This window comes from Pinus tabuliformis, chromosome 6 (genome assembly GCF_031772625.1).
Source record: "Pinus tabuliformis cultivar Carrire ecotype Pingquan chromosome 6, CPIR1, whole genome shotgun sequence".
Lineage (NCBI taxonomy): Eukaryota > Viridiplantae > Streptophyta > Pinopsida > Pinales > Pinaceae > Pinus > Pinus tabuliformis.
Genome location: NC_142292.1, coordinates 1,007,355,123 through 1,007,427,211, shown reverse-complemented (window position 1 = coordinate 1,007,427,211; position 72,089 = coordinate 1,007,355,123). Strand labels below are relative to the sequence as shown.

At 39.7% G+C, this 72,089-nt stretch overlaps 1 protein-coding gene across 1 annotated transcript; it reads right to left on the bottom strand.

Moving 5' to 3' along the window:
- Window positions 1-12,803: 12,803 nt before the first annotated feature.
- On the bottom strand, window positions 12,804-50,024 carry LOC149262406 (uncharacterized). Its single transcript, XM_089384616.1, has 3 exons — window positions 49,153-50,024; window positions 13,515-13,793; window positions 12,804-13,232 (listed from the first exon to the last, which is right to left on the bottom strand). Exons 1-2 carry the CDS (start codon window positions 49,720-49,722, stop codon window positions 13,623-13,625), a joined length of 741 nt encoding a protein of 246 aa, XP_089240742.1. The 5' UTR covers window positions 49,723-50,024; the 3' UTR covers window positions 12,804-13,232; window positions 13,515-13,622.
- Between the last annotated feature and the right edge of the window lie 22,065 nt (window positions 50,025-72,089).

Genomic DNA, 72,089 nt, shown 5'->3' with positions numbered 1-72,089 from the left:
ATGTTGCATGATCAAGACTTTCCCATGTTCTTATGGAGCTAAGCAACCATGACAATAGTCTATATTCAAAATAGAAGTCCTCATTGAATCTTGGAAGATAAGACTCCTGAAGAAGCATTCACTAGACAAAAACCAAAGGTTGCACATTTGAGAATCTTTGGTTGTCCAGTTTACATACATGTACCCAAAGATAAAAGGAAGAAATTAGAGCCTTCAAGAAAAAAGGAATATTTTTTGGGTATAGTGAATCATTAAAGGCCTATAGAATTTATGTTCTAGGACGATGAAAGGTTAAAGTCAACAAGGACATTACATTTGATGAGAATGTTCCTATTGGAAATCCAAAGAAGCTCCCATGTACTTTGATTATGATGAAGAACATGGAGCTCCCAAGGAAATGAATCTAGGTCCTTTCGATCCCATAGATCATCAAGCGGAGCCAGAAGGGTGAACCAATGGATCCAATTGTTGTTCATGAAATTGGGAAGAGGCTATCTTAGCTTAGATCTACCTTGCAAAAAATAGGACATGCATATCCACGTGCCACCTTTAGGGAAAGAAAGAGACCTAAGAAGTATTATGGATATGCAACATTGATGACTAATACCATTGATTTTGAACCTTTCAACTATGAGGAGGCAGCTAGCAACAAGTTTGGAAGGATGCTATGATGGAAGAATACCAATCTATTATGAATAATGATGTATGATGACCTCCAAATGGATATACAGTATTAAGCATGCAGTGGATGGCAGTATTGACAAGTACAAGGCGAGATTTGTGGCTAGAAGAATTTCCTAGAAAGAGGGAGAGGATTATGATGAGAATTTTGCTCCAGTTTCCAAGTACACTACTATTAGATATATCATTTCTATTGCTTCCTCTATGGGTTGGAATTTACATCAAATGGATGTATATATTGATTTCCTCAATGGTTTGATTGAGGAATAAGTGTACTTAGAATAACCTCAAGGTTTTGAAGTTTGTGGGAAGAAGTCTCATGTTTTTAGATTAAAGAAAGCCTTGTATGGTCTTAAGCAGACACCTAGAACCTGGTATTCTCAAATTGATGGCTACCTGACAAGATTTGGTTTCTCGAAAAGTGATGACGATCCAAACCTATATATCAAGGTTAAGAAAAATGAACCTGTGATTTTATTGTTGTGTGTTGGTAACTTATTTTTGCAAGTGTAGAGCATCTCATTATTCAATGTAAGAGGGAGTTGGCCTTTGAATTTGATATCAAGGATATTGGTTTGATGCACTACTATTTGGGACTAGAAGTATGGCAGAAGCTTAGGGAAATATTCCTTGGTCAAGGAAAGTATATTATCAAGATCCTACAAAATTTTGGAATGATGGACTATAAATCTATGGTAACTCCCATGTTGACTAATCTGAGGAAGTTGAGAGAATCTGAGTCAAACTTGGTAGATCCATCCATGTACCAAAATTTTATTGGATCCTAGATGTATTTTATTAATACTAGGGCGGACCATTTCTTTGCAGTGAACACTTTGAGCCAGTTCCAGGTGGAGCCAAGAAATGATCATAGGATTGCATCAAAGCATGTATTGAGATATCTACATGGTATAGTTAATTATGGTTTGAGATATGTCTCAAACGATGATATACAACTGCAGGGATATACAAATTTTGATTGGGCAAGGAGCGTAGAAGACAAAAATAGTACATCTAGAAGTTGCTTCAGTTTGGGCTCTATTATGATTTTGTGGATGAGCAGGAAGCAGACATCTATTGCACTCAACACTGTCGAGGTCGAGTATATTGTAGCTAGTTTAGCAAGTTGTGAAGTAGTTTGGCTTTGGAAGATACTCACATGACTATTTGATCAAGTGTTGGAACCGACCATGATGTATTGTGACAATAAAATTTGTGTGAATCTTTCTGATAATCCATTTTTTCATGACAGGTCAAAGCACATCAAGACCAAGTACCACTATATTTGTGACATGGTACATAAGGGAGCAGTGAGGCTCTAATACATATCTATTGATGAGCATATAGTTGATATTCTCACAAGGCGTCTTTCCATAGCGAAGTTTATATACTTCAAGGACAAGCTTGGACTTATTGAGAATGCCTCCCTCAATGAGAGGGAGTGTTGATGTGATAGCATCAGGGACAGACAGTCTCCTTGGGTTATGTATGTTGACCAGGATTAGGGAGAATGGTCGAAAAAAGGAAAATCATTATTCCTAGGTCAAATATGTTGACCAGGATTAGGAAGAATGGTCCTAGAGGCCCAAAATCACTCAACCATAGAGTTGATCAGGTGCCTTTTAGCATTAGGCTCAAGATTACTCTCCAAATAGGTTCAGTGAGCCCATTTAGCATCATGGCCTAGAGTGAGGACTTTGTATTTGGGACTAGGAGTACTCAAATGGATTGAGTATGTCCCTAGGGTTTCACAATTGATTAAAGAGATTGACCAGGATGATGGTGAACCAAGGCTAGTAAGTATACCATGAGGTAGAGGCACTGACCAGAATCATGGTGACTAGTTGATGTTAATGATGTACCATGGGTTAGAGATGCTAACCAGAATTATGGTACCTAGTTGATGTTGTAGATTTTACCATAGGTCAAAGTTGTTGACTAGGATTATGGTAATCAGATGATGTTGATGTTGATGATGATGTTTTAACCTTTTCTTAGAGAAATTTTCCAACAAGAGAACATCTAGATAACCATTATGAAAACATCTCTAGCTAAGAGGGAGTGTTGAATTTTGTAGATATGGTCAGTCTTCATAATAAATATTTTAGCCCTTGAAATATATGTAATGATTAATATAATACATGTTCTTCATGTCGATTTCAAAAGAGAAAATTTTGAATTTTGAATTCTTGGCTCTAAACTTGTCAAGTCTACCCTAGTTGAAGAGACACCCATTCAAGCCATCCAAAACATTGTATATAAGGCACTCGCCCTCCTCCTTCAACAAAAATTCAATCTCACACACAACAAGATGTATTATAGGAATCTAAGCGAAGGAGAAGAATAATAAGAAGGACAAAGGACAAAATAATATCAAACATCTCTCTCTATCTCTTTGACTTCGCACGTGTGTTTATCTCTCCTCCTACAACTTTGCATGTGTGAATTTCTAGGCAGATTTTGGGCAGCAAGTCTGAAATTCTATGTGGAAGTTTCTGGGCAGTAGGGCCAAGTTTCTGGGCAAATTATGGGAGGATGAATTTTCGGCCTAGGCAAATTAAGTAGGGCTGATTTTGTTGGGCAGGTTAGAGACTTGACAAGAAGGTAGTTTAACCAAGTTTGACCATTTTATTATTGGTCGGTTTGACCATCATATTTGACTAGAAGAATTAGGTGTATCTCTAATTGAACTGAAGAATTTCTCTAAGGAAAAGGTTTTTGGGTGTTTCCCCTATGTGGGTTTTCCTAGGGTAAATCTTGTGTTATCTTTGTGAATTATGATCTCTACTATCCTATTGCTTTTATGGTTGAATTTCTAAATTCTATTTGCTTAATGATAAACTGAAAGTTATAAAAGAATATCTACATCATTAGAAGTAATTATCAGTTCTCAGAAATTTGTGTTTGTATCTAATGCACTTGAAAAAACAACATTAACAAGCTCCTCGGGCCTAGTATGCAAAAATGGATAGTTTTCTTCTTAACATCGACTTCTCTAGATGTCATTATAACCCCAATCTCTATGCCAAGAAAGTAGGAAGCCATCTCATAATCCTTGTGCTTTTTTGATGACTTTATCCTTATAGGTAGTGACCCAAAACTTTTATCCCATGTGAATTCAAGCCTTAAGAAGAAGTTTGAAATGACATATTTAAGTTATTTGTAATATTTTCTTGGCCTCTGGGTATTGCAAATCAAGGAACGAAATTATCTTTCCCAATCTAAGTATGCATGTGACCTTCTTCACCTGTTTCACATAGAAGATTATAAATCAACCCATTCTCCCTTCTAGTCTGGAGTCAAACTTGTTTCCATGTGTACTACACCTGAAGTTGATGCCACTTTGTATAGTTAGTTAGTTGGTATACTCTCATATTTGACTCATACTTGTCTTGGTATTTCCTTTTTTGTTGGTCTTGTTTCCCAGTATATGCAAAAACCCCATGAAAGTTAGTCAATGGAAACCAACAAAATTAATACTTCAATATATCTAAGGTAAAATTTAGTTTAGGGTATATTACAGTTTTGGGGGGGCTCCTTTATTGGTTGGTTTCATTGATTCATATTGGGATAGCAATATTGATGATCAAAAGTCTATTCCAAGTTATCCTTTCAATATTTGTTTAGGACACATCGCTTGGGCTTGTAAGAACCAATAAACTATTGTGCCTTTTTCAACATAAGAAAAGTATTGAGCAACGGTTAACGAAAGTCAAGAATTCATGTGGCTTTAACAAATCCTTTCAAAATTTGAATTCCAATACCAACATCCAACCACCCTCTAGTGCAACAATTAGAGTGCTATCAAGATTTCCAAAAATCCAATTCAACATCAACATAATAAACACATTGAGCTACAAATGCACTTCATCAGAAAGCTCATTTGTGATCAAGTTATTAAAGTTTTATTTTTCCCAATAGATGATCAAGCTGCAAACATTTTCACAAAGTCTCTTACAAATGCAAAGTTTTCCAAACTTTGTTCTATGTTAGAAGATGGAAGTTGTCATTAGGCAGGGATAAGCTCTAATGCCTCCTTCCTCTCCTATTGTGCCACCTTTGTAAATCCTTCAATCCTACCCAATTTGTTCTTGAGGGGGGATGTTAGAATATTTAGACATTTAGGAGTTAGTTAAGTTTAAATTGGTCAAATGCTTTTATTAGGTGAAAGTGTGTTTCTTTATTATGCATTAGTTGTATTGTAATCCATAGGTCACAATATGTTCTAGACATAGAGTGATTTGATGACTCATATTCTCCTCGATATTACCGATTATTGATCGATGACTTAACTTGATTAGTCCATGATCTTTATTTAAAGAGCATGGATGGTCATGATTGATGATTGATTATGAAAAACTCTTTTATACAAATTTCTTTTGCATTAATAAAATTGTCTCAAGTGGCCACATTAGCTAGAATTGTGGAGTGCTTTCCTATTAGAAGGTTTAAACCATGTAGAAATATTGGCATTATGATCTTTGATCTAGTTGTGTGAGTGGTTACTAAAGGGATTTGTTATATATGAAATACTTTGTCTTTCCAAATATGTTATTTTTAAATTTACTTAAATATCATTTATAATCTAAAGATTATTATCAAGAATGCAACTTTAAAAATGACATAAATATTTTGCATGCTATTAAGGAGGAATATTTCAACATAGATTTAACATTTAATCATGGCATAAAATAGAAACCATACTTCACAAATAGCCATTAAACTTACAAAATGTCCCAATAGAAATATTTCATTCAATCTTAGGAAAACATCTCCATGCAAAAACCATCTCCAAGAGAACTCGCACCATGAAAAGATCACATTTCAGCCCAAGTAGAAAACAAGAGACTAATTCGCACTCTTTTGAATAGAAGAGTGAAAGAATGTGTGATCATCAAAAGTGGAGTAAGGTTTCCTCTATTTATATGAGGACTAACTTTCCTTATTTCCACTAATTTTATAATCAAAGCCCTAAAACAAGTTTGTTTGAGCATTCAACAAGTGTGAGGTTACAAGCCAACCTCAATATAGCTCAAAAGCGTAACAATAAACACCAAAATCCCATTTGGGGAAATTAGTCCTCCACTGTGATGTCATCCTCCATAAATGCTTACTATGCCACCAAAAAGTGATAAACGGATAATGAGTGTTCCATACTCCAAGTAAAAGTTCAAAGTGCCATGGGTATGCCTCCAAAAGCGCCTCCAAACCATGATATCATCACCAATGCCCTACCTCACCTTTCTAGGGAAAAAGGGTGATGTGGCACCATCCTTCTCAAATGTTGGGGTATATTAGTGATGTGCAAGCTCTCCCTTGCCATTGCAAGGATAATCATCATCATCTGTGCTCCGAAATAAGAAACACCAATCAACAATGTCAAGGCCATCTTGATGGCGTCTTGGATCCATCTGAGCACATCATCAATAAAGCCAAAACCAATCCATTAGTAGCTTAGTGTTTCAGCGTCTAGGGGTACTCATGAGAGTCAAGTACCATGTGGAACCACCTCATATCCCAACACGCATCTCTGAAGGGGAAAAGTTGCATCAAGGTCATAAATGCTCTCTGGAATGGGTACAACAACCTTTGGAGTGTTGTTGAATGGGATGAAGATCAACTCACAAGGGGTGTCTATTGTTTTGATAATACCACCTGATTAAAAAAAAAAACTTCTCAAGATCTAGTGAAATCATCCATCATTAGGGACAATAACCATAAATCCATTATAGTGGATCAAATCTAATGTTAGGGGCACAAGAATACTTCACACAAAACTCACCTTCAAATTTATAATTAGATCAGCACATATAAACAAGTTACCTCACTTATATTATGGATAGTTAGGTCAACAACCCTATTAGGTGTTTCCAGCTGCCAAGGGGAATGACATGCCCTAGGTTAGCCCATCAATCCATAGGTGTGTGTGATAATGATGGTTGCAGAGTGGGAAAGACTTCAGGTCATGTGTGCAACCATGTGACCAGTTGATGGGGGTCCAACATCTTGAGTGTATAGATGTAAGGAGAGAGAAATTGTGGTGCCATGAGTTACCCCTTTCCTTAGCTTGGTTTTGCATCCCTCTAGTGTGCCTTTTACTTCTTTATGATTTGTCTTTTATTGGGTGCATAACTTAGGATCTTAAGCTTGCTTTTTTAAATTTTCCATTACCCCTTTAAGATGAAGAGTCTCTTTCTCTAGATGAAGCATTAAATGCTTGATGATCTGGGTATGGATAATGAGGCATGTAGAGCTCATGCTACGCTTTTTCCCACACACTAAATAAATGTATTAGCCATCTTTGCATTTACACTTTTCTTTTATTGTGGCTTTCTATGCTTTTTATCCTTTTTTTAGATGCATCAACCTTCAAGGCTAAGTTTTTAGGCCCACACTCAAGGATGAGGATGAAAGGTGCTAATCCTAATGACCAATGACCACTAGCCCAAAGAATGGAGATGAATAAGAGGGAAAGATGTTAAGTGGTAAGAATGGATTACCTTAGGCACACTACTTCAATCAATGCTTCCCCATTAGTGCCTTCCTAAGACCATAAGGCCTCAAAGGAGGTTTCACTTGACTAGGGTCAAAGACTAACCTCCCAAGTGAAGGGAATAAGAATACAATCGAGATCGAACATCATATTAGTATTTCCATAACATTAAATGAAAGAACATTATTGTAAAATATTTAAAACACCTACCAATGGATGACCCACCTTCCTTCAAGAAGGTATGCCAAATGGGAGAGAAATATAACTGGAGCAATTAATGGAGGATCCTGACATCATCTTATGTGTTGATCATATAGGGTTGTTGGTTGGATGGTTATCCCAAAAGGAGAAATTTTTTCTCCTTTTGGTGGGTAACAAGGATCATCAGTTTAAAATAAAATAATGGACCATGATGCTTGGAAGTTATATTTGTTGCCTTATTTCACCATGGTGGTCATCCTTTAATCCTAATCAAGTGTGTCGCTTAGGATTTTTCTTTTAATGTCTAGGAAGGGAATGAATAGGAGGCTTTGACAAAGGTAGAGCGTCCATATGCTTCCATACTTAACGCTTGTCATTTTTCCTTGATCTGTTGTCCTTATTTTATCTATTTGTTGTCCTTCACTCGTAATAGTTCCCTATTTGTCTCATCCTATGAGAAGAGGGGCTTGGAAATTTCCTAGAAGTTGATGTCGCTGCAAAAATAAAAAAGAAAATTAAAAGCATGTGCCAATTGTTAAAATGCAAAAAAGTGGTCAAGGATGAATAATGATTAAAAGCTAATTTAACTCGAACTCTACCCCCTCATGTGAGGCCATCACCGTATAGTCCCATGTTTATCACACTTATCAAAGTAAAATGGACTTACAGAAACATCAAAACCCCAATGAGCAATGAAAAGGGGTCTCAAATGAAATTAAATAAAGTTTGCTAAGCAACCCAAATCAATACAAAGAAAATGGCTAAGTAAAGGATGGAAAAAGCAATGTCAATTAAAGTGTAACTCAAATAAATATAAGCACTCCCTCCACAAAGGCACTCATGGATAATGGTCTTGCATAACCTAGTATAAGACTATGACACCTCTCGTGAGGTACACCTCTAACCCTATCGCTTATCACTTACATCTATCGATTAAAGGGTCAGCCTAGGAATTATGTCTCCCTCTGGGTCGGGAAGCACCTATTAAGGGCATTTGATGACCTCCCCTTCCCAAAAAAAACCTAAATTTGGAAACTTGTATAAATACATAAGTTAATATGAAGTTTGAAGAAGATATTTTGTGTGGTATACTTACTTGGCTGTAAAAGTATGGTCCACTTTTATGCTTTAATGGCTCTTGTATCCATGCTAGTTGATTGTACCTAACTTCTTGAGCCTATGCTTGACAATGATCTAGACATGGCAATGGTCTTTTGGCGCATGTTGATGATGCTTCTTCTACACTTCATTTATGATGTTGATCGCCATTTGCAAGGCCAGCCACTACACCTCTGACATTGCCCTTTAGAGCTAGGGAATTACACATTTTCTTTATGGACATTGAACCCTTGATGATGTTGAGCTTCTTCTTGATGATTTGGAGCATAATGTTGATGACACGTCCCTTTGGAGGCATCTTGACACCTTCGAATGGATGACATCATGCTCTAGCATGAGGATGTCACCTTTAGATGAACCCTACCCTTTTATGATGTGTGGAGTTATTTTGGTACTTTTATTGGATGTTGGAGCACCTTTTTTTATGATTGAAGGTAACTTTTGCAGTAGTACATTCCCCTTTGATGAGGAGAGGCACCTTTTCATGATGATACATGACTTTTGGGATTAGCTAGGCATTTTCACTCACACATGTAGGTTAATTTGAGGATAATTTGTGTTTTAGCATTAATGGAGCTATTTAAGGGTCGAATCGATGACCTATCCACCTTATCTCATGGATATGATGTTTTTATGGGCTTTAAGCCTAATTTAGTGCTTGGTTGCCCTAATATAAATAGGGGAGTGCTTAGTTCTTTTGGATCATTGTCACACTTGAAGATCACACATCTCTTTGACACTAGTCTTCTCTCTCTTGTGCGCTGTAGAGAAATGGTTGAGTAATTGTCTCTTGGGATATTTTTTGTAGATGGTTCTCATTTCATGGATGATTATAGGTGATCTTTGACGATATGTGTTATGCTATGTAAGTTATCTTCTTCCAATCTTACTTATTGTTGATGGATTAGGGTTATTAAATATTTTACAAGGTTTGTTTGATGTTTTATATCTCTAAGTTATCCTTGCACAAGGTTTTTCATCAAGTTCTCTTGAAGTGCCCTAGGTTTAGCTCCCTCCCTTTATTTGTCCAAGAGAATAGAAGGATGTTAGGGTTGAAGGATTAAGGGACACTAGTTTGTCTCACTTCATTTCTTTGAATCCACATCCATCTCTTTTCTTCCAAGGATTATTACTTCTAGACTACATTAGCCCTAGATTGATAAGACATTAGCCTCATCTCTTGTGTCAATCTTTAAAACCCTAAAACCATTTTTTTTAATTTTATTTATTTGTTCTATGATAGATTTAGGGTTTAGTTATAGAAAAATCACTTAGTTTTAGTGTTTATTGGCTTAGACATTGATGTGCTAGGGTTAGGAATTGTTTGGAATACATTGAATATGTAAAAGTTACATTTAGTATGCATTTTCCAGGATGTCTATAGTTTAAATGTTGTTACATGACTTTTAACCATAGAAAATTGTTGTCATTTATTCTCTTGTTTACTCTCAATTGTAATCCTTATTTTGCACTTTATTATCATAGTTTTCGAGGATAATTTTGTTGTTGTTGTAATCCATTGTATTGTTGCCAACTTTGATTTAAAAGAGCTAGTTTGTGACAATCAAGTGTAATTTCTTGACCGTGTGTGTTGGGGAACCTATTTGAGCCTTTATTGGTTTACCTAAACCTCTAGATTGAGCCATAGGAGCATAAGAACTCAAAGCTTGAAGTTATTATCTAATCCACCTTAAACCCTAATTTCCTATCCTTACACTTAATGTAAACCATCGTAGAACTCTTAGAGGGCATTTAGCTTGAGCTAATTAGGCTATTTTATCCCTAAGATCTACTAAAAAAGCCTCCCTTTTGTTGAATTGTATCCATAACCAATAACAAGGGGAGTTGTTGTTGAGTTAACAATGGTAACACTTCCATTGTTGCACTTGATCTAGGTTGCTTGATGAAACTTTGCATTAAGGTACAAAATTTGTAACATGCTGCTTTCATGTTTTCAAAGCGATCTATGCTTTTCACTACTATGTATTTAGGCATCATACTTTTAACTTCTTAAATTGTATATTAAGAAAATGAATGCAAAAAATATAGCTTCAATTTTGGAATTAGATTTTTGTAACCATAACAAAACAAGTCTGAACAACAAGGACTATTATTTGCTCGTTAACTATCCATCCACTGTAAAAAAAAAGAAAGGCCATGTTAACTAGGCCTTTCATTTTTCTAATGTGTATCTTCTGCAACGGATACTCTCAGGATGGTTGCCTCATCCTTTTTCTATAAAGTACTGACCTCAAGATGTTTCCCCTTGTGACGTTCAATTAAGGCTTAAATCTCCTTCCGAAACAAAAAGCTTCCTACTACCTAATGTACTAGACCCGCCAAGATAGCCTTCAACAATTGGGTATTACTTCAAGATGTTTCCCCTTGTCACTTTGGGTGAAGGCTTAAGTCTCCTTCCGAAAAACAAAGCTTCCCACTACCTAATGTGCCCCAAAATAGCCTTGAACCATTGGATAACAATTCTAGCTCGATGAATACACTTTCTTACTCTTGTATTACCTGGGACTTCAAGAAAAAACCAAGACGACACTCCCTTTTCAATCTTAGTATCCCCTTCTAGCAATGCCTCTCCTTTGTTCTCCCATTCCTCCAATTTTTTCATAGCCGACAAAAAACTGGGGTTTAGCAATATCGATTAAGCAGTAATAAAATCACAAAATGAATAACTCAGAATGCTTTATCCAACAGATTCCAAGGCAACCTATGTTGCATGTACCCATCGTCTAAGCGAATGTCAATAAATGACCAAGATAAGGAAAGTAGATATTGAGCAGTAAACTCAGTTCGCAGGATGCAGAACCCATAATGATCTATTCAACGGACACGAAGGCAACATTTGTTGCCTCTACCCACCATCCAAGTAAATGCCAAAGTGACCAATACAAAGAGCCTTAAATCTTAATGATTACAACATCCCTGGAGAGACAGGGACAACAAGAATATCAAATCTATGGGCATAATAACATACATTAAAAATAAAAAGGCTTGGTCCCTCGTTAGGGAAGTAATACGACGACATGCATAAGGCTACTTTGTTTGCTTGGGAATGAGAAGCGCCAACATATAAACCATAGAGTGCACCATATCATTATCCAATGCAAACTTTCTTATAGAGCATGAGAAGAGAAAAATATATATAGTATGAACCTTGAAGAAGTGCGGTTATAAGATCGATAGAGAAACTAATACTATTACTGTTTGCACCCATCTCATAATGATACACATACAAAATTATGTGAATTAGGCAGATACACTATCAAAAACATAATGAAGCAGATACACTATCAAAAACAAATGAAGCATCAATCCCGGTCTCTAACCTGTTGGGTTCCTTACAAATTCATGGCCGTACTATGTCAAAAAGATGATGAAGATTCATGTACCATTATTCAAGGTCCAATCGATATGAACATATGTTTTGCATTTCAGGTTATGTACTATAATTTGTATAATGGACAATCCAGGAGAATTAGCTTGTTAGAGTTGTAATTGTTCTAGATTGCATTTCTATGGTGGTTTGTTATGATGAAGCGTCAAACCCTGGTGATCACAGCTGCTTTGGAATCTATATATAATGATAATGTCTCACGTATTCACATTTTGTACTATAATGGGTGGCATTATAGCATACTTAATTTTTAATATATGCGTCAGATTTGTTGGAAAGTTATCAGCGGTCCATGGATAGCTGACACTATGAATGAGGATATGACTAGTTTATAGTGATTCAAACCTGCATTCACAATCATCCGCATAGCCAAGAAGTTTTTATTGCATCTTTCTTTCACAGATGCACTTGCCTTACTTTGTCCGGAATCTCTTCAAGCGTTATATCCGACATTCAGAATAAACATGAAACATGGTCTAACAGATGTTGTTATGCTAGTCATGCATGCCATGTGAAAACAATAAATACCTTGAAATATGAATAGTTACTGGTGATTTAAACCTGCCTTCATAATCATTCCCATAGCCAAGGAATTTTTACGGCATTCTTCATTCACATTTTGCACTTGCCTTACTTCGTCGGAAATCTCTTCAAGCATCATATCCAACAGTCCAGAAGGAACATGAAATATGGTCTAGTAGTTGTCTGTTATGCTAGTCATACGCTCCATGTGAAAACAATGATTGCCTTGAAAGCTTTGATCTAATCTGACAAGTGTAACGTGGGCTAGTTCAAATCTATTTTCAAATTCTAAAACCTGATAGTTGTGGGGCATTCAGCAATGTCAATGGGGGTATTACCCAAGTGGCTTGGACAGTAAATTACTATATCCTTCCATCCATGCGTCTCAATACAAAATGGCATCATGTAGAAAATAAAAGTGGACACAGTATTTCAAAAAACAGAGAACACAAGAAAAAAGTAACAATATTCAACTTGCTTATACAAATAAGTGACCACTTCTCAAAAAGGTATTGACAACTAAGTTATCTGGGTTTTAAAATTTGTTACATAAATGGTGTTAGGGTATAGTCAGCTTAAATGATCCGAATTCTTGAATCGAACCCATCATGGCCAGTTGGCAATTTCCACCTGCTAGACACAACACCAAACCTACATTCTTGTACTTACAAAATATTCATAGATTCTTCTTATCTCCCCACCAGCAATACACACAAACGTATCATGCCACTGTCATGCTCTCCACAAAAACAAAGTTATACTAACAAAGCTTTGCTTTGAAATTTTGCCTCCATAATCCATCAATGCCTGCACGCATGTAAATATTGCAGATTTAACAATTGTTCAAATTAGAGATTGGAGGAAATGCATACCACAAAACATTTGGGCACCACCTAGCTCTCTAAAGAAAAAAAGGCACATCATCAATTTACTTCTAGTTTGAAATTTTCGTAAACACTAAGCCAATAACTTCACTACATTTAGGATACATATTACAAACAAATAAATTTTACTCAATCCGAGGTATTTGAAAATTTAGCTTTCTACTAATTAGAGACTAATGGAGATGAAACTTTAAAACTGACTTACATAATTTGTCAAAGCAAAATATCCAAGCCTTTGCACGGCCTCAGACAAAATGCCAGAATGAGAACACTGAATGATCTTCATATAACTTCGAACCTGAAATCAATTATCTCAATTTGGTGGCCTAAACTTGTAAGACCATTTTGTCAATAATTCTTGAATACTTGCATCCATCCGTGTCCCTATTCCTCCCCATGCTAGCATGTGAATTATGTCTGCAAAAGATGACCCTGTAACTTCATAAACTGCCTTGAACCCCATCCTCGTGTAAAATCTAACAAGCTGCGCAAAAACAAAAGAAATCGCAGTAAGATCAAGCTTCCACACAATAGCCCTAGGATATTCTGCCATTTTTAGACACAGTTGTCATTAAGGTCAGGATCTATGTTGTGAAAACAAGTGAAATGGGTTCACTAAAATTGAAATGATGAATGCTGCTTAATGATAACTGCTCGTTTCAACCAAAAAGATAAAACAAAAGGGAAAACAATTATTCCTTTACTACTAGACCAAGGCATGACCATATAAAAATATATATAGCATTTTGTCAATGTCCAATATGAACTCCTGTTGATGTTAATAGCTCGGACAGGTGCTTCTACATAGGCTAGGTGTCAAGCGTGCAGAAGATGTTAGATCACCTCTTTAGGTTCTTGCTCATGAGGAGTAAGTGATTTCTATAATCTCTTTCCCAAGTCTAATGTAGGAAAACTACATTAATTAATTTATTAATTAATGTTAACTATTGAGCTAAATTTCTAAGGATAAATAATTTAACTATTTATGGGATCTAGATCTAATCTCAACTGTCGATCTCAAGTGAGGCTTAGGATACAATCATAGCCATTCATCATTTAGGAGATCTATGGTTTAAGATCTAGCTCAACAAGAAATTATAAAAGAAGCCTAAGGGAGATGTGAGGACACATTATTTCTTGGGAGAGCAATTTTCTCAAGTGAGAGACTCGAGACTGAAGACAGGTGAAAAGTATGCAGCTACAGGAATTTTGGAGCAGAGGTTTGCAGGTTGAGCACACAAAAGGAGAGTCGACACTTGCTTGTGGAGGAGGTCGAGGGTGTGTCATGTGGAGGAGGTCGAGAATTATGAGGCTGAGCTCTAGCAGAAATCCCATGAGTTTGGGGAGGTTGTGAGGGTTTATGTGCCAGACTTGGGAGGAGGTCGAGTTGCTACAGGTGAGCCAAATTGTTAAAAACAGCCAGCACAAGTGCAAACCAAATTTCTGAGGGGGCCGAATTTCCAAGTTCCATCGTATTTTCTTTGTATTCGTTGTGGGTTGATTCCTTGTTAAAGGAGGCCCTAATTTTACTAAGTAAGAGAGAGTAAAGGAGAATTTGTTGTGCATAATTTTCTGTTGTGTTTTGTAACTGATGTTCCATCTATTTTCCATTGCAAATTTTATTTAAAATTAAAATACCATTATATTTAACTTTAGCAGTTCTTTGAAGAAGATTTTACTAGGTGAAACATTTTATGGGTAAAAAATAAATTGCTCCGGAAATCAAATCAGATCTGGTATTAAAAAATTAACATGGTATCAGAACACTAAAACTCCGAGGAGAAGGAAGATCGATTTGTCACAGGGGTTTACAAGAGCAAAAGAATTTTCCAGCAGTTATATTTTTCTGGGCTTTGAGTATTTGATTTGAAAGTTGTGAGAATGGATGTAATAGGGTTGAGGTTTGAGGACCAATTGAAGGGTGCATCCAACTCAATGTTGCACGAAGCGGGAATGTTTTTTGGAAGTGGGGACACGGAAGCGTCATTTCCCAAAAATCTAGGAATCAAAGCATCTTGGAAGCGTCTACTATATATATATATATATATATATTTGCATTTATATTCAAAAAAAAAATCCCAAATACCAAATTAGTTGTAGAAGACATGAAAACATGCATACTTTTACATAAAACAAGATAGATATGGATCCATGATTCCATTGTACATCAATGATTAATTATTCGAGCTTCAACCATCTAGATTCTAGCAATTACAAACATACATCAAATTTTAAGCATATCATAAAACATAAAACATTTAAGAGATAAAATGATCAAACATTCAAGTAACTTATCTAGCAAGTGAGCAACTGTCAACATGAGTCATGTACAAAATTCAAATAATAATGTTTACAAAATAGGCCACTTGGCCACCACCAAGACTCGAGTACACACTGAACTAGGAAGAGTAAGACAAAAAAGTTCAAATTCACAACAAGCCTACAAGTCTAATGATTAATCTATGACAAAAGTAGTAAATTGAATATATCTACTAATCTCTCCTCCTTACACCACGAACAATATGTGGCAGTGGGCCTCCACATGGTGGAAATGAAGAAAATGGTGCCTGTGGAAGTTGTAGCACTAAAACTAATGAAGATGAAGGCCCTGTTGTTGGTGTTGAAGCATGGAACCTGGGAACCAAAGTACTAGATGGGGGTGGCATCTCAACTCGATCATCATCATCCTGGATAAGAGCATCCTCTAATTGCTCTAATCGCAACACTCCATCCTCCAAATTGGGCTCCTCTGGATTTATGTCCCAAACCTTAAGGTCTTTATTAGTCTTTGCATCATCACAGTAATGGACAACAATCGCAAGTTGTAGTGAACATAAACCAAGCTCTCTGCTCGGTCTAAACTCAACCTGTTCCTTTTAACACTTTGGATGAAAGAATAAGAGCTCCAACACCTCTCTACAAAAGAAGTGTTTACCACCTGTCGTAGCACCTGCAAGGCTGCAATGTCAAAGTCTGTAGAAGTGCAGTAGCACCTCCATGCATGTTCCACCACTCAAGAGAAGAAAAAGTCACTTGATCTCTAATTGCATGCATGCTCCCAAATGGACCAGTGCTAAGTGTATAGTTGCTCAATTGTTTCTGTAACATGGCAGACTCCTCCTCATTGGGGACTAATTTATCCAATGCTCTCATATACGCCTCTAGAACCTCTGAATATAGGTGTGGTTTTCTCCTACTGCCCCCCAAGTGCTGGTGTTGAAAGCCAAGATGGATGATAGTATTTAGGTGTCAAAACATATGCTAAGGCATGCAATGGAATGTTTAGCATATCCCATCAGTTTTTGTTAAAATTAGCAACTAGGGCCAAACTCCATGTGGGTCACCTTATTTATGGAAGCTAATATTTTCCCTAGATTCCTCTCATCGAGAGGTGTAGGATTCATCTAAAGATCATCCGATTCCGACGAGTATTTATGGAGATATGAATTTATTTCTAATTACTTGACAAATTGTCAAGGTCGGCCAGCAGTTAAGTGTGTGGCACACATGCCCAGCGTTGCATATAAATAGAGGAGAGGTTGAGTCATTATCTCATCTCATCTCATCATCTCTTCTTCTCTCTCACTCTCCTTTCTTGTTTGGGTTAACAAAGGAGCAGCTAGGGAAAGAAGAAGGACGCAGCCATAAGAGGAGGACGCAGCAAAAGGAAGGGACGCAGGTATGTTTAGGGTGCAGCCAGGGCAGCATAGACCAGCGTGAAGCCTCCTTTGGCTGCGGCCTTGTGTGGGGAGTCTCCCTCAAGCAAGCCGCAATTCATATCATCGGTTTGGAGGGTTGAACTAACCACGAAGTGACCAGCGTAAATCTGATTAAGGCTGCCTGAACGTTGACCAGATTTGACCATGTTTCTTGCGCTGTTTCGGGTTGTCCTTCATCTCCGTTGAAGGCTAGGTTGACTAAGGTTGATCCTAGATTATTTGTAAATCATTTGATCCACTTTGCAAGTGCTGGTTAGGGCATCTTTTACTGTTGTCATAAAATCACAGATCTGATATAGTGTACTATTTCTCTCTCTGCTGAACTATTGAAGATTAAAGAAGAATTGATCAAAGGGTTTCCCCGCATTGGGGTTTGTCCCTGGTTAGCTGCCACATCTGGTGTCTCTTGTCTTGGTTTTTTTTTGTCGATCTTTTAATGTTCTATTTGCACTTTACTTTATGTTTATGTGACTGCTAAACAATAGCTAATAAGAAGATTTGAAGTAAACTGCTCTAAGCATAGAACATAACATAATTTAACATGGTATCAGAGCTGAGGTGAAAACAAAGCCCAAGCAAGAGCAAGAGCACGAGCAATCACCGAAGGTTGTTGAAGCAATCCTAAGACTTCATGGGGTCCTCATCGCACTTCCCCGCTGAAGACAAGCTCCGTGAGAAGTTTGACTATCACGGATGGAAGATGTCTCTCGATCTGACAATAGAAGAGTAGGAAGTGTTGGACCATGTGAGAGGCAGAATTGTTGAGCCTCCTGTTGACCCTGCCGCCTACACCTACCTACATGTCAGTGAGAAAAGCCTTCAACCCCAAAAGGTGTGGTTGGTGGCAGGGAACTCATAGAAGAGGTTGTCACACTAATCCTGACTCTCTCCGTTTGAGCTATCTCCTAGGTTAGCTAAGGGGGGTGGTCCCTAATGAACAGTTAAGTTAAAAGATGTGAGTTTCTAGGAGAGTGTTATAGTGAAAATGGATTACTTTTAAGGATTTATGAGCAAATATGAAGTAAGCAACTTGAAATAACAATACCAATCATTAATATGATTAAAAACCATAAATCCAATGCCTTATAAGGAATTTGCTCAACAATTTAAAGATATATTTGCTCAAAGTAAAATGCAATGCTCTCAAAAGAGAAAACAAAGTAACCCTGAAATGAAAATAAGAATTGTTAGCACAAGATATGTAAGATACAAAATGCTTTTGAGATAATCAGCTTTATAAATCAAAACATGTGAAACATATCTTGCCAAAACCCAAAAATTAGTACTTAACTTGGAAATGTAAAAGAAAGGAAGTGTTAAACCAATATATCAATATGCAATTAGACTTGAAACATGAAAAGAAAACACTTGTTTGAAATGATTAAAATACTTGCTTTTGGAATAGACTTTGCATATGAAAACTCAAACCATTAAGAGACAAGCAAAGTAAATGTAATGGAAAGTGCTCTTGGTTAATTTTATTAATTAGCTCTACAACAAAATTACAATTTAACTCTTCAATCCTCAGACCTCACCCTCACCCAATGATATGGATCTCACAGTGAGGAGTCAATAGAGGAGTAGAGGATCTCTAAGATGTCTACTTCAACCAACTTATATTGGAGGTAAAATTTTAATGAGGTTTGGGGCCTTCCTACACTAAAATGCCCTGATGAAATGCAAATTGTGTTAATTCTCCAAATTAAAATAAGGATACATGCAAATGCTTCAAAGAAATTGATTTGCAATGCTTGAAAATAAAATAGTGTTCAACATAAGTTGCAATTATAACTTCAATTGGAGGAACAAAATTAGCTTACAAGTGTTGCATGTGTTTCATCAATGAATTAAAATAATACAAGTAATTTGCTTGAAAGTAAAATTTGTTTCAAATAGACGATGACAATAAATTGCTCCAATATTCAAGATAACAATGTAGCATAAAATTGAAGCATGTATTCAAGTGCTCATGAAACAATTTACCAAGGTAAATGGAAACGAATCAAAGTTTGTTAAGAATATAAAATGCTTGCATGTAAAGGATGAATTGCCTAAAGTAAAGTGTAAGCGTGTACCTCCAAGCAACAATGAAAAAGAAAATGCAAAACTCAAATGAAACTGTAACAAACTTTAACTTAATGAAATGTGATAGTGAGGTTGTGTTAATTCCCAATTAAAGCATGCATGTAAGTGAATGGAGTGTGAAAGCTTAAACCATGCAAATGTCAATCCACCCAAGAGAAGCCCCCCTCTAAATGGGGAGATAGGATACCATGGGAGAAATCCCAAGCTCCCACAAGCAAGTTAGATCTTTTTTTAATATTACAATGAGAAGAGGGTCCTTCAAAGTTCTCAACTATACTTCAAGGAAAGTCCTCACAATAATTGCTTGAAACTTGGACACTAGACCTCTTTTCTTGAAAAAGTAGTGACAAGATCTCACAAAACTTATGCAAGGGAAACAAGGTGTGAGTTTCCTCCAAATGCCCACGACTTAGAAAGGAAAATGGGCAGTCCTCTAGTGAACTCGACTTGGCCAAAATAAGCCTCAAAAGGGCTCACGACATCCTTGGAAATCGAATTCCCAAAACTTGTCAAAGGTCCTGCAAACACTTGTTAGATGTGGCGAGAAGTTACTCTTCAAAATCTGCCACACAAGAGTTAGCAAACAATCCAAACAATGACTGCAAAATAAGTTAAGTATTAATGGAAAAATCAGCAAGATAAAATGTATATGTACAATTATAATTTACAAAAGGATAAGCTAAAGAGTGAAAGTAAACTCTCGTCTTTGCTTACCCATCTTCAAGCTCTTAGATAGCAAATAAAAGAAATGAAGTACAATGTTTTTTTTTAAAGAGATTTAAATTTAGAATTTCTCTACCGAAATCGCTACAAAACCACTTTGTAAGATAAAACCATGAAGGTTCAAAGAACAAATGAGAGCTCCTTTAAAAATGTATCAAGAGTGGATTGGTCTCTCTAAAGACTTCCCCTCACGCTTGATTCTGTAATCCCAACAAGATGTTCCCTCTACAAAATTTCAATGAAGAATTAGTTCCATATAGATTTAGCAATAAACAATGATAAGGAACTCTAGAGATTTATTTAAAACCAAGTAGAGCATTCTATACCTAGAGCATACTTCTAAATCAAATGTCAATGCAAGATAGCTCTACATTAACAAATCTACAAGAGCATATGGAAACAAATTAGATCAAAGCATGAGTAAAAGGAATTATACCAATGCTCAACAATTCATCACACTCGAAAAGGAGGAACACCTCATGAATGAAACCCCAAAGTCTTTATTGATATTTCTGAAAGTGTACAAAGCAGCAGCGCTTCCGCAAGCACAATAGCTAGTAACAATCTTATACAATGTGAGAGCCCATGGCTCTATTATATAGAGAGTTGCGAGCAAATCCAAGTGAAGAATGACAATGACAAATGGCATTGGAGCCAATCCCAATGTAGAAGTGATTAGACAAGTGGCATGAGGTGACAATCCCAAAGAGAAATCCGAATGTGTTGAATGGAGCTCCAATGACAAGTGTAAAAATCGAATTCTGGCAAGTGGACATCATTTTCTTCTTCCCTTATGTGCCAAATTCGAATTTTATGGTGGAAAGACAAGTGTATATGGGTGGTAACCCATGTGGGGACAATTTCCACAAAAATATCCACCAAATATTCTCTCAAATCCTCCCAAATGTGCATTAACTTCACAAATTCGAATTTCCAAGCAGCATTTTCATTTAATGCCAGAAATTCGATTTTATTTGAGCACATGTCCTTTCTTTGATTTTAGGAGTCCACATCACCTTGGGACTTCACTTTAACTCCCCCATAATTTTCCACCTCATTTTCACAACATTTAGCATGTGGATATTTATTTTTCTCCATTTATTTAATTTATGGCTTAATTAAATGCCAGATTTTCCACTAAACTTAGGAAAAATGGGTTTTGAAGGTCCAAAACACATTATTAACCCCTCAAAGTGTGTCATAGTATAAAGTTGAGGATGAGAGGTGTAATTTTGATTACTCATACCCCATACAACTTCTCTAGACTACACTTATTACAATTTAAATATAATTTTATTTGCAATTTTTGACTTGCAGGAAATCTAAAAAAAAAATAAAAAATGACTACCTAGACCTAACCAAATTCCACGAAATTTTTTGTGTGATCTAGTATGGTAATATACATCAACTCTAAACACTAAGATGTGTCAGGGGCTCAACCTTCAAACCGTCACCCCGGCTTTGGAGTAAAACATGAGTGAAAAAACCTAGAAAATTATTCGTCTCTAAAAAAGAAGGGATAATTAACCAGATTAAAAAAAAAACTCCAAGGTGTACTCGTTTGTTGATCGAGTCCCAACATCTTAGGCCTGTTACAGACTCAAAACTCATCATTACTAATATCACTTATTACAATTCCCCGTACGGTGTGGAATCTGGGTACAAGAAAGATGATGAGAAGAAAGAAGTAGAGTTAAAAAACTCTGTTGACTGATGATATCTGATGGTACAAGTGTCCTCTGGATCATCCTTGGGCATGGAGTCTTCATATACTCATCAGGTGCCACTCCAGTGGTCAACACCTTCATCAAATGCATCCGCTGCTGCTAGGAACAAGTGGACTAGGGGAGAAGTCAAAGCAAAGAAGATCATCCGGGACTCTATCGACAAGAGCCTAGTGGCCTATGTTTTCGAGCTGACCACCTCCAAGGAAATCTACAATAGACGAGTGAGTTTATTTAAATTTAATGATGCAAATCAAGTTTTGTTCCTCAAAAATAAGCTGAAGGAAATTAAGAAGGGCAAAGATGAGAGTATGCAAGCATATTTCTTAAGGATCACCAAGATCAAGAATGATATCCTATTAATTGGGGAAGTAGTTCCTGACATGGAAATGACTATCACAACTCTCGGAGGGCTCCCATCTGAATGGTATATATTCAGAACCACTCTTCTCAACAATAATGTAATTCCAAGATTTGAGGAATTGATGGCGAGATGCATTCAAGAAGAAACAAGGATGGAAGAGCACGAAATGCCTGCACTTAGAGGTAATCTCTCTGCTTTCTCCTCTCATGCTAAAAGGAGAAACTATTCCGGGGCTAAATCTGAAGGAAAGGCCAGACCAAAGGGTGGAAGAAAATGACGATGTTACAATTGCAACAAAATGGGCCATTATGGGAGGGAGTGCTCGGATGAAAGGGACTCACATCATGACGATGATCAAAATCACTCCCGTGGCAACCAAAGGAATGGCAAGTTCAATGGAAAAAGGAATGTCGGAAAGGAAGAGGTCAACCCTCCAAGAAGGCAAGAAACTCCAGGTATGAATCTAACGTTGTTAACAATAAGCAAGATGAATATTATCTACCAGCAACCCTCTCTACCACTGCTCCCCCGAACTCGCTGGGAAATTGGCTTATTGATAGTGGTGCCTCAAAACACTTCACTGTTACAAAGAAGCTCTCTCTAATCTGATAGAGAAGGAGACCAACCTGAAAATTGTTCTTGGGGACAACTCCAAATATCCCGTGAAAGGCGTAGGGAATGTCACTCTTCAATTGAATAAGGGTAACACAATTCATTTGCAAGAAGTCCTATATGTACCTGATCTCAAAAAGAACCTAGTGTCCATTTCGGCAATGGAAGACAAAGGCTACAAGGTGGCCTTCATCGATGGAAAGGTACGTGTAAGGAAAAATAATTTTAAAGATGCTTTCACTCTTGGGTTTCGAGTTGATTCATTATATCAGGTTGGAGGAAGTCCGTTGGGTGTCATGTCTTGTGACACATCTCTTCAGTTCGAACTTTGGCATCGGAGGTTTGCTCACCTTCACCTTCATTATAAAGCTCTACTTGATGTGAGAAAAATGGTGACCGAGATGCCCGAGTTCAAATTAGAGCAAGAAGGTGTATGTCCGGGATGTGCCGAAGGAAAGCTCAAAAGGTGACCATTCCCCTCAAGCCAAAGCAAAACCTCTGATATATTGTAGTTGGTTCACTCAAACATATCTGGTATGATGCCTATGAACTCCTTGGGAGGATATTTATATTACCTCACTTTTACAGATGATTATTCTCGCAAGACTTGGATATACTTCTTGAAAAAGAAGGATGAAGTGTTCTCATGGTTTCGTCACTTCAAAGCCTTGATCGAGAATCAAACTGAAAAGAAGATCAAGATCTTAAGGACTGATAATGGGACTGAGTATAAACCCAATGAGTTCCATGACTTTTGCAAAGAAGCCGGCATTAAGAGGGAGACTACAACACCATATACACCTGAGCAAAATGGTGTGACAGAAAGGAAGGATCGTACGATTGTGGAAGTTGTCCGTGCTATGCTCCATGATCAAAGACTTCCGAAGTTTCTATGGGCCGAAGCTGCGAATACCGCCGTATATGTGCAAAATCGATGCCCTCATCAAGCATTGGGTTCCAAAACTCCCGAAGAGATGTTCACTAGTAAGAAACTTGACATATCTCATTTTAGAATTTTTGGAAATCCTGTATATTTCATGTGCCGAAAGAGAAAAGGAATAAATTGGGTGCATCTGGAAAGAAAGGAATATTCGTGGGTTATAGCGAAACACTAAGGACTATAGAATCTATGTGGCTGGTCAAAGGGAAGTCGAGATTAGCCATGATGTCACTTTTGATGAAGATATGGCTCTTAGCAAAGTTGACAATCTTCCTACTCTAAGGGAATCTAAAGAAGTCGACACCAGGAAACTAAAGGAAAAGGAAGATAAGACGATGCCCGATGTGGAAGAACCTATGGATCCTATTAATCCCCCTCCGTAGGAGCCTCCCTCTTCTAGGAAGAGGCCTTCATGGCTCAAGGGGACACTTGATGATGCCGAAAGACACATTGCACCCAGAGGGACTTTCTATGAAAGTAAGAAGCCGGCCAGGTATCAAGGATACTTGACCATCATGAGCACGATCATCCAAAATGAGCCTTCATCATTTGCAGAAGCCGTCAAGCATCAAGTATGGAAGGATGCTATGACTGAGGAATATGATTCCATCATGAAAAACGATGTCTGGGATGTGGTCCCCAGACCCCAGGACAAAGCAGTTGTCACTTCAAAATGGCTTTACAAGATAAAGCATGGAGATGATGGAAGTGCTGAAAAGTAAGTATAAGGCTCGTTTTGTCGCTCATGGTTTCTCTCAGAAGGAAGGCATAGACTATGACGAGATATTTGCACCTGTTGCCCAATACACCACCATCTACTCGATCATAGCCCTTGCTGCTTCGCAAGGATGGAACCTACATCAGATGGATGTCAAGACCGCATTCTTGCATGGTTCGATCAAAGAGGCAGTCTATGTGGAACAACCCGAAGGATTTGAGATTCATGACCGGGAATCTCACGTGTGCAGGTTGAAGAAAGCCCTCTATGGCTGAAGCAAGAACCTCGGGCGTGGTATGAGAGGATCGATAGCTACTTGATGAAGCTGGGATTCACTAGGAGTGAAGCCAACCCTAACCTTTACTTTAAGGTTAAAGATGACAAACCTCTCATACTGGTGTTGTACGTTGACGACCTCTTTCTGACAGGTGCAAAGCCTCTCATTCACAAATGTAAGAGGGAGTTGGCTTCTGAGTTTGAGATGAAGGACCTAGGACTAATGCATTATTTCCTAGGACTAGAAGTCTGACAGAAACCAGGGGAGATTTTCCTATGTCAAGGAAAATATGTGGTGAAGATATTGGAGAGATTCAGTATGGTGGATTGCAAGCCCATGACTACCCCGATGGAGCTTGACTTCAAGAAGTTAAGCAATAGTGTTGTCGGACCTGTTTTACAAAATGCTACATAGTATCGTCAACTCATCGGAGCATTGATGTTCTTGGTGAACTCCTGTCCAAATATATGTTTTGCAATCAACACGTTGAGTCAACATATGGTTGAGCCTCACCACACACATTGGATTGGTGCCAAGAATCTGGTGAGATATCTTCGAGGCACAATCACTCATGTGTTGAGATACACTGCCGGAGATGTGAGACTACATGGATATACCAATGCTAATTGGGCAGGCAGTGTGGTGGACCGAAAGAGCACTTCTGGGTGTTGTTTCTCTTTGGGATCTGCCTCAATATCCTGGATGAGTAGGATGCAGAAGTCGGTGGCTTTGAGCACTGCCGAGGCAGAGTACATTGCTGCTAGTATGGCCTCTTGTGAGGCGGTTTGGTTGCAGAAGCTCTTCTGTGAGCTGTTTGCATTTACATTGGATACTACCGTGATCCTGTGTGACAACCAGAGCAGGATTCGTTTATCAGAGAATCTCGTATTTCATGATCACTCCGAGCATATCGATATTAGGTACCACTATATCCGGAATATGGTGCAGCGGAGAGCAATAAGGCACCAACATATCGGTACAAATGAGCAGGTCACCGACATTTTGACAAAGCCCCTGGGAATGATCAAATTCTTGACTTTCCGAGAACGACTTGGTGTCATTCGAAGACCCTCTTATGAGGGTCGTGTATGATGCATACATTAAGCTCTAGGAGCTCCAGGGGGGCGCGGGGTACCTCTTGGAGTGACATACGACCACAGGGCGACTCACCCTCCCCTCGTGGTGCGCTATGTACAGGGTGAAAGGTTCAACCTTCCCCTGTGATACCCCATGGCGACTTTGGAACAAGATGATTAGTTCACCTGTCGAGGCATCCTACCCATGTAGTTTGGGACTCCTGGGAAGTACCTCTCATCTGATCAATGAGTAGGGAAATGGGGTTAGGGACCATTAGTAGTACTATTGACGGACGCATCATCGTATCTACTGTACTCCCTGTGCTAGGATGACCTCCATTGATCTGGGATCAATGATACTGATCTGGGATTAGTGAGAGTAGTATGACACACTCTGAGACTGACTTCAGGTCAGTGGAGGATGGTATGATACATCCTCGATCATTTCTTCTTCTTCATAGTTCGATAGAGCATAGCAGAGCAGAGCAGAGCCGAGCAGTGTAGGGCAGTGCATTTGATGGCAGAGATAGTACCGATGGTCTGGCAGATCAGCAAATGGAGTTCTCCCTAGTTGAGAGGGAGTGTTAAAATTGGCAACTAGGGCCAAACTCCATGTGGATCACCTTATTTATGGCAGTTGATATTTTTCCTAGATTCCTCTCATCGAGAGGTGTAGGATTGATCTAAAGATCATCGGATTCCGATGAGTATTTATGGAGATATGAATTTATTTCTAATTACTTGACAATTGTCAAGGTCGGTCAATAGTTAAGTGTGTGGCACACATGCCCAACGTTGCATATAAATAGAGGAGATTTTGAGTCATTATCTCATCTCATCTCATCATCTCTTCTTCTCTCTCACTCTCCTTTCTTGTTTGGGTTAACAAAGGAGTAGCTAAGAAAAGAAGAAGGACGCAGCCATAAGAGGAGGATGCAACAAAAGGAAGGGACGCACGTCTGTTTAGGGTGCAGCCAGGGCGGCATAGACAAGCGTGAAGCCTCCTTTGATTGTGGCCTTGTGTGGGGAGTAGTCTCCCTCAAGCAAGCCGCAATTCAGATCAGTTGTTTGGAGGGCTAAACTAACCTCAAAGTGACCAGCGTAAATCTGGTTAGGGCGGCCTGAACGTTGACCAGATTTGACCATGTTTCTTGAGTTGTTTCGGGCTATCCTTCATCTCCGTTGAAGGCTGGGTTGACTAAGGTTGATCCTAGATTATTTGTGAATCATTTGATCCACTTTGCAAGTGTTGGTTGGGGCATCTTTTACTGCTATCATAAAATTATAGATCTGATATATTGTACTATTTCTCTCTCTACTGAACTATTGAAGATTAAAGAAGAATTGATCAAAGGGTTTCCCCACATTGGGGTTTGTCCCTTGCTAGCCGCCACATCTGGTGTCTCTTGTCTTGGCTTGTTTTCTATCGATTTTTAATGTTCTATCTGCACTTTACTTTATGTTTATGTGATTGCTAAACAGTGGCTAATAAGAATATTTGAAGTAAACTGCTCTAAGCATATAACATACCATAATTTAACAGTTTTCCACCTCTGCACAAATATAATTGTACAAGGTGGTATCTCAAGGCTCAACAATAACTTTAATCTGCCCCAACATGCTATCCATTTGCTCATACACCCTCCCCAATTCTTGGTCAGTTTGAATTTGCAAACTTGATCATGTAATAAATTGGTTTAGGGAATTGCAAAACATATTTAATCTGTGACCAAAATAAGATGTCAAGAATAGTGTCCTTGGCTACATTAGCCCCATCTCTATCATTGTTCATTTCCTCCCATGATTCAGAGGTCGCCATATTAGTGCTTGTCTCACCTTCACTAGCCGCCTAACGCTGAGGTAATAACTTGCAAATCTTGTTTTTGCGAGTTTAAGCAATTGCAACTTGGAGTAAGTGCCATAAAGGTAGTTTACCCTTGTATGCCCTGTGATAAATTTAATGAGTTGCTTCCCTCTCTTGTAAAGCTCATTAATCCATCCACATTCTTTATGCTTCACAATATCATGCATCAAAAGGTTCAATGTGTGCACCAAGCACCCAGACCAAAAGATGTGTGGATGAGTACGCTCAATAACTTTTCCTGTTGCCTTACAATTTGCTGCATTATCAGTGATCACTTGAACCACATTATTAGGACCAACATCTCTGATTGATTGCAATAGGAGATCTGCAATGTTTTGGGAAGTTGCACTAATGGAGGAGGAGTCATGACAAGTAATAAATATTGCACCACTAGAAGAAACACCAAGAACATTTATCAAATGTTGGTTTTTAATATTTGTCCACCCCTCTGATAGAATGGATACCCCACATCCACCCACTCATTTGTAAAACATGTCAAAGCTCTTTGAGCTTTTTCTCTTTCAAATAACAATGTTCTAGCTTTCTCATAGTTGTGGCTTTTGTATCCTTTTGGGGCTTCATTGATGGCCTTAACCATATCATGCCAATAGGGAGAGCAAAACACATTGAATGGTACACCGCAAGCACAAAGAAATCAGACTATCTTTCCATCCACATCATCCCTCCTAGCAGCATTAAGGAAATCCCCTATTGTTCTACCTCTAGAGCTTGCAGAAGTACCATGAGGAGATGAGCTACCAAATCTAGAGGTTGCACTTGATTTAGACTGAGTTTTTTGTTTCTTGCTTTTTTTTGTGCAACCTCCTCTATTTGGATGTATTTTCTTCTTTGTTCAGTTGAAATCAATGTTGCATTAATCGTTATCGAGATAATATCGACGCGAGGAAAAAATCGGAAAAAATCGTAATTATCGGGAAATAATTGGAAATCATCAAGAAAAAATCGTTTGGTACAAAAATATTCATTTTTTTCCATTCTTTTTCAATTTTTTTAATATCTAAACCATCTACAACATAAAATAAATACATTGACACATAAATATGATAAAAGAACTAATATATAAGATGTTTAATATCATTTCTAGTGCTAAAATCACACATAACATTGAACCATGTCCTGAATAGTAAGCCCAGGCTCCTGAGTCCAAAATCAGCCTCAAAATATCAACAAAAAATATAACAATGTATCTCATCATGTCATAATGTCATACATAATAAAATGAAGAAAATAACTGAAGTCTAATCCTATTGATTTCCTCTACCCCTCTTGTGAGAAAATGCCACAGCTTTCCCTTTCCCTCTAGATATAGATGCTGGTGCTGGTGGAGTTGGCAGTGGAGTCTGCTGTGCTCTAGAAGCTGAAGAACTAGAAGTAGGAGCTATAGGAGGTAGACCACGTCCTCTATTGGTGGTGTTATGCTCTTAACCTGCAAAGATACCCAAATACAGAATATGCGAAGAAAGATACCCAGAACATAGAATAGTGAGAGACAACAACAGATATTTTATTATTCAGAAAGCAATGTTCACTGGCCTCTTCGAGGGGGCAACCTCCAATAGAGCAGAGCTCGATACAGAAATAAGACACGATGCTCCTCGCAGGGAGTCTCTATCCTTTATATATGACTCATACATGCAATACCATGGATCAATACCATGGGTTTTATTAATACCATCTATCTAATACCATGGCCCATTTACAACTAACTGTGGTCCCGTCATTAATTGCGGGATAACCACTTACAATTATTAATATGGGCTTTATTGACTCTTTACTACGACTCGATCCCACTACATAAATAAGGGGGTTAGGGTGGGACCCTAACATGCCCTTCCCCTTAAGAATAGCCTTGTCCTCAAGGCTGAAGCTGCGGAAACTACTGAAGAATAGTGGCTGGTTCCCAAGTTGCATCTTCCGGCGAGGTGTCTTTCCACTTGACGAGAACTTCCCTAATCATGCGGCCACGCAGATGCCTTTCTCGTGTGTCTAGGACCTGTTCAAGTTGGAGCCAGATTGACCCTCGTCCAATTCAGGTAGACTGGTTTGAATTCTGCAATTATTCCCAATCACTTCCTTGAGGCATGAGACACGGAAAACTGGATGGATTTTTGCAGTAGGCGGAAAAGCCAGCTTGTAGGCGACTTCTCCAATGCGCTGAAGTACTTGATATGGTCCGTAGAATTTTGGAGATAGTTTCTGACAACCCTTGTCTTTGAGTGATGTTTGCTTATATGGTTGCAGCCTCAAAAAGACCTGATCCCCTTCTTGAAATTGGCGCTCTGAGCGATGCTGGTCTACCTGTTGCTTCATGCGGTTTTGAGCTTGATGAAAATTCTCTCTAAGATGGGCGAGCATGGTTGCGCGGTTTTGTAGGAGTTGATCCACTGCTTGTACTTTTGAGCCCCCTTTGATATAAGAAGTAGGGGAAGGAGGGAGTTGACCATATACTGCTTCATAAGGAGTCATTTTGGTGGTGGCATGATAGTTGGTGTTATACCACCATTCAGCCAGAGGTAACCATTGTACCCAAAGATGTTGCTTTTCTGAAGTGAAACACCTAAGGTAGGTTTCCAGACATTTGTTGACAGCTTCCGTTTGACCATCCGTTTGTGGATGATAAGAAGCACTGAGTTTTAGCTAGGTGCCTTGTAGCCTAAAGAGTTCCTACCAAAAATTACTGGTGAAGATCGGGTCGCGATTGGACACAATAGAAGTGAGCATGCCATGCAATTTGAAGATCTGATCCATGAAAGATTGAGCGACCAAAGTCGGTGTAAACGGGTGGGGTAGGGCGCAGAAATGAGCATACTTCGAAAGTCTGTCCACAACCACCATGATCACTGACTTGTTTCCTGACTTTGGAAGACCTGTAATGAAATCCACAGAAACCTCCGTCCATATTGTTGTCGGGATGGGCAACGGTTGTAATGTGCTTGGTGCTTTGACAGTCTCCCCTTTATGGCGTTGACAGACATCGCATTCTGCTACAAAAGTGAGGATGTCCTTTTTCATGCCTGTCCAAAAAAATGATCTTCTGGCGCAAGCATACGTCTTCTGAAAGCCTGAATGTCCTGCAATGGGGGATGAGTGCAATTCTGCCATAATGCGACTTTTGAGGGTGGATGTTGGTGATATTACGACTCTGTCCCTATAGCGAAGAATCTCATCCTGCCACGAGTAGCCCTTGGTGGAATTTGGATCCGCCTGCAATTGAGAAATGAGTTCGGAGAGCCCTGGATGTGAAAACCATTCCCTGCGAGCTTCTTCAATCCATTCTGGAATGGGAAGGGAAATTGCTAGCAGGGTACTTCCGTCCTCAAATTGGCGAGATAATGCATCTGCTACACTATTTTCTTGCCCTTTCTTGTAAATGATCTCGTAATCATATCCCAGCATTTTGGCGAGCCAATTATTTTGTTGTGGGGAGGATAGGTGTTGTTCCAAAAAATATTTAAGACTGTGATGGTCTGTGCAGATTTCGAAACGTCGCCCCAATAAGTAAGGTCGCCAGGTCTCTACTGCATGTAAAATGGCCATCATTTCCTTCTCATAGGTAGATTGGCCCATATTCTTCCCACTTAGTTGTTGGCTTGTGAAGGCCAAAGGTCGCCCTTCCTGCATTAAGACCGCCCCAATACCCGTACCCGAAGCATCACATTCAATGACAAAAGATTTGGTGAAGTCAAGTAGTGCTAAGACTGGAGTGGAACACATGGAATTTTTGAGAGCTGTAAATGCCTATTGTGCGTCCTCATTCCAGAAGAATGAATTTTTCTTCAGGAGTTGAGTGAGGGGCTTCACTATGCAACCATAATTGCGGACAAATTTGCGATAATAGCCTGTGAGACCCAAAAATCCTCTCAAGCTCTTCAAGGTCTCAGGTTGAGGCCAATCCTGCATTGCCTGGATCTTTTTGGGGTCCACCTTGACACCTTCATGCCCCACAATGTGGCCCAAATACTCAACTTCTTCCATGCCAAAAGAACACTTGGACATCTTGACAAATAATTTATGCTTGCGGACCAGTTGCAAGAGTAGATCTACATGCTGAAGATGTGCGGCCCAAGTGCAACTATAGATGAGGATGTCATCGAAGAAGACAAGGACAAATTTCCTGAGATATGGTTTGAGAAGGTGGTTCATAAGGCTCTGAAAAGTAGAGGGGGCATTACAAAGACCGAATGGCATGACCAGGAACTCATAATGGCCTTCATGAGTTCTGAAAGCAGTCTTTGGAATGTCGACTTCCTTCATGCGAATTTGGTGGTAGCCCGAGCGAAGATCCAGCTTAGTGAAGAATTGAGCCCCATTGAGTTCATCCAGCAAATCGTCAACCACCGGGATGGGAAATTTATCTTTGACTGTCAACTTATTGAGGGCCCTGAAGTCTGGACACATCTGCCACTCCCCATCTTTCTTGAGCACCATGACCACCGGTGATGAATAAGGACTAATGCTGGGACGAATGACACCTGCTTCCAAAAGTTCCTTGATTATTTTTTCTATTTCATTCTTTTGGGTGAACGGATATCTGTATGGGCGCACATTCGGGGGTTGGGCCCCTGGAACCAAGGCGATGCTATGATCATGTTCCCCTCTCGAGGGTGGAAGCTCATGAGGCTTGTCAAAGACCGGCAGATGGTTATTTAAAATCTGTTGCATCTCAAGATGAATCGGCAGAGACTTGGTTTCGACTGCCTGGATGGCATTAAATTGAGCTATAACTCCATGATGACCCTTTTTTAGCAATTTTTCCATCCTATGCGAGTTGATGATAGAGGGAGCTCCCGCCTGGAGTCCACGGAGGGTATGTGTGGAGTTGTTCTGCTTAAAACTCATATATAACTCCTGGAAATCCATTGTGATTGGCCCAAGAGTGCGAAGCCATTCAGCACCGAGGACAATGTCGCACCCTCCCATGTGTATGGCAAACATGTGGGTCTTCAACTGATAATCCCCCATTTGAAGTTTGACATTTTCACAGCAGCCTTCACATTTCATTGTGCCCCCATCCGCAATTTGGACTTGGAAGTTAGAAACTGCTCGTACAAAACAATGCATTGCTTCCGCGACTTTTTGATGGATGAAATTATGTGTACTTCCACTATCAATCAAGACAACTACTGGGCGATGTTTAATAAAACCTCTGATTTTGAGAGTTTGAGGTGAAGAAATCCCTGCCAAAGCATGCAACAAAATAACTGGTTCGTCAAGGACATTGTCCTTTTGGTTGTCCTCTTCTACCGCCTCATGTTCCTCCAATGGTGGATCTTCCTCTGATGAGCTGTAATCAGTGGCATAAATTTGAAAAAATTTGGGCTCCTTGCATTATGACCTGGGGAGTATTTTTCATCACAGTAGTAACATAATCCTTGCTTTCTTCTTTCGGCCATTTCTGCAGGTGACACCTTTTGAACCTTAAGTGTTTGAGTCGTGCTGTGAGCCTGTGGGAGGCGACCCTTAGCAGTGAAATTTGGGCGACTGTACTGGGCTGCTAACGCATGTTCCACGTTACGAGCTACCTTACAAGCCTCCGTCCATGTGGGAGGGTGGTGCAGTAAGACGTGGGCTTTTATGGCATCTTTAAGACCGCTGATAAAACATTCCATGTAGAACACATCTGAGAGACCCCTAGTGCGGAAGGCTAAGGCTTCAAAGGCTGTAATATATTCATCCACTGTGCCCGTCTGTCGGAGCTTAGTAAGACGACCCAAAAAAGAAGATTCCTAGTCAAAGCCTTCTGTAAGAGATTTTTTGAAGGAGGTCCAAGTCCTAAAAGGTCCATTGCAACGTTGATGCCATTCCCACCATTGCCACCTTTCATTTTCCAAGTACATGCTCCCCACCATAAGCTGAGTCTCATTATCTAAGATGTTATTCAGATTGAAATACTGCTCCATTTGTGCTATCCATGCTGCCGGGTGAGAACCATCAAATTTATGCATATCCAACTTGGGAGGTCGCAGACGGGATTGTTGGTGGGGGCCCCCGAGGTGAAGAGAGTGGCTAGACTCACCCTCACTGTGTCCATTGCCAATATACGCCTCCTCATGGGCTTCCTCCTTGCCCGTCGGGATTATGCTCGGGATCATGCTAGTTAGTTGGTCAAGCTGAATTTGGAGGGATTGCAAGGATTCTTCAAGTTTGTCCATCCTCTCATTGGCCATAGCTTGAGCTCTAGTTTCTACCATGCACCGACCTGATGTTCTTGAAAATTGGGACCGCCCAAAAAAAAAAAAAAATTCACTAAGAATTGAATGGTACCACCGTGCTCAGCTCGTCATCCTGATTCTGATGGGCTAGATCACCAATAAGCGCCCCGGGAGTTCTCAAACTTTTTTTTTTAGCCGAATCCTCAAAATGTCAATGCTACCAAAAGTCTTGCAAAAATCATGCCCCGGTATAGGAACCCCACACAACTACTCAGATCAGGTGGATCTGAGAGATCTGAATGGCGGATCGGATAGCTCTGAGCGGCAGAACAGATTGCTGCTGTGGATCTGATGGATCTAATAGATAGGAATGGCTGGTATGCTAACTCGGAACTGCAGGACTGATGTCTGCTGCTGCTGCACCCCTTTGCGCAAGCGGTTCTGGCAGAGATGATGCGTGATCCCCAGATAGAAAAGGGAACTATGGTCTCGAGGAGTGTCAGGTGCTATAGATCGCAATATACATAAGGGTCTGACAGTAGTACTCGGCCCAATGTTTCAGGGCTCTAACTAAGGAGGATCAATCGTACCCTTAGCCATACAACCCCACTACCCTATCGTACGGGCGAGTAATCTCTCCGAGTGCTGTTCTCGGTGTATTGTAGCAGCAAGACGGCCGACGGTTTATCTATGGCGAGGTTGCAGAGGAGCTAAGGGGCTTCCGATATACCCAGAAGGTAATTGGAAGACAGTCCGTACGCGGTTCTGTCTAATGCGCTACTACTCGAAGGGGTACCCACAGGGGTTACAAGGGAGTCCAACAAGCATGACCACCTCTTGTATTTCCTGCGTGCATGCCTCCCCAAATCCGCAGGTCTATGCACTCAACGACAGATCCCGTGCTTTAAAGACGCCAGAACACGTCTCTAGCCAAAAAAAAAATTGCTAAGAAATGGAGATCCCACTGGCCCTGGAAAGTGCTCTAATACCACTTGTTATGCTCTTAACCTGCAAAGATACCCAAATACAGAATATGCAAAGAAAGATACCCAGAACATAGAATAGTGAGAGACAACAGCAAATATTTTATTATTCAGAAAGCAATGTTCACTGGCCTCTTCGAGGGGGCAACCTCCAATAGAGCAGAGCTCGATACATAAATAAGACACGATGCTCCTCGCAGGGAGTCTCCATCCTTTATATATGACTCATACATGCAATACCATGGGTTTTATTAATACCATCTATCTAATACCATGGCCCATTTGCAACTAACTGTGGTCCCGTCATTAATTGCGGGTTAACCACTTACAATTATTCATATGGGCTTTATTGACTCTTTACTACGACTCGATCCCACTACATAAATAAGGGGGTTAGGGTGGGACCCTAACAGGTGGCAGGGGTAGCCCGAACAGGTGGTGTCACCTGGAAACATTACAATCTCCCAATCTTGAAATCCTGAAAAACTGATAAGTTTGTTGGATTTTGAATGAAATCTAAAATTCTACTTTCTCCATATGAAATCCAATGAGGTTGGAACCACTTTCAAACATCCTGAGTCATTTCATGGTAATGTTAAAAATTTAAGTAAAAGGATGAAAATGAAGATTAAGGAGAATGTCACTTTTACTTTAAGAATTTAACATTACCATGAATAGCATATCAATACTAGGGCCTAGACTTGATCATTAAGCTGCCCCACTCAAAAATTATTTGGTTCTTTCAAAAAAAATTGCATTTCGAACATTTAGCATCCCTTATAAAACCACGTTGCCCCGTCCCTCGGCAATAAATTGGGAAAAAATCGCGATTTTTTTGAAAAAATTGCGTATAAAAAAAAAACGCGAGTATTACTCGCGATAATATCGGCTTCGGGAAAAAATCGCGATATTATAGCGATTTTAACAACACTGGTTAAAATGTTTGGGCAAATTTGTATCCCCACAACACCCTTTTTCTCATCATTGTCCATCACCCCACAAAGATGCCCCCTCACACGGGTATATGAACCACTAAATGGTTTTCCTCCATGACAACCATGAGGCACAGAAATCTGTAGCTTTCACCACCTATTCCCCCTTCAAGTTTGGTCACATAGTTCCACAAGGGTGTCAATGCAGCGTTCCCCTCTAGTGTTTCAGTGTTCCCTTCAGATTCATCCCTTTCCTCTCCAAACCCTTCCTCCTCATCATACATTGGGTCGCTCATATGGGGACCACTATCCTCTTGTTCTTCTTCCCTTCTATTCCTACTCCCCCTTGCCATCATGAAAACCAAAAGTGGAATGATACATAGAAAACAAAAGAACATCATCTTGGAATATGAATATAGGTGATCAACAACCTGCAATTAAATGAGCAAGAAGAAAGAACGGGAAAGAGTAGGATTGGGAGGAAAAAAATACAAAAAACAATGACAGAAAAATGAGGGAGTTTGGGGTTTGCACCTACCTCTTTAGCTCTTGTAGATGGAAGCCCTTCTTTACTCCCCCAAGATCCTCCTCCTTCTCCTAGATCCTCCTTCACTCCTCCAAGCTCTCCTCAAGTCTCTCCTCTCTTCTCCTCTCTTCTCCTCTCTTCTCTAAGCTCTCCAAAAATACAAGAGTGAACAAATGAGAAGCGAAAGAGGTTTTTAATCCCTTCACTCCCTTCCCTAACCCAACTTACACCCACCCCCAACCACTAGTTAACAAAAATAAATAAATAAAAATTGAATTACTGGGGCTGCACGGTGGAACCGGCTAGCTGCCCATGGAATCGGTCGCAATCCGTACGGAAGCGGCCCCGATCCGCGGCGTTTCAGTTGAGTGATTTGCCCCCCAAAACACGTCCCGGCAATTCCAAAATGCGGATCGGGTCGGACAATTCCCACTGGCCAAGAAGTATCTTTTCCGACCTAATCCATGTTTCAGGATTTCCGAGACACGTTTCGGGGGGCAGATCACCCACGGATCCATACGGGTCACATTTCAGGGTTTTGATCCGGGGGGTGTTTCGTGCAACACTGCCAGAGAGCCACCCATAGCTGATGTGATGTGCCACTTTATCTCTACTTCTTGCATCAATTGTATGTTTCCTCGCCCATCTATCAAGAACATATGTTAGAAGGTGGGCAATCCAACCCAAAAGGTATGTTTTTCATTGTGCAATTGGGTGCTTATGCTTGTTTTTCATTTGTCCATTTTAAGCATGGATTATTGGGTGACTTGGAAGAAGGAAGGGCTTTGACCATGGTTTTGTTCCCTCACCTTAAATGGGAGGTTAATCCTCAATCCTAGCCCCGTGTGACCTCCCCTATTGGCCTATGGCTTTAGGAAGGGCACTACTTGGGAAACCCCAATTTTGGTAGCATGGTCCCATTTTTCTTTTCCATATTTTTTGGTCCCCTCCGCACATTACAAGCCCTATTTCATCATTGTCCTTCTCTGAGTCCACAAGGCACTGGCACTCCCCCTCCCATTGTCCACATATCTGAGTGGGGCCTAGAAATGTTGCCCCAAAGGTTGATGCAACGAAAAGAGTTAAAAGCATATCATGGACACAAGCAAGAAACAAAAGAAAAAGATCATAAAATGCAAAAGATGGACGCGACATTCAATATAGCACATGAACAAAAGCCAAACATGAGCTCTACCCCTTATCATTATGTCCATCACCCGGGTTCCTAGGGCCCATGAATGCCCTCACATCATTAAAGGAACCCATGCACGTCCCAGCCCCTGGTGGACTATGAACTGCCTCACCTTAAGGGGGTAACAACTGCTTTACATCATTCACAGCATGCTCTCATTTCTTGGAGCTTCGAGCAATAATACAAAGAAAATTCAAGAAAAGGAAAAAGGCAAATAAAGAGGGGAGGAAAAACAAAGGCTAGGGTAACTCATGTAATCATGATTGCTCCCTCCTCACATCTATATGCCTAATATGTGGGCATCCTTCACCATTGCTATCCTTGTACCCATGACATTTGGCCTTGAGACCGTTGTGTCCCCATCCATTTCATCATCATTCAGATGTCACCTATCAATTAAAGGATGTACCAAGGACCTGTCTTTCCCCTTAGGGGTTAGGAACACCTAAGAGGATCGTTTATTAACCACTAATACCTAGGGAGGTAACATTATAACAATATCAAAGCCCCATATGAAATCTCAATGTGCCCTTGACTAACAATCTTGGTTCACTTAGATGCACTAATGAATTATTATACCTGATGGTGCAGATGCAGCACTAGACATTATGTGTGATTAGCAGGTGGTTTCATCATGGGTTGGGCAACTTAATTGCGGCCTAAGTCCACTAGAGGAGCATATGACACCCTCTAGGTTAAATGTTGAGAGCCATGGCCCATGAGATTCTTGTTACTTGCAGAGCATCATTACTTCATTACATGAGCACCTTCAGCACCACAACGGTCTGCGCTTTGCCCCACATTATTCATTAGATGATGCACTTGGACCAGTTTTCCCCAGTCGGCTTAGCAATGATCACATGGTTTGGCAGCTAATCTAGGGCCTAGATGAGTTTGTCGCACACTTTGAGATGTAGGAGGGCTAGCACCATTCTCTGGGCCCTCAATAATGGAGCAAATTCAGGCTATTCTATAACCAGGAGACCCATGAGACCCATTTTGTGCCCCAAACACAAAATTGGGGCCCACATGATGATTTGCATGGATATCAAGGGGCCAAACCCTAGAGGACGATTTTTGGAGCCCTCTTCCTTCATTTTGGCATCAAGAGAGATCAATGCATGACTCCATGAGGCCTACACAGGGATGACACCGGCATTTCAGCCCTCTTGTGGGTTTATCTTTATGATTTTACATTGGCTATGTGGTTGGCTTGTAACCACAATTAGTTTTGCCCTCCATTTGACAACTAAGAGGGGCTTCTAGGCTAAAATTAGACTTGATAGAACATGTATAAATATAAGAGACCTCATTTGAGTCTCTCATCATCATCACACTTGAAATTAGTCTTCTTGGGATAAATTCACACTTGTTTCTTTCGTTATTGGAGATCTTGTGGATGCATTTCGATGTATGGAAGCTAGTTCACATTTCTTCTTTGGAGCTATTTCTTGGATATTGGATGGATATATTGCATGTCATCTTGTAAGTTCCTTATGTTGATGGAAATTTTCTCTTGAATTTGTTTAGTGTATGGAATTGTTGCTTCTAGAATATGTTAAATTGTGCCCTAATTGTTGAAAAATAATTTTGGAAGGCTTTCTAGTTGAGTATTGCATATGTTATTCAATGTATGGCATGTAATGACTGTTGTTAGTGGAGGAAAATCTTTGAACTCTCCATGAAACTCCATTATCTCTTGAAGTGGGTAAGTGATTAGAATTGATACCTAGGGCATCGATTCTAGGCCTCCTTCGAGATGTTTTAGCTCAATTTGAACATCCTAAGACTCTATATGCCCAAAGGACAAGGCACTAGTCCAAGTCCTTGGTGGTCAAACTCAATTCTTCTCCATAAATTCTCCTCTCTAAATTTTGGTCCTCTTAAGGTAGGACGGTTATCTAGGGTTTAGAGTGAATTGCAGAGGAGGAGGTTTGGCGAGATTCCAAGAGCCTAAACATCAAGCCTAGGATCTTGACTACTTGATCCTAAAGTTTGGTGGGCATCCACTTGGATTTCGTCCATAAAATCTCTTGCCCTAGGTGTTTACCTAAGAGGGAAAACCCTAGCTAGTTTTTCCTCAACTTGGGGACTTCTTTGAGGGTTGTATGAGCTTAGTACTTGGTAAAGTATATCATAAGAAGCCCTTTCTTATTACTGCCTTGATCACGGGAGTGCCTTCATCCATGATTATCCACAAAACCCTAGGTCTTTTCACATGTGCTTTCCTTGTTGATCACCCCTTGGTTGCACTTTTGATGGATGTGGAGCACACTATCTCATTATCGTGGTTTTGTATATGTGCTTATCTTGGAAATGGATGAGTGTTAAAATTGGCAACTAGGGCCAAACTCCATGTGGGTCACCTCATTTATGGCAGCTAATATTTTTCCTAGACTCCTCTTGTCGAGAGGTGTAGGATTGATCTAAAGATCATCCAATTCCGACAAGTATTTATGGAGATATGAATTTATTAGTAATTACTTGACAAATTGTCAAGGTCGGCCAGCAATTAAGTGTGTGGCACTCTTGCCCAGCGTTGCATATAAATAGAGGAGAGGTTGAGTCATTATCTTAACTCATCTTACCTCTCATCTCTTCCATTGTCTCTTGGGTATACGAAGGAGAGAGGATGCAGCTAGGGTAGCATGGAAAGAGAAGGACACAGCTAGGGCAGTGTGGGAAAGAGGACATAGCTAGGGCAGCAAGGATGCAGGAAGGTGCAACGAATGGTTTAGGCCTGTGTTGACCAGCACATTGCCTCCATTGATTGTGGCCTTGTGCTGGTAGCCTCTCCTAGGCTAGCCAAGGTGCTGAACAGGTCTGTGTTGACTGTTTAAGGGCACATTTATGACTGCGTTATGTGGTTAGGACTGGCTGCAGTATGTTGTAGCATGCACTGCCGTTTTGACCATCTTACCTTGACTGTTTTGGGCTGCCACTACCTCTGTTGGAGACTGAGTTCTCCTAGGTTGTCTTGAAGACATTTTGGGAGCTGATTGATCACTTTTTACTATTATTGTCGAAGGGTTTTATTACTACTGTTGTAAATCACTGATTAGTGATTTTGTACTATCTCTCTCTCTCTCTCTCTCTATTGAATTATTGAAGATAAAAGAAGATTTGATCAAAGGGTTTTCCCACATTGGGGTTTGTCCCTGGCTAGCCGCCACATCTTGTGTCTCTTGTTTTGGCTTGTTTTCTATCGATCATTTAATGTTCTATCTGCACTTTACTTTATATCAGTGGCTAATAAAAAGTAAAAGAAGTAAACTACTCTAAGCATAGAACATACCATAATTTAACATGGAATCAGAGCTGAGGTGAAGACAAAGCCCAAGCAAGAGCAAGAGCAAGAGCAATCACCGAAGAGAAGGTTGGCAAGGCTATCTTAAAGAAATCATGGGGTCCTCAGCACACTTCCCTGCTGAAGACAAACTCCGTGCGAAGTCTGACTATCACGGATGGAAGATGTCTCTGATCTAACATTAGAAGAGCAGGAAGTGTTGGACCACGTGAGAGGCAGAATTGTTGAGCCTCCATCAAATGCATCCGCTGTTGCTAGAAACAAGTGGACTAAGGGAAAATTCAAAGCAAGGAAGATCATCCGGGACTCTATCAACAAGTACCTGGTGGCCTATGTTTCCGAGCTGAACACCTCCAAGGAAATTTACGATAGACTGGTGAGTTTATTTAAAGTTAATGATGCAAATCGAGTTTTGTTCCTTAGAAATAAGCTGAAGGAAATTAAGAAGGGCGAAGATGAGAATATGCAAGCATATTTCTTAAGGATCACCGAGATCAAGAATGATCTCCTATCTATTGGAGAAGTAGTTCCTGACAGGGAAATGACACTCATAACTCTTGGAAGATTGCCACCTGAATGGTATATATTCAGGACTACTCTTCTCAACAATAATGTAATTCCTAGATTTGAGGAATTGATGGCTAGATGCATTCAAGAAGAAACAAGGATGGAAGAGCAAGAAATGCCCGCACTTAAAGGCCATCCCTCTGCCTTTTCTTCTCATGCTAAAAGAAGAAACAATTCTGGGGCCAAATCCAAAGGAAAGGCTTCTCTCAGAAGGAAGGTATAGACTATGACGAGATATTTGCACCTGTTGCCCGATATACCACCATCCGCTCGATCATAGCCCTTGCTGCTTCACAAGGATAGAACATACATCAGATGGATGTCAAGACTGCGTTCTTGCATGGTTCGATCAAAGAGGAAGTCTATGTGGAGCAACTCGAAGGATTTGAGATTCATGATCGAGAATCTCATGTGTGCAGGTTGAAGAAGGCCCTCTATGGGCTCAAGCAAGCACCCCAAGCATGGTATGAAAGGATCGGTAGCTACTTTATGAAGCTGGGATTCACTAGGAGTGAAGCCGACCCTAACCTTTACTTTGAGGTTGAAGATGACAATCCTCTCATACTGGTCTTGTATGTTGACAACTTCTTTCTAACAGGGGCAGACCCTCTCATTCACAAATGTAAGAGGGAGTTGGCTTCTGAGTTTGAGATGAAGGACCTAGGATTGATGCACTATTTCCTAGGACTAGGAGTCTGACAGAAGCCAGGGGAGATTTTCCTATCTCAAGGAAAATATGTGGTGAAAATATCGAAGAGATTCGGTATGGTGGACTACAAGCCCATAACTACCCCGATGGAGCTTGACTTCAAGAAGTTAAGCGGTAGTGTTGCCGGACCTATTTTATGAAATGCTACCGAGTATCATCAACTCGTCGGAGCATTGATGTTCTTGGTGAACTCCCGTCCGGATATATGCTTTGCAGTCAACACGTTGAGTCAACATATGGTTGAGCCTCACCACACACATTGGATTGGTGCCAAGAATCTGCTGAGATATATTCGTGGCACAATCACTCATGGGTTGAGATACACTGCTGGAGATGTGAGACTACTTGGATATACCGACGCTAATTGGGCAGGCAATGTGGTGGACCGAAAGAGCACTTTCGGGTGTTGTTTCTCTTTGGGATCTGCCTCAATATCCTGGATGAGCAGGAAGCAGAAGTCGGTGGCTTTGAGCACCGCCGAGGCAGAGTACACTGTTGCCAGTATGGCTCCTTGTGAGGCGGTCTGGTTGCGAAAGCTCTTCAGTGAATTGTTTGGATTTACATTGGATACCACCGTGATCCTGTGTGACAACCAGAGCGGGATTCGTTTATCAGAGAACCCTGTATTTCATGATCGCTCCAAGCATATCGATATCAGGTACCACTATATTCGAGATATGGTGCAGCGGGGAGCAATAAGGCTCCAACATATCAGTACAGATGAACAAGTCGCCGACATTTTGACGAAGCCCCTGGGAAAGGTCAAATTCTTGACTTTCCGAGAACGACTTGGTGTCGTTCAGAGACCCTCTTATGAGGGTCAAGTATGATGTATTGAGCTCTGGGAGCTTCGGGGGGGCGCGGGGTACTTCTTGGAGCGACATGTGACCACAAGGCGACTCACCATCCCCTGGTGGTGCACTATGTACAGGGTGAAAGGTTCAACCTTCCCCTTTGACGCCTCGTGGCGGCTGTGGAACAAGATGATTAGTTCTCTTGTGCGCCAGGATGATTAGTTCTCTGTGGCGATTGTGGAACAGGATGATTAGTTCTCCTGTGGGCCAGGATGATTAGTTCTCCTGTGGGCCAGGATGATTAGTTCTCCTGTGACGACTGTTGGACAGGATGATTCGTTCTCCTGTGGACAAGATGATTAGTTCCCCTGTCAATGCATCCTACCCATGCAATCTGGGACTCATGGGAAGTACCTCTCATCTAATCAATGAGCAGGCAAATGGGGTTAGGGACCATAGTAGTACTATCGATGGACGCATCGTTGTATCTATCGTACTCCCTATGCTAGGATGACCTCCATTGATCTGGGATCAATGATACTGATCTGGGATCAGTGAGAGTGGTATGACACACTCTGACACTGACTTTGGGTCAATGTTGGATGGTATAATACATCCTCCATCATTTCTTCTTCTTCATAGTTCGAGCAGAGCAGAGCAGGGCCAAGTTGTGCAGGGCAGTGCATTTGATGGCTGGGATAGTAGCGACAGTCAGACGGATTGCAGATGGAGTTCTCCCTAATTGAGAGGGAGTGTTAAAATTGGCAACTAGGGCCAAACTCCATGTGGGTCACCTCATTTATGGCAGCTGATATTTTTCCTAGGCTCCTCTTGTCGAGAGGTGTAGGATTGATCTAAAGATCATCCAATTCCAACAAGTATTTATGGAGATATGAATTTATTAGTAATTACTTGACAAATTGTCAAGGTCGGCCAGCAGTTAAGTGTGTGGCACTCTTTCCCAGGGTTGCATATAAATAGAGGAAAGGTTGAGTCATTATCTTAATTCATCTTACCTCTCATCTCTTCCATTGTCTCTTGGGTATACGAAGGAGAAAGGACGCAGCTAGGGCAGCATGGAAAGAGAAGGACGCAGATAGGGCAGCATTGAAGGAGGACGCAGCTAGGGCAGCAAGGACGCAGGAAGGTGCAGCAAATGGTTTCGGCCTGCGTTGACCAGCAAATGGTTTAGGTCTGCGTTGACTATTTAAGGCCACATTTATGACTGCGTTATCTGGTTAGGGCTGGCTGCAGTATGTTGGAGCATGCACCGCTGTTTTGACCATCTTACCTTGACTGTTTTGGGCTGCCACTACCTCTGTTGGAGACCGAGTTCTCCTAGGTTGTCTTGAAGACAATTTGGGAGTTCATTGATCACTTTTACTATTGCTGTCCAAGGGTTTTATTACTGCTGTTTTAAATCACTGATTAGTGATTTTGTACTATCTCTCTCTCGCTGCTGAACTATTGAAGATAAAAGAAGATTTGATCAAAGGGTTTCCCCACATTGGGGTTTGTCCCTGGCTAGCCGCCACATCTTGTGTCTCTTGTCTTGGCTTGTTTTTTATCGATCGTTTAATGTTCTATCTGCACTTTACTTTATATCAGTGGCTAATAAAAAGTAAAGAAGTAAATTGCTCTAAGCATAGAACATACCATAATTTAACAATGAGGGTTCTAGCCCCCCAAGGGGTTAGATGATGATGGTTATGAGATATATATTTCATAGTTGTTGAAGTTCTCTAGTGACTTTCGCTTGATGATGTGGTATTTTTTGGTGTCACTAGGAGGGGTGTTCTACATGGTCCTCATGCATTGAATCTGTGATTAGTAACATACTTGATGAGTGAATGGGTTAGCACTTCTTTATGTCCCTATTTCTTATGATGTTGTTATGGTGGGATGGTTCATGTTACTTTTGTGGAATTTTCCTAGGTGATTTAACCTTATGATGTAACATTTTCCACTATCACCTAAAGGAAATGTGTTTAACAATGTTAGTATCATTATTGATATGTTATTTCCAACGTTTGAATTAGAGGCAGGGTACTACATTTGATTTGATGGTAATCTAACTTTTCATAAGGTTGGATTAATTTTGATGTAATAATCCCTTGGTGGTGGTGCATTTTACATTGGGCTTTATGTTTTGTCATAATCATGGTGGGGCTTTATTAGGGACAACATATTTTACTTAAATGGCAAAGCACTTTATTAATGTGCACCCTTCTTTGGCACACATGTTCATGGTGATTTAATATATTGGTGATTAACTAGAGGACTAGGGTTAAATTTGAGCCTTAACCTTTCTCAACACATGTTAAGGTCGATTTACATATTCAATGTTTAAATTAATCTAATTTATCCAAATTAAAGTTAATAGCTTCGGCACCCTACTTCATTGGCTTCCTTTTCACACGTGAAGGGGGAAGGTAGCGCATTACATGCATTTACTTGGTCATCTTACTATATTTGGGCATATCCTTAGAGGGTGAACTTGTAGAGACACTTCTTGTTATTCTCAGAGGTGTATATTTATTTATTTCATTAGTTTTGGCATGGTCAAAAGCCTAGCTCGCCCTTATCTCCTTCTATTTGTTTTGTTGGAGATTGCCTACTCACTATTTTGGGGTTTTACTACTTCCTCTATTCATCCATGAAGTTGATTTCCTTGGGATTTGCATATCTGCATTGGTTGCATGCATCTTGTGGACCACTTTCTATTTTTGGAGGTTGGTTATGGAGCAATCTCCTAGAAAAAATATTGCATTGTTATATCCCTCATGCACCTTGGAAAGCACACTTTGTGAGCTCTTCTAGGTGGACCTTTAAGAACATCCTCCTAAATTGAAGAATATTTTATTATAATTTGCATGCATTCATTTTTGGAGGGTGAATTCTATGTGGACCCATTTAGCATTTGACTTGGTATAATAACTATTTCTAGATGGTGCATCCTCTCTTGAGGAGGCTAGTGTCCACGGGTCTTGACACTGTCAATCATGGATCTAACTACAATATTATATAATTTATTGACCTGTCATGGAGTTAGTTAGAAAGATAAAATATTTCATTACATGAGAGATTTAACTCACTCTACTTAAAGAGGAGTTTCTCTCCATTTCATTTGTAATTGGCAACTAGAGGATTAAGGAGAGAGAATAGTAATTGAAGATTGGAGCTTGGAGATGATGGTGTTGGGCTCCCTTGTGTATCAAATTTGAAGACTAGTGAAGAAACGAGGAATCGTTATTTTGGAGTATGGTTATTTTTTATGATATTCAATTGATTCATATTTGTTGTAGAAATGTCTTGCTTTCATTCTAACGTAAAGGCCTAGTTATGAGAACACTACTCAGCTAGGAAAAAAGAAATGTGAGGCTTTCCATCTTGTCTTATTTGGTGTCTTATTTCTGGTTTGTTCCCTTTCTTATATCATATCTAGTTGTTGATTGGACAATAAATCAGCTAATAAAACAACACCTTTATGTAAATTTAATGCGTGGAAAAGTGAGCCCTCCAAGATTAGTTTCCACATTATAATTTCTAACAAACACCTCAAGGTTTAATGTATCAAACAAGTTCACTTTTCCTTAGGTACAAACTTATTGATGAAGGTTTCATACTAGATCTCTCATCTAAGTGGGTGGAAGGTGTCAAATTAGTCTTTCTACCTCATAGCCTACCTCCAAATAGTTGATGGTCATAAATCAGTCCAGTAATTTTACAATGTCTCATGACTCCATTAGCCCTTCGATTGATAGACACTAGTCCCCCGTCATGTCATTCCATTATTTCTCCTCTTCCTTCCCTTCCTTTCTTTCTCATAATCGCTTTCCTATTTCCACAACCACAATTCATATACTACAACAGCCTTGTTTTCTTAAGGCTTACTCTTCAAAAAATCACCTAGAACCCCCACTTTGTAGCCTTAGCAATCCTATGTTTAGGGAATCCCCCTTGAGTTGGAGAAGAGCCAACTAGAAGAGAGAAAAATCTATTAAGGTGACAATGAGTAACCTTCCTGAAAATACTAGCCTATTGATGCTTGGGACTTTACATCATTTGGAGGTGCTAGATTGTGTTGTAACAAGTACCATGGAAAAATTGAGGGGATTTTGGACAATGAGGGGAATAGGAATAGGACTAAAATGGAAAAGCACCCACAGCTAAAAGCATAAATCTAAAATTCTAGATCAGCTTTGAAAATCTTAAGCATTTGAACATACAACCTTTTGTTATAGGTTTGAACCAAGGTTGCCAAAAGCCTTCCTCCGCGCCACCCCTCGCCCTTGCTTCAGCTCTGGAACCACACTCCAAACCTTTTGGGCAGGCTCCTCGCCAATATGCTAGTGTGGCACTCCCAAGGACACTCCCAAAGATTAAAACATTCCCTGGATGTTCCCTAGGCACTCCCTTAGCGCTCCCTAATAGGCTAATACTAATGTCAACTTTTACTTAAATTTTTAACATTACGATAAATTGTTTCAGGATGTTTGAGAGCGGTTCCAACCTCATCAGACTTCAAATGGAGTTCATATCCCATTCAAAATTCAACAAACTTAACAGTTTTCAAGATTTCAAGATTGATGGGATTGCGACATTTTCATTGGATTCAATCACGTATGAGGGTATGTGGTTGGCATTTAATCAAGAACATCAAGCCCTATATGTATCTTAATGTTGGTGGTGTTGATTGTTGAACTCCTTTGTCATGGCTGTAGCAAAAATGTACCCTTCACTCAAACCAAAATCATTGATCAGGCATGTTTTTCTTTTTCTACCATATTTTAAGGCTTGGATTGGGCAGTTTCATCAAAATTGGGCAATGTCCACTGATGCCCCTAGAGGATTGATGTAAAGGAGAAGGCTAGACAAGAAGCAAAGAATGAAGGATGATACTAATGATGATGATCTCAATATGACCGATGGTGGAACATTGTTTGTCAACGAGTTGTAGTTGGTAGAATCTAGATTCTAGACGGTTGATGCTCAATTAATTAATCATTAAAGTACTATGGATGTCATTTCTATCTTCATTGATGTACAAATATGCATGTTTGTATATATTTTGCAACTAATTTGGCATTCTGGGTGTTTTTTTTTAATATATATAAAGACCCTCCACTCCCGAAGATGGAAAATGGTGCTCCCAACGCCTCCACTCCACTTTGTGCTCTGGAAACCTTGGTTTGAAAAATTGATAAAAATAGATTCTCCTGAGGTGTGGGCACCAACTTGGGCCTAAGTTTCCAAGGAAATATGGGTACTACACTTAGCCATGAAATTAGTATCTCATAAACTACCTATAGAATGGATTCTACCCAAAAAATCCCCTAAACCCTAGTATTGGTGTGCTTAGATAGATTTTTATTCCTCCAAAATTAGGCAAGATAACAATAGGACAAGATAGCCCACTGGGGGCAGCTCAATTCGTGATTGCTGTGTTATGAAATATTATGTAAATCATGTGATTCAAGGTTCAAATCCCCCGCGAATCAAGCCAACAAAAAAACAACAATAGGACAAGATAAAAACAATTCTAAGAATAGTTCTAGCAGAGATTAGATAGGGTAAGATACAATCTGGAGAAGGTAAGAATGCTAATTTAGAAAATGATACAGAAAAGAAGATAAGATTCCAGATTTAAAGATGATAAAGTAAGATAATATTTTGAAGAAAATAAGAATGCTAATTTAGAGATAATGAATACTTTCTTAAGAGAAGATAAGAAATAGTATTTAAGAGTCACTATTCAAAGCTGTTAAGGCTTATCAAAGCCATGGAAGATCACGATCATGCATGTTTTATCAGAAGCATCTTATGAACTGGAAATGGTCATTTTCCTTGGGTATCACGAGGAACTCATCTAGATGAGCACCATTTCCATAGGTGAAGTTATCATGAAAGCATTGGTTGTTTGCTAACAAGAGGTTGGTGTCTGGTTATGCAATTTATGGATTCGGAAGTCTGGTTCTATACCTTTGCTAGTGGACATCCGGAGAGGCTCTCTAAATCGACAATGGGTTTGGATTTCCATATACAAGTCATAATTCTGGGTACCAGAGACAAGCGGATTGATGAGGTGAATGATGTTTAACTAAAGCCGACAGAGTGAACAATGGACACCATTAAGGAGGCGGCAAAGGGCAACAATGATGAGCAAGAAGAATGGAAGGATGAAACAGAAGCTATGAGAAACGATGCAGCAACTGGAGGGGGTGAAGGAATAAAGCAATTTCAAGCAGCAGAGTTGCGAGATTTAGGTATAGTAGCCTGCCTTGGGAGATAAATGATGTACACCTATAAGGCCATAATTGAACATTTGAGGAGGAAAGAGCCTATCATCCCCAATTCTGTATCAGTAGTTTATGTTCTTGATGTAAATCATAGTTTTTTATAACATTCGTGACATAAGAACTCCAGCCATGAAAAAATCCAAAAGGCCATTGTACAATATACATACAGACACATTTTGTCCAGCCATTTTTCAATTAACTGGACATGTCGGAAAACGAAATTAAGGAAAAGAAAAAGAGAGAGAGGGAGAGAGAATACCTTTGAATGGTAAAGCTCTGAGTCATTGATGGCAAGCAGCTCTGCTTTTATGCAATTGCAATCATACCCATATCGAATTGCCATCGCACCCACCAGCAAACCCATTCCAAAGATGGACTTCTGCATTTTGAAAGCTTGTAGAGTCATCCGGATGGATTCCAAGTGCAATATTTTCCCTCCAAACCATATTGTAATGAATCCATTCGCCCTTCCCACCTCCTCCCCCGTGACCACACTGGTAGCAGTGATTGTGAACAAGGGTCCCACGGATTTCAATTGGAGTTTCACGTTTTGGGCTTCGGCTACCCTTAGAATGTCAGACATAGTTGGAAGATGATCCTGATGTTCCAGGGAAAGGGATTTCCCTGCAGCATTCTCACAGCATGTGCAAGAAATGAGTGCACTTGCTCTCTTATTTCTGGTTCTGTTGCTGGCAAATGACGGACTAACGGGAGCCATAGAAATTATTGGCCGGTTGGTGTGTGAGATGGGGTTGGGATTTGAATTCCTGTCATAAGTGGAGCGAATGTGAATATAAGCAGGGAAGCAAACAGAGTGTACCAATGCCATTAGACTTGTGGGTGGTAGTAAAGATTCTTATAATAGCGTGAGGAATTCAGATTGATTGAGCAGAACTGTGAGAAAACACAATTTAATGGCAGGTCTCGCCATTAATCCAAATATGAATTCTGTTTTTCATTCCACTGAATGTGATATCATGAAAGTTTAGGATTTATGATATCATTGTGATACCATATATGTAATTGTTCCCCGCTTATGACATCGTTGAGATACCATATATTACAAATGTTCCTCGTACTTCCCATTAGCTACTCATATTCTTTGAGTTTGTAATACAATCCCTTTAACGGTTGAACAGATCGGGTGGGATTTTATTTTTAATGTGTACGTTGAAAACATGATGCGGCGGTTGCGGCATCGCCACGAGGCATAATCACATTTGTAAATTAGCTTTATATTATCCTGCTAAACCGTCACCGATTTATAGTTATCTACTCTTTAAAAAAATAATTATCTTTTCGAAAGTAGCGTTTACTTTATATAGAGTATCTCCATGATGAAAAAATAAATTACTTAAATTGAGTGAGATTTATCATCAAAACTTGGAAATTATTATCTAGAGCTAGCTCAAGTTGTTGAATATTTTCAAAACGAAGGTTTCGGGTTGATCTTCCAAATTAGTTATTTTTATGGGTTATTTTAATTGTTTTTTATTGGGTTAAATTATTATTATTAGTATTTTAAATTAGTTATTTTTATTGGGTATTTTAATTGATTTGACTATTAAGTTTATGAAGGCATACATACTCTACCCCCACTGGTTTTGAACCTGTGACTTCTTAGGAGGAAACACATGCTTTTAACCATTAGGCCCACGCAATGTCCTAATCAATGTTGATGGATTTTTATTAGTTACCACTTACAAAATGTGGAGAAGTGTCATGGGTTTCTGATAAGATTTTTTTTTGAGGAAAAAATATATTATTTTAACACAAACTTCTTTTTAAGGCTGAACTAATCTAAAAACAAACAAACAAAAACAAAAAGGAGTAAAAGTTGTATTTTCTAGTTGAGATCTTGAATTCTTCTGGCGCACTTTTTGTGGCCTTATCATGCATTTTTCAAGGTTCTCATACAACAATTGAGCACTCAACTCAATTTACAAATTGTCTTTCAAACAAGCTAAGGAAGATCTAGAATAGAACAATGAGTGAAAAGTTATGTTGTCAATAATGCCCTCCTTTTATCGAATAGTTCAATATTAGCCAACACAACATGCACACTCAATGTTAACTTCACGTTAAAGTTAGGGTTCTCACATCTTAAGGTCTTAACTCTTACATTTTGTTGGCATTATTATAAAAATTAATTATATCATCTTTTTATGTTTTTTTGGCAAATGAGCGTAGTCATTGCATCTCTTCTTAGAGATACGCTAACATCATTCATCCACTATGTTTTTTTTTATTTACATTGCATTGTCTTTATCATTGATTGATTACTATTAAAAAATTAGTTCTCATTATAATAATCTATGGTTAAAGTTGTATCTTGTGTTATTTATGCAATAGTGTTCTCCCTTTCCATCTTCAATCCAGTATGGATCAATGGTGTCATAGCCATGTATTCTACATTATTTCTTAGTGCATGTCCCCAAAGAGGTCAAGGTAACGGGAGTTAGGCCTCAAGATCACTATGCCTCATGAAAGTCTTCCTCGTGGACTTAAGTAACATCCTATGATCTATAAATTTTGTGGATATTCCATTGGAACTGTTCATCACAATAGATCTATAAAATATTAAAATATTTATTGTGAATGTTAATTCCCTTTAGATCTCAGATTTTTTATTTATTGTTTTTTATGATTAAATGAATAAATTAGATGAAATGTCGGAAATATAACAAAAGGAAATACACACACCATTCACAATAGACACAATTTTTTCCTTGGGAAACTCTTATGAGAGAAAACCTAGCTAGAAGGGGAGGTTGCTCCACTCTATTTTCTTTGGTATGGAAATATGCAAGTGTAAAGGAAGAGGTACTCTTTATGGAGTTACTTGATCCCTGTGTCATGTAAGCTTATTACAAAACCTTAACCCCTTTTGTTTTCCTCTCTAACTTCCCATTCCCAATTTCTCTACTCAACTATGGAAAAAAATACAATAGCATGGAATGGAACCCCTACTCCTCATAGCCACAAATATTTAGCATAGCCCAAAATCCAACTAAGGGTAAGACTTGACTCCCTCAACCCTCAACTAGATTTACGATTTTGAACCTTCTAGAGTCTTCTTAAAGTCCACATGTAGATAACCCCATATGCATTGGTAATGGGGAATAACGTGGCATCCTCCCATATCATGGTGGTCAATGGAGTAGGTCAACTTGCAGGAGGAATAACTTTTGCATGCCTCAATATGGCTTTAAAAGGTTTCAAATCCTAATTCTCCAAACTAAGACCCATCGTGTTGCCTCTATCTTGTGTTTCTGGACCTCTTCTTTGCCAACTCTACCTGAGCATCTGCTACTATGTCCTTTACGGAAGGTAGGACTTACTCCTCCTCCTAATCCAACATGGAAGGCTCATAGAGTTCAAGATTATTGACATTGACTACTAAGTAAATGTGCATATGTGGAGTTGTACTAAGTCTATAGGCATTATCTCCCACCTTTTCTAATATCCCAAAATGGCCATATCATAGAGCCTTAATATTCTTACCAAGACCCTATAGTTTTTCCTTATTTAACTATAACCATACTCTATCCCCCACTCTGAATGACTTCTCTATCTTATGTTGATCATGCCTAGCCTTATATTTTTCTTGTGAATTCTTTAGCATGTCCTATACTTTTAAATGGATCTACCTAATCTTTTCAACATTTTTTTCAACTCTTAATGCATCTCCTGTGAGATCCTTCTTGTTGCCAATATACAACGTCCAAGAGTGAAGGTGGTAAATATCCAAAGTAAGTTTCAAAAGGTGACTTATCAATAAACCTGTGGATTGCTATGTTATAATAATGTTGCATAGAAATCAAATTTTCATCCCAAGTCTTCAAATGATTCTGATTGTAACCCCTCAAAAGTTGCACCAAAGTCCTATTAACTACTTGTGTCTACTCATCTATTTGGGGATGGAATGTTGTTGACCTCTTCATTTTCATGTCCATCTTCTCCCACAATGTAATCCAAAATGCACTAATAAATCTAGTGTCCCATGTTTGAATGATGCTTCTCGGTACCCTAAAGTGCACCTAGACCTATTCAAAGAACAAATTTATTACTTCTTTTCCTTTGATGGTCATTTTATAAGACATGAGAACGCATATCTTATGAACCTATCAACTACCACAAACAAGTAGTCATGTCCCTTCTTGATTATTAGTAAACTTCCCACAAAATCCATGGAAATCCTTTCTCAATGACGAGTTGGTACAGGTAAGAGATTGTGTAGTCCTTGCTTCATGTTATTGGACTTGTTGTTATAACAAGGTATAAATCGTCTAATGTACTATGTTACATCTTCATACAATTTAGGCCAGTACAAATATTTTTGTAAGTTGGAAAATATCTTCCCAACATCAAAATGCCCTGCAATCTTGGAGGTAGTCACGCACCTTTAGGAACACAAAGCTTGTCCAATATATAGAGTAACCCATTTTGGAGATGATAGTCAGCTTTGTTGTCACCATATTCTACATGACTCTCACCTTATAGCTATTGAAACACCTCCTTGAAGTCCTCATATTTTGTGTGTGCCTCTTTGTATGCATCATGGATGAAAATATCCATGTGCATCAGAGTTCCCAAAGTTGTAATTTTTTATGTGGGTGCCCTTGAAAGCAGGCCTGCCAAGCTATTTGTGTCGTCCCTCTTGTACTTGGTGACTAGATGAAACTACTATAATAACCCCATCCACCTGTAGTGTTTGGTATGTTATAGCTTACTCTGGGCCTGCAGATACTGTAGCAGTTGGTGATATATGAGGATGATGGTTTCCTTTCCCATCAAATAGTGATTCCATTTTTGATAGCTTGTACTAAGGAATAGATCTCCTTTTCATAGGTAGGGTAGTTCAGAATTATGCCAAAAATACTTCAGAATGATAGCATATAGATCTTCTTCCTGCATCAAGACTTCTCCCATGGCATACCCACGTGCATATGTTCTATTTTGAAGGGTTTATGCAAGTTTGGTAATGTGAGAATTGGTGCTTGACTAATTTGCCTTTTAGCTCATCAAAGACTTTATGTTGATTCTTCTCCCACTGGAAACTCTTGTCGCTCGTTCTTATGGCATGGAGTGTTGTAGCTATTGTTGAAAATGAAGATATGAACTTTCACAAGTACTATGTTACCCCAACGAAAATCCTAAATTCATAAACCTTTTTTGGAACCATTCACTTCATGGTGGCCTCCATCTTTGTGGGATCTATCCTAAACTCCCTTCCACAAATCACATACCCAAAATGCACCAAAGGCTATTGGGAAAAGTCAACTTCTTAAGGTTTTCTAGCAGTTGATGCTTCTTCAAAGTCTCTAGCACCTACATCAAGTTTGAGATGTGCTCCTCCCAAGTAGCACTATAAACCAATATATCATCCAAATAAGATATAACAAATGAATCTAGATACAGAGGAAATACATCATTCATTAGTATCATAAATGTAGTTGGTGCATTACATAAACCAAATGGCATGAATAACCATTCATTTAAACCTTCTCTAGTTTCAAAGGTGATCTTCTCAATCTTGGTGGTGCCCTAATTTTAAATCCATCATGGTAGATTATTTAGTGTTCTACAACTAATCTAACATATCATTAATATTTGGTAGAGGGTACTAGTTCTTTAGCATAATTTGTATATTTTTACTATGTAGATTCAACAACTTCTGTGATTTGCTAAAACAAAAGACAAGAATAAACTCTACTCTTCTCGGCGAAAACAAAAAATGATCGATGAAAACAATAAGTAGAAAGAGGAAGAATATCAATCACACATAACACAATATTTCTCTAGGGAAAGAAACTGCTAAAAACCCCAACTATCTATATTGCATTAACCAGAAGATCTGAGAAGAAAATACAATGCTTGTTCGTCCTGAACAATTCCTGCACTAGTACAATCTAACTCTCTGCTTCATAGGCTGACTCTAGCCAACACTTAGCCAATTTACTAGCCTTCCAAGCCCCTACTTCCTTGCGCAATTCCTGAGAGGATCAACCCATATTTAATTTGGAAATCCACTCTCCATAGTTGTGCAATCCAAACATAGGCCCTCAACTGATTGCATGCACGATCTGTAAAATTCAGAAAATTATACAACTGATAGTACAATGTCCTTGAACTCTAATATCAACTAGGTCTTCCTCTGAACTAACATGCATGAGTTATTTATGAGTGAATCTTCAGTTAACTGGTGTGGTACTAGTGATGCACTGCTACACTACTCCACTACTAGTTCCTCCAACAGTTAGAACTAGTTTAATTAATTATAACTCAGTTAGACTGTGTTCTCTAATTACAACTCAAAAGAACTCAACCTAGGCCCCTAAAATTTATGGATCACTCTACATGGCTCTATATAGACTTCCAACTCGAATTTTGTAAGTCTATTAAGTCAATTTAAATTAATTTAACTATTACATGTTGGTTTACAATTTAATTCGAGGACAAATTAAATTGGAATTTCTAGATGTTATTTTTAACATTTCTTGTTGCTATTTTCAACACCCCCTCTCAACAAGAAAGGAATTCAACTCTATCTCGATAGGGTACCTTTGGAATGTTATGCATGCAACACTTCTCTGTAGTGTTGTTGCTGCTGCAACTTCTGAAATTGAAAAAGAATCCAACCTGAATCAATATGATGCATATGTCACTAAAGTCTCTGACTGCTACTAACTCTTCCTCTGTCAACTGAAAACTCTGCACTTCTGTTGACTTTGCCTCTATGTCATCTACATTGTTGTCAACTCTGCTCTGCACTCTCCAGTATCTAATTGTTTCTAGTCTCTGCGTCTGTCACTTTGATATATGACTACATGAACCGCCACTGATCCACCTATTACTGTGTAATGTGGTCTCTCATAGAAAAGTAATGATCCATGAGACAAAACCTCTCAATGGACCCTGCCAAATTTCTGCACTCTTGGGACTAATACTTCACATCGCTCCACCTCTCACCTGGAGGTATGGTTGCATATGCTCCCTCTACCCACTTCGCTCGAAATTCCCCCCTACTTGAGATCTATGCTCGAGTGGATGTCTCCACTTAGTCTCCTCTCTACTTCTCCAATTGTGGTTGTACCACAACTTTCTGAGGCTACTTCTTCTCTTCTTGAGTGGATCTCTCCACTCGGTCTCCTCTCTGCTTCTCTAATTGTGGCTACTCCACAACTTTTTGAGACTACTTCTGAGGTTGCTTCTAGGGCTACATGTTGAGAGGTAATTCATGCTCCCTCTCAACCACCAAGTCTCTAACATTTGCCTTGCTCCTCAAGGTTTTTCATGCATCTTCGACCTCAAGAGCATACGAGTTCTTGACTCACACACCGATCTATTTCACTTGTCTTATGGTGATGTGTCTAAGGAAAACATTTCCCTTACTAAAAATCACATCATAGCCACAGTCTTCCAATACCACGATAGAAACAAGATTCTTCTTTAGTCTTGGAACATACGTCACATCTGTGATTCTAAGAGGGGAGCCAGAATCCCTCTGAAAGGTAATTGTACCGATCCTGGTAGTGCTATACCTCCCGTCATCTCCAAAATCTACGCTCTACTTGAGGTCTTTCTCCTCAAAGTCACTGAAGAGATATCCATTCCATGTCATATGGAACGAGGCAGCGCTGTCGAGATACCACATGCTTCCCATTACAGTGCTGGTCATGCATGCAATGAGAGTGAAATCAAATTCAAATTGTGAAGCTAGATCTTCACGTACTACTGCTATGGCAGGCTCCTTCTTGTTTGCTTTCTTCTATGGGAAATTCGTGGCAAAGTGCTTGTACTCGTGACAGTGGAAACACTTGACTTTCGACAATTCCTTCTTCTTGTTGCTCACCTCACCTTGGGACTTCTTTCCCTTGGCTTTCTTTTCTTTTCTCACTAATGCAAAGTCCTCTTCCACTTCTTTGGAAGAGGTCCCATCTCTGGTGTTCCTCTAAATCTCTTCCTATACCAAATCTGACCACAGCCATTCCCAATCTGGTAGCTTCTCCCTCCCATTAACAGAGTCTTGGTAACTATGCCAGCTCTTGGGAAGTCCTAGAAGAGCTAGGCTCACCATATCATCTTCGACAACAGTAATCCCAACACTTCCAAGCTCATCCCGACAATGGGTGAACTTGGTCAAGTAATTCGGAATTGAGTCGCCCTTCTCCATCTTGATCTTTCTAAGTTTGTCCTTCAGTGCCAACTTCCTATGGTCACTATTATTTTGAAATAGGTTCGTCAATGCCTTCCACATTGAGTATGGATTTTCCTTGCCATGGAGACTCGAGACAATGTGATCTCGAACTCCCTCAAGGATAATCTGCCTTGCCTTTTCCACACACTTTCTCCATTCAGCCAGATCTTTAGCATTTGATGCTGGAGGCTTAGGAATGTCTTGATCAATGAATTCCTTGAGGCCATTTTCTTCCAGCACTGCTTCCATCCTATCCTTCTAGGCTATGTAATTCGAGTTGCCTTCCAAGGCATACTCAAGTCTCAAACCGTAGAAAGCCATATTGCCGACTCTAAAGTATGAACTGCAAATTCGATTTTCACCTGCACAACAAACTCGAAATCTCCTCTTCTATATTGTCTTCAACTATGTTACCATGTAGATTTTTACTATGTAGATTCAAAAACTCATGCGATATACTAAAACACAAGACAAGAATCTACTCTACTCTTCTCAACGAAAACCAAAAATGATCAATGAAAACAATAAGAAGAAAGAGGAAGAATATCAATCACACATAACACAATATTTATTTGGGGAAAGAAACTGCTAAAAACCCCAACTATCTATATTGCATTAACCAAAAGATCTGAGAAGAAAATACAATGCTTGTTCGTCCTGAACAATTCCTGCACTAGTACAATCTAACTCTCTGCTTCCTAGGTCTACTTTGGCCAACACTTAGCCAATTTACTAGCCTTCCAAGCCCCTAATTCTTTGTGCAATTCCTGAGAGGATCAACCCATATTTAATTGGGAAATCCACTCTCCATAACTACGCAATCAAAACATAGGCCCTCAACTGATTGAATGCACCATCTGTAAAATTCAGATAATTATACAACTGATAGTATATTGTCCTTGAACTCTAATCTCAATGGGGTCTTCCTCTAGACTGACATGCATGAGTTATTTATGAGTGAATCTTTAGTTAACTGGTGTGGTATTGGTGATGCACTATTGCATTACTCCACTACTAGACCTCTACTAGTTCCTCCAACATTTAGAACTATTTTAACTGACTATAACTCAGTTAGACCGAGTTATCTAATTACAAGTCAAAAGAACTCAACTTGGGCCCTAAAATTTAGGGATCACTCTACATGAATCTAGATAGACTTCCAACTCGAATTTCCTAAGTCAATTAAGTCAATTTAACTTAATTTAACTATTACAAGTTGTTATGAGAATAAAATTACAATCTAATTCACAATTTAATTCAAGGAGAAATTAAATTGGAATTTCTAGATGTTATTTTTAGCATTTCTTGTTGCTATTTTCAACATAATCTTGTTTAATACCCTATAATCAATATACATTTTCCAAGTTCTATTCTTATTTGGTACAATTATGATGGGTGACCGAGAAAGTAATGTGCTTAGTTAAATCACAACTCGCTCCAATAGCTACTACAACTACTTCTTCACTTCATTTTCTTCTAGAACATAATGTCTATACAAATTAATATTTTACAATGGAGAGTTTGGCAATAATCATATTTGATGTTTCACTTCTCTCTTGGGTGGTATCCCTTTAGGCTCCTAGAACACTCCTATGTATGTCAAGAGCAACCATTTCAATTGATGTTTCTATCCTTAAGTACACCCCTCGAGGGATGCATTTTCTCATTTTGACTCATCATCAGATTGAATTTCTCCTAAGAAAAATTAAGCATATTTTTTACTATAATTAATCAACTTTTAGGCTTGGTTAGCACTTTCTAGTGAAATATTTGACTTACCTTTATGTGCTTTGATGATGAATAATTTTACATCCTTGATGAGGCGGTACTCATTGGTTTTGTGCATGATATTGCCTCCCTCATATACACGTAGGGACTACCTAACATGACTTCACATACATCAAATGGTAGTAAGTCCAATTTTACTTCATCAACATAATCAACACATACAAAAATTTTTATCTTGCATTGTTTTGTTACCTTTTTCTTTGCAACCTTTTTTACCCATACTAATGGATATGGGGTATGATGATCATTAACCTCTAATCCAAATTTTTTGACTGGATCCACTACTATGAGATTAGTGCGTGAACCTAAGTTGAACGGAGCATCTAGCTTGATCTTCTTGATCTGGATCTTAATTTGGAAGAATTTGGTCATCTCTTTCTCTTCCTACTGATGAAGGCTATTCAGATTCATCTCCCTTTGCAATGATGCACAAACAATATTCTCATCCACATCAAAGCTATTTTTAACCTAATTTCTCAAGTCTATGGCTAGAATATTCTTTCTTTACATCATGTTTGTGATATAGTTTCGAACACTTTGCCTCAGTGTGAAAATCAATGTTGCAGTGGTTACAATAATTGCTAGGATACTTACACTGATGTGCAATGGTTGCCATCTTCTTATCATTCCCACCTTTCCACTTCTTCTTCCCCTCCTTCAAATCTTCTCGATGTTCTTTCTGCTTCGAACTACTTGGTTGTCCTTCTTTTAGCCTATGCCTTCTATATGTTGTGCTTGTGCACATTCCTCATCCATTATCCTTGGCTTGAAAGGTAGCACTTGCTTTTGCAAATGGTTATGTAGAACCCCTAGATACTTGAAGAGTGCATTTAAGTTCTTGAAAGAGATACCAAACATGATTGTCATATTTCTGAGCTCAATAGTTTACTCGTGTATACTCTACCCTCACTTCTACATAAAGTAGTGCCACTTGATCCATTTGTCCTCTACATACTGGTTAGGGTAACATCATGACTTAATTAGGGTTTTGAAGTCCTCCCACCTAGCTATTGGAAAATCAAACTCCAATCTAAGTGTTTTTGTATGGGTCTCCCACTAGGTCAAAACATGGCTCTCTAACTTCAATCTAGCAAAAGACATATTTTGTTCTTCATCTCTATGGTGAATGCTAAAATAAGATGCAATCAATGACTCAATTTTAATGCATTGATTTCACATTGGTATGGTTTTATGACAATCTTCAGTTCCATATTAAATAGGGACTATAAATGGTTAATGGAACTTGAACTCAACTAATCTTTCTCAGGTTCTTTCCTTGAGTCCTTTTCTGGGTCTTCGTGATCTCCTAATTTCCCTTCGATCTAACCTCCAAGTTAGAGTGTCCATCTTCTCAAAATGGTCTGAACTTGCTTGTTAGAGATGCCATGAGGAGGTCATATTGCAACTGATTGCACTTCCAACCTCGCAAATCTCTCTTCCGTCGAATCATGGGCGTTATTGTGAACAAACTCATTAACCATAGTTATGGTTCTGCGACTTTCTTCTTAAACTGATTCTTGGATCCCTTGTAACTTCCCACAAATACCCTACATAAACCTTCTTTGATAGCAATACGATCTGTAAATTTCCATATATTTTCCACTAGAATAATTTATCTCAATATATCCGATAAAATACTAAAATATTTACTACGGATGCCAATCCCTTTAGATATTAGATACTTTATTTACCGGTTTTATGCCTAAATGAAAAAAAAAAAAAGCTAATATGTGAGAAGTACATAATAGAAAGAAATGCACACATCATCTACAATAGGCACAAATTTTTCCTTGGGAAACCTTTACAAGAGAAAATTCTACTAGAAGGTGAGGTTGCTCTACTTTTCTCCGGTATGGAAATATGTAAGTGCAAAGGAAGAGGTTCTCTCTAAAGAGTTGCCTAAGACCTATGACCTACAAGGCTTCTATGGAACCTTAACCCCATTTATTATCCTATCTAACTTACCACTCTTAACAATGTAAACTATCAAACCGGAACTATACCGAGTACCCATTTTTTTGAGGTACTAAAAAATCATCAGATTTTGAAAACTGTGGATTGAGAATACACCTTGTTTTTTTAGCATAGTTTTGACACTTTTAATCTTCTCATGTATCAAGTATGAACATTATTTTTAAAATGTTAGTGATTTTCATGCTAATTTTGAGAAGTGTTGATACAACATAAACCCCTTTTTTTAGAAGACTTATTTTTGACACTTTAAATTTGATAATATATTAAGTGTATATAATTATTTTTTAAATTTAACAATTTTTTAAGCAGTCGTCGTCGTCTTCTTCTTCTTCTTCTTCCTTGAGATATTTATTTGTAAGTGTTTTTCAAGTTTGTGTTTTTTGTTTTTCTTTACATTTTTTTTTGTAGTGAGATCTTCATTTTCTTGCATAGTATATTTTAAAGTTGTGATTTTCTATATATTTATCTATCATTAATTAATATTTCAATGCACATCAAATAATTGTCACTAAAAAAGCAATAATTTTTAACATTTGACATAAAAATACACATTTTGAATATAGATATAACAAAAAAAATACACATTTTGAGACTTTTTTGCTAAAAATGACATGTCAAATAAATGATTTTTATGGGAAAATTTTAACAAAAAAAAGTTTAAAAAATAAAAAATTTTATGAATCAAAAAAATAATAATGACCCCATTTTTTTTCAAAAAATAATGATTCACATAAAAATTAAAGTTAAAATCACATAATACAAATATTAAACATATAACAACAATAATTGAATACGTATTCTTCTCATAAAATATCAAAGTCAAAACATTACAAGTATAACTATTGAATAGTTCCAAAAAATGAGTTTGATTTGCAAGCATAACTTAAATTTAATCAATAATATCATATAATCCATGCTCATCATCTTCTATAGTTTCATTATTGTCTTCTTCCATAATATTTTGTGCTTCAGTTTGGTCATTTTCCTCTTCTAATGGATCTTTGATGTATGTAAATCTTGCCCATTCATTCCCACGCCTGTAGCCTAAGGACCCTGCACGGGCTGCAGGCTTGGGAGGGGCACCTTTCCTGCCCCCACCTAGGCCTGTGGCCCAAGGGCCCTGGGCACCCATGGTACATTCCCAGAATTGTTCGTGGATGCCCAAGGCCTCTAGGTTACAGGCTTGGCTAAGGGAAATTCCCATAATCGACCTTGGGCACCCAGGGCCACTGGGTCGCAGACCTGGGCGGTGGCAGGTGAGGCGCCCCTGTCCAGGCCCATGACTAATGGGCCCTAGATGCCAAAGGGTGATTCCCAAAATTAACCCTGGGCGATTCCTAGAATCGACCCTACCACTAGGCACCTAGGGGTGATTCCCAGAAATGACCCTAGATGATTCCCGCAATCAACCTTGGGCGAATCCTGGAATCGACCTTGGCCTTGAGCGCCCAATGGTGATATCTGGAATCAACCCTGGGTGATTCATGGAATCGATCGTGACCTTGGTCCCATAATCAATACCATGGGTCGATACCCTGGGCGATTCCCGAAATCGACCCTAGGCGGTTCCCGAAATCGACCCTAGGCGATTCCCGAAATAAACCGTGGGCGATTCCTGAAATCGACCATAGATGATTCATGGAATCGACCCTGGGTGATTTGGGAATCACTCTCGGAATCCACCCTTGGTGATTGCTGAAATCGATACCCTAGGCAATACCTGAAATCAACCCTAGGCGACTCCCGGAATCGACCCTAGATGACCCCTAGAATCGACCTTGGCCCTGGGCACCCAGGGGCGATTCCCTGGATGAATTCCCGGAATCGGCCCTAGGTGCCCAAGGTCGAATCCAGAAATTAGCCTTAGGTGCCCCGGGACCCTTGGCCACGGGCCTGGGTAGGGTCGCCTCGTTAGCCCCCACCCAAGTTTGCGACCTAGGGGCGATTCTCGAAATCGACACTGGGAAATTCTCGAAATCGACCCTGGGCGATTCCAAGAATGATGCTGAGTAATTCCCAAAATCGATACCCTAGGAATAACCCAGAATCGACCCTGAGAGATTCCTAGAATCGAACCTACGAAATTCTTAGAATCAACCCTGGGTGCCTCTCCCGCCCATGCCCAGGTCCGCGACCCAGAGGCCCTAGGTGCCCAAGGTCAATTCTGGTAATCGGCCCTAGGTGCCTTAGGCCCTTGGGTTGTTGAAATAGCAACAAGAAATGTTAAAAATAACATTAAGAAAGATCCTTATTTAATTTGTCCTTGAATTAAATTAGGAATAATTTGTAACTCCACATCTCATGATAACTTGTAATAGTTAATTAAGTTAATTTGACCTAGTTAGCTAAGTTAATTTGAGTTAAGGGTCTAACTAGAGTCATGTAGAGTGTCTCCTATAATTAGGAGCACTAGTTGAGTTTATTTTGAGTTGTAATTATCTAATGTAGTCTAACTGAGTTAAAGTCAATTAAACCAATTCCAACTAATGGAGGAATTAGTGGGAGGTCTAGTAGTGGGGTGTAACCTACAGTTGAATGTGGTGTTGCCTGAAGTGTAGTGTTATGCTGCCTAAAGTGCAATCTGGTGTTGCTTGAAGTATAGTGTGGTGTTGCTTGAAGTGCAGTGTGGTGTTTCCTGTAGTGGAGTGTGGTGCTGCCTGTAGTGATCAACCAGTAAACTGAAGATTCGCTCATAATTAACTCATGCATGTCAGATCAAAGAAAGACCCAGTTGAGATTGGAGTTCAGGGACTGTGTACTATCAGTTGTAAAATCATCTAAATTAAACAGATTATGCATGCAGTCAGAAGAAGGCCTAAAATAAATCATTCCTTAATTAGAAAACTCATTAATTTTAACCATTTGAATTGCCTTTAAAAGGAGCAATGAAGGCACAAGTTTAATCATTGTTTTGGTGAGAACAAGTTAGTAAGACCAAGCAATAGGATCCACAAGTTTGTGTGTGGAGCTTGTGAGAGCAAGGAAGTAGGAGATTAGAAGACTAGGAATTTGGCTAAGTATTGGCCAAAGGCAGTCAGTCATGCAGAGGATAGAAAATACTTGTGCAGGTTGAGCTCAAGGTTGAGCAGAGCATATTGTATTTATCCAAGGCTTGCCTAGGAAGAAGTGAGACAAATAGAGATAGTGCAGAGGTTGTTTGGGCTTGAGCAAAGGATTGTAATCTTCTCATATTTTCTAACTAATGCAATATACAAATAACATGGGTTTTTAGCTATGGATTTCCCCAGGAAATCATTGTGTAATGTGTTGATTGAATTATTTCTCTTGTATGCTTTGTGATTTCGCGATCGTTTAATTCTTTCCACTGACGAGTAGAGCATATTCAAGTCTATTGTTTTAGCATATTACAATAGCAGTTTGAATATACAAGGAATTTCTATATGGTATCAGAGCTAGATTTGTAGAAATTTCTACATGGTATAAAAGATAGAATTATAGAAATTTATACATGGTGTCATAGCTGAAATCATAATAGAAGAGAATAATTTGAAGTTGTCTTTGCAAATTGATGGAGCTCTAGTTCAGGGCAAATCTAGAAGACCTTATGTGTAGACTTCTTAATGGAGCTAGAAGGCTTCTAGTGGGAATATCACCGAGCCAATGTTTAGTGACACAAAAATGAGTTGTGATTAACACTGGTATATTGAGGAGCAGAGAGATTTCCCACAGGAAGATCGAGACTTAGAGGGAGTCTGGTTTCAGAGAGAGCAGCCATATGGAAACTAGTACTTCCGGATTTGGGGAGATCATAGTCATTATTGCAATAGTTGCAGCAGCAATGCAGAAGTAACAACAACATCAGTATGAGTAGATCAGATTTAGCTCATGCATGCAAAGCCTTGAGGAGCAAGGCAAAGGTTAAAGACTTGGTGGTTAAGAGGGAGCATGAATTACCTCTCAACATGTAGCCTCTGAAGCAACCTTAGTATGTTGTGGAGCTTCCACAATCAGAGAAGCAGAGAGGAGGCCGAGTGGAGACATCCACTCAAGAAGAGACCTCCAATAGGGGTAGAGTTTGAGCCAAGTGGGTAGAAGGAGTACATGTAACCATACCTCTAGGTGTCAGGTGGGGCAATATGAAACCTTAGTCCAAGAGTTTCAAAAATTGGGCAAGATCCATTGAGGTGTTTTTTGTCTCATGGATCATTACCTTGCTATGGGGGCCCACAATATTATGGAGTAGGAGGATCAGTGTCAATGAGATACTAAGGAGTGCAGAGCAGTGTTGAAAGCAGAGAAATAAGGCTCAGTAGCAGAGTCATTAGCAACACAATTTTCCCAATAGACTGTTGCAGTCACAGTTGATTCAAGTTTATTTTGTTTGGATGCTCTTTTTGGTTGCAGATGTTGCATTAGCAACAACAACAGTGACAAGTGTTGCATGCAGAACATTCCAAAGGTACCATATCATGATAGAGTTGAATTACTTTCTTATTAATAGGGAGTGTTGAAAATAGAAACAAGAATGTTAAAAATAACATCAAGAAAGATTCTTATTTAATTTGTCCTTGAATTAAATTGGGAATAAATTGTTAACTCCACATCTCATGACAACTTGTAATAGTTAACTAAGTTAATTTGACTTAGTTAGCTCAGTTAATTCAAGTTGAGGGTCTAACTAGAGTCATGTAGAGTGTCTCCTACAATTAGGAGCACTAGTTGAGTTTATTTTGAGTTGTAATTATTTAACTCAGTCTAACTGATTTAAAGTCAGTTAAACTAGTTCCAACTGATGGAGGATATAGTGGGAGGTCTAGTAGTGGGGTGTAACCTACAATAGTGGGGTGTAACCTGCAGTAGTGGCTGTGACTACGATGTAACCTGTAGTCGAGTGTGGTGCTAATTAAAGTGCAGTGTGGTGTTTCTTGAAGTGCAATGTGGTGTTTCCTGAAGTATAGTGTGGTGCTGCCTACAGTGGAGTGTGGTGCTGCCTACAGTGATCAACTAGTAAACTGAAGATTCACTCATAATTAACTCATGCATGTCAGATCAGAGAAATACCCAGTTGAGATTGGAGTTTAGGGACAATGTACTATCAGTTGTAAAATCATTTAAATTAAACAGACGGTGCATGCATTCAAAAGAAGGCCTAAAATAAATCATTCTTTAACTAGAAAAATCACTAAGTTTAATCATTCGAATTTCCTTTAAAAGGAGGAATGAAGTCACAAGTTTAATCATTATTTTGGTGAGCACGAGTTGGTGAGACCAAGAAATAGGATGCACAAGTTTATTCGTGGAGCTTGTGAGATAAAGGAAGTAGGAGCTTGGAAGGATAGGAATTTGGCTAAGTATTGGCCAAAGGCAATGAGTCAGGCAGATAATAGAAAATACTAGTGCAGGTCGAGCTCAAGGTTGAGTAGAGAATATTGCATTCATCTAAAGCTTGCCTAGGAAGTAGTGAGACAGATAGAGATAGTGCAGAGCTTGATCGGGCTTGAGCAGAGCATTGTAATCTTCTCATATTTTCTAACTAACGGAATATACAGATAACAAGGGTTTTTAGCTATGGATTTCCCTAGGAAATAGTCGTGCAATGTGTTGATTTAATTATTTCTCTTGTATGCTTCGTGATTTCACGATCATTTAATTGTTTCTGTTGATGAGTAGAGTAGATTCAAGTTTATTGTTTTAGCATATTACAATTAGCAATTTGAATCTACAAGGAATTTCTACATGGGCCATGAGCCTGGGAAGGGGCGCCTTGTCCTCCCCCACTAGGCCCACGAACTAGATTCCCTAGGGCAGATTCCTGAAGTCGACCCTGGCCTTAGGCGCCCAGGGGTGATTCCCAACATCAACCCTGGGTGATTCCTAGAATTGACCCTCAGCGATTTCTGGAATCGATCCTGGGAAATTTCTTGAATCGAACCTGGATGATTCTCGGAATTGAACCTAGGCGATTCCCGAAATCAACCCTGGGTGAGTCCTGGAATCAACCGTGAGTGATTGCCAGAATTGGTCCTAGGAAATTCCCGGAATCAGCCCTAGGTTCCTAGGGGCGATTCTCAACATCGACCCTGGGTGCCTGAGGGCGATTGTGGAGTCGACCCAAACCCTAGGTGCCTAGGGCCGATTCTCAGAATCGACTGTGGGAAATTCCTAAAATCAACTTGGCCCTAAGCACCTCGGGGAAATTCCCGTAATCGACCCTAGGAGATTCTCGCAATCGACCTTAGGCGATTCCCATAATTGGCCCTAGGTGATTCCTGGAATCGACCCTAGGTGATTCATGGAATCGACCATGGGTGATTCTTGGAATAAACACTAGCCCAGGGCACAGAATCGACCCTAGGTGATTCCCATAATTGATTCTATCCTTGGAAGCCCAAGGGAGATTCCCATAATGTACCCTCAGTGATACCTAGAATCGACCCTAGGCGATTCCCATAATCGACCTTGGATGATACCCGGAATCGACCTTGGACGATACTCGAAATCAAGCCTAGGTGATATCTTGGGTGATTCCCAGAATCAACCCTAGGCGATTTTCGGAATCGACCTTGAGTGATACCCTAGGTGCCCAGGGGTGATTCTCATAATCGACCATTGGGAGATTCCCAAAATCGACACTGGGTGATACCTGGAATCAACATTGGGCGGTTCCGGGAATCGACACTGGGTGATTCCGGGAATCGACACTGGGTGATTCCGAGAATCAACCCTGAGCGATTATGCAAATCAATACCATGGGCAATATTCGGAATCAACCCCAGGCGATTCTCAGAATCAACACTGGACGATTCCCGGAATCGACCCTAGGCAATTCTCAGAATTAGCCCTGGGGCTACGGGCTTGGTTGAGGGCTCCTCGCCTGCCCAGGCCCAAAGCCTAGGGGGCTTGGGCACCCTAGGTCAATTCCAAGAATTAGCCCTAGGTGCCCCAGGCTTAAGCAAGGGCACCTCACCTACCCCTGTCCAGACCCATGTCTCAGGGGCCCTTGGTGATTAGGGTTGACTCCTGGAATCGACCCTGGTAGCCAAGGATGTTTCAAGGAATCGACCCCAGGCCGAGGGTTGATTCTAGGAATTGGTCCTAAGCACATAGGGATAATTCCAGTAATTGGCCCTGAATGCCTTGGGCCTAGGCGGGGGCACCTTGCCCACACCTACCCAAGTCTGCAACAAGGGGCCCTGGGCACCTCGGTCCCCTGGGGAATTGGCTTGGGCAGCGATGCCTCACCCACCTCTCCCCAAGACGGTGACCCAAGGACCCTGCACGCCGATGGGCGATTCCCAGAATTGACCCTGGCACTAGGCCCAGAATCGACCTTGGGTGCTTCACGGAATCGACCCTGGGAAATTCCCAAAATCGACCGTGGCCCTAGGCACCCAAGGGTGATTCCTGTAATTGATCCTGGGTGATACCTGAAATTGAGCATGGGCGATTCCTGAAATTGACCTTGGGCGATTCCCAAAATCAACCTTGAGCGATTCCCAGAATTGACCTTGGCGATTCCCAGAATCGACCCTTGGCGATTCCCGGAAATGATACCCTAAATTATACCTAGAATTGACCGTAGGTGATACCTTGGGCACCTAGGGGCGATTCTTGGAATCGATGCTGGGAGATTCTTGGAATACAACTCGAATCGACCCAAGGTGATTCCTAGAATTGACACTAGGTGATTCCTAGAATTGACCCTGGGTGATACTCAAAATCAACCTTGCGTTATTCTCGGAATAGACCCTGGGAGATTCCCTAAATCGACCCTGGGTGATTGATCCGCAAACTGTCGTGGATATTCCACCGGACAGTTCGTCACAACAGATCTAATAATATTATATTAAAAATATGAGATTCTACACTATTACAGTTTCATTTAATTTCTAGATCTGTAAAATTAACTGTAATTAGTGCATGCATGTAAAATTAAATCAAGCAGAAAAGTAGAGAACGATAAAATAAGCTCACACACACATAATACACAAGATATTCTCTCTGGGAAATCCTTTTGGGAGAAAACCCAACTGGAAGGTGAGGTCGCTTCTCTCTCTTTCTCTGTCTAGAAATATGGTTGCAGATACAAAGAAGTAATGTATGTGGCTTGTGGGCTACTACAGTGCACATATCCTCTTTGTATGCTCTATATCCTATCTCTCCTAGCTATGATCCAAACTTAAACAGGAACACAACAACTTATAGATATAATCATAAACACAGAGATGCAACAGAAAAAATCTTCATCCTCCCTAACTATAGGTGTGAAAACAGGAAGGTCAACTTCTAAGTGGCATAAGTTTTGCATACAGACTTTGATTGACGTGATTCTTACGTCGTTGGAAAGCTCTCTATGTGTAGAATAGCATGAAAAGGTGTTGTGATTTAGCGGCAAATTTTTACCCCCAAAAAATGTCGTTTGATGCTTCAAAATGCTCCCGAAAGGTTTCATACCACGTTTTGCCAAACTAGGTCCCACCAGTAAAAACTATCTCGCGAGCTAATTCCTCCACCTTTTCCACTCCAAATGCATCAAGATGGATGAAAAAATATAATGATCCAACTCAAATCAGTGATTCCCCAAATCGTCCCTCAACGATTCCTGGAATCAAGACCCTAGGTAATACCTGAAATAGACCCTAAGTGATTCCTAGAATCGACCGTGGGTGATTCCCGGAATCGACCTTAGCCCTGGGTGCCCACGGATGATTCTTGGAATCAAACATGGGTGATTCTCGAAGCGACCCTAGATGATTCCCGGAATCAACCCTCAGTGATTCTTGAGCGACCTTGGATGATTACCAGAGTTGGTCGTGGGCGCCCATGTTTGATTTTAGGAATCGGCCCTGGGCGACTAGGGTAGATTACTGAAATCAGCTCTGGGTGCCTAGGGTAAATTCCGAGAATTGACCTTGGGCACCCAAGGTCGATTTCGGGAATCAACCCTAGGGGCTAAGGGCCCATTCTGGGAATCGACCTTGGGTGCCTAGGGCCCTTGGGCAGGCGTTTTTCTTGTCCCCACCCAGCCCCATGGCCTAAGGTCGATCCCGTGAATCTGCCCTGGGCACCTTGGGCCCCTAGGCCACTGGCCTGGGCGGGGATGCCTGACACACCCGCATCGAGGCCTGCAACCCAGGGGCCCTGGGCAACGGACCTAGTTAGGGGCGCCTCGCCCGCCCTCACCTAAGCTCATGGCCCAAAGGCCCTTGGTGCCTAGGTTCAATTCCTAGAATTGACCCTAGGTGTCTAGGGCCTAGCCCACCCATGCCCCCGCGCAGGCCCACTTCCTACGGTACTAGGGAGCCTAGGGTCAATTCCTAGAATCAACCCTGGGTGCCTAGGGCCTTTGGGCCATATGCTTGGGTGGAGGTGCCTTGTGCGCCCCCTCTCAAACACCTTATGGGTCCTGGGCACCCAAGGCTGATTCCCGGAATCAACCCTCGGCGCCTAGAGTCAATTCCTGGAATTGACCCTCAACGCCAAGGGTCAATTCTCAGAATCCAGCCTGGGCGCTGAGGGTCGATTCCTAGAATCCACCTTGGGCATCAAGGGTCGATTCTCAAAATCGATCTTGGGAGCTTAAGGCCCCTAGGCCATGGGACTGGGCAGGGATGGGCGAGCCCCCTCCACCTAAGCCCACAGCCCAATAGCCTTAGGCACCTAGGCCCACGATCTAGGGGCATTGGGCGGCCATGACTGATTCTCAGAATCGACCTTGGGAGCTTAGGGCCCTGGGGCTACGAGCCTTTGCGTGGGTGGGAGAGGTGCCCCCGCCCAGGCTCTAGGAGACTAAGGTCGATTCCGGGAATCAGTGTTTGGAGCCCAGGCTCGATTTCGAGAATCAATGTTGGGAGCCTAAGGCTGATTTTGGGAATCGACTTTGGGGCGTGGGAGGGATAAGTTGTCGTAGGGTAAGATTTGAAAAGTGCCATACTTTTAGCCTTAAAATAAAAATTTCTCTTGGAATAATGCCTTTTCATTTCAGTGTTCATTTTTAAAGCTTTTTTAGTCATATAATTTGTCCATAATGTCATGGTTGAAATATGTTGAAAACCTAAGGTTTTTTAATCCCATGGTTGAAAAATTGTTAAAATTTAAGGTTTTTCTGAGTTATGATAGTGTATATTTAATGCTAGGGTTGAAAACAATTAGAAGTTTAGGCATTTTTAGAGTCATGATACGTTATCTTTAAGGGCATGGATGAAAATTGTTGGAATTTTAAGGTTTTTTGATTCCCATTATTTTATCTTTAACGACATTGCTAAAAAATGTTGAAATTGTGTTCCAAAAAAAATATGTTATTTTAGCATCAACACTTCATTTTAAATGTGTTTTGTTCATCTTTTTTGCACAAAAAGATTGTTTTTACTTCCATTTTTAAAAAATATTGAAAATTAACCCTTAAAAAAACATCGTTCTAGAATATACACTATACATTTTTTGGTTGTTTTTCATGTTCTTTGGGGTTTTTTGGCTAGAGTTCTCATTTTGAGTTTACAATTCACGTTTTAAAGTTTACATTGTTTCTTGGTTCCTCTACTCAACTATGGAATAAATTTCAATAACATAGAATGGAACCCCTACTCGTCCTAGTGTCCCAGTATTTAACATAGCACAATAGCCAACTAAGGGTAAGATTTGACTTCGTAACCCTCAACTAGAGTTACGATTTTGGACCTTATAGATTATTCTTGAAATTCCACACATGGATAACCCCATATGCACAAGTAATAGGGGTTAACATGGCATCCTCTTGTATCATGGTGGTTAACCTAGTAGATCAACTTGCAAGAAGAATAAATTTTTCATATGAACTTTCTTTGATGTGATTCTTGCACTACTGGAAATGTCTCTCACTATAGAACAATTCCCCTCCAAAAAAGATTATTTAATGCCTCAAATTGGCTCTTGAAGGTTTCATACCCCAATTCTCCAAACTTGGGCCCAATGTTAAAATGACCCTGCAAGTTGATTCCTCCAATTTTTTCCACTCTGAAATCATTGACATGGATGGAAAATAATACAATTGTCCAATCTAAATAATCCTATGGCAAACAAACTAAAGAAGACAAGGGAGATAATTCACATCAAGTTATTGCTTCATGGAGCCCTTGAGCAATAGAGGAACAATATGATAGGTCATTTTCCCCAAAACCTTCAACAAATATCAATAGCAATGAGGGCACCTTAAAGAAGTATTGATTGTGAAGGAACAACGCCCTTCAAGGTATAAGTTAAATTTATATTCCTTTATTTGAAGGATGTAGATAGAT

Bases quoted from the DNA above. Each gene is read 5' to 3' on its own strand.
- LOC149262406 (XM_089384616.1), bottom strand. From the start codon at position 49,722: ATGGCATTGGTACACTCTGTTTGCTTCCCTGCTTATATTCACATTCGC. The intron at 13,794-49,152 runs GTATTCTCTCTC...GTTTTTGCGCAG, and splicing joins CAGAGCTTTACCATTCAAAG to CTTGTTAGATTTTACACGAG.